Below are 72089 nucleotides of genomic sequence, written 5' to 3'. Positions count from 1 at the left end.
ACCAGTTGCCTAAATGCGTACCACCTATTTCCTAAATCGTACCACCTGGTTACAGCTGGAAATAAAAGATAAAGTCAAGAATAGAGTCGAATAAGAGTGTATTTACTAGTAAACATTATAATACTACAGTATTCTATTACAAGTTTAGAATAACATTTAGATTTTTAACTTATTTTTAAGCTTAATTACTGTTTTATATGAGTGTTTTTTTTTTCAAGAACTACAGTTAGAGCATACATATTTCTTTATTCTTGCCTTTGACCCAGCACAACTTTCGTGGACCCATTTACCACAAAGCAAGCCACTGGCACCAGTATCCTCGATAGCATTTTCCTCGGCAAACTGTAGCAGAACCACTCATCAGGATTAATTTCAACCATCACATCACTCCAGGGCAAGATGATCGAGCTTGGATCTAGGACTACTGGATTTTGCTTCATATTTAACCAATAGTTTCCTGAACTGGTTGGCATTTTCTTATCGGTATCTTAGTGGTCAATGTTTTTGATGCGTTACAAGACATGCCTGAAACCTCTTGACTGGATTTAGTTGCTTTTCATCTTTTTAGACAAAGGGCCCAATCTTCATCTATAGCTCCGTTGGACCTTTTCCTTTGCCAGTTTAAGCTCCTGAGCTAGCGTTGAATTTGATTTTTGTAGGGGCTACTGCGTCAATATAAGCAGCTTTTTGTAATTTTTGCAGTCGACCCACTTCTCATTTTTGTTGGTTTAGGAGCGGAGAAATTGTTTCAAATATAAACATTGTTTTCCAGTTGAAGCCGGTCGGCGGTGTTACTTCAACATTAAGGAGCTTATTCTCATCCAATGAAGTTTGCCCTTGATGCTGAATATTCATCTTTATCTTTATTTTGATCCAAAGTTTGAGTTGAGGCATTTCTGCTGGGCAAAAAGTCTGTCTCTGTGAAGATGGACGGGTCAATGGCCACACACCACTACATTTGAATCCATTGCAAGAATTCTCAATTGTCGCAGCCTTACAATATGCTTCTTTCACTAACTGTGAGATCTAGTATTGAGTGACTCTTAAGCCAGGGTTTGTTCGCAACCATTTATCTACGGCTTGAGTGAAGTAGCCCTTAAATGGGTTTGTTGAAGAAGGATCTGTCCTAATGCTGTAGCCAATGTGTTGTGTGTCCTGGTAAGTAACTAAATCATAATGGACACCAGCATCTCGAGCGACTTCCAGTGCCTCTAAGTTTCTTAGAATGTGTCGTGTGGCCATCAAGAAGGAGAAGAAACTGATTTCTCTCTTTGCTTGGCTTGTACAGTGGCAATGAAGTAACGAAGCCACTTTAACAAACAACTCAGAGTTTATCCATCCCAATTCTCTGATATATAAACCACACTTCCAGGTGGAGCTCCTACCTTCAAATCGTCACACATTTTCTCATGTCTTTTTGAAAATAATAAGGGGTGGAACATACATCCCTGCTGCCACTTGAACAGCACACAACAGTTGTAATTGACTCCTTTGTCCTGCACTAGATATTGTACCCACAGCACGCTTTAGTTCCCCTTTTCATCTACCACCTTCTGAGACATTTATTTTGAAACAGAACTTACGCCTGTCTCGTCAACGTTGAAAAGAGTAGTAGCATCAATATTATTTTCATCAGCAGTTGTTTTCCAAAATTTCAAAGAATTCATAGACGTTTTTTACTTAGAAAATCCTTTTGCTCTAGCCAATATGTTAGTCTGAGGTTCACGAAGAGAGATGTCCTATGGAACGTTTTCATGAAGTTTTGTAATACCACTTCTTACCAGCGATTTGTTTTTCCGCATTAAATACGTGGGGATACCTCTTCTCTCGAGCGATTTGAAATGCAAGCCTACGAACGTCTGTTATCGTCAGTCCAAAAAAACAACGCCTCTAGTTTTTTTATAATGGTCAACAAGCTGTTGCTTTTCTACATCGGGAAGTAGTGTAGTTTGACGCCCCATCGCTTTTTTTATACCCTCGATAGCGTTAACATTTTTGTTGCCTAAATGGCGCTTAAGTGTTGGTTTCAGGAAAAGGATTCCATACTGTCCGCAACATTGATTAAATCCCATATCTCCGTTTCTGTAAGCATGCTATGGCTCTTTCCATATCCTCTTCATCCCACGCTCCATACTTTCTTTTTGCCATTCTGAAACACAATACATAATTGTGTTACGCTTAATATTGTGTTAACTTGTTTTACTTACTAAGAAAACAAATTAATTTAAAGCAATCCATAGTTATTTTACATACAACAAATCGCAAATATGAAACATGGGATTGTAATGGGCTCCCAAATCGTACCGGTACGATTTGGGATACCATTAGAGGTACGATTTAGGCAACTTGGTCTCGCGGCAAACAATAAACCTTATTACTAACCTCAAACACACATGGCAACGTAAACTGGTATAAACAAAAATAACTCTATATTAGTGCTATTTCTTACGACTACTGCTGTGCTTTTATTTAGTACGGTACCTTGACAGTCTCTTAATCTCTTATGAAAAAGGTTTCATCCAAAACACACCATCAACTTGCTCCAAAACAAGGAATCGTTCACAAAAACGTTAGAGATCAACTGCACACAGAGACTGAACTTTGTCTCACATTTTCTAGTAATGGCTACTTCTTGCTAGCGCCGCAAGAGTGATGTAGTAGTTCTATTTCTTGTTAAAATCACGGTGGTACGATTTAGGAGGCGGTACGATTTAGGCAACCTTCCCTATATTGGATAGAAAATGTCAGCCCAAGCGTTACATGGTACGTTATTACCCATGTGGGCTGCTGAATTGGAGCAACCTCCAGCGCCAACTGTTGTTTAAGAATTGCTACTACCTACGGTACGAGGAAGTTTGTTTTGAATGAACATGAACCATATATCCACTGGCATGTGTAGAATACAGTTTTGGTTGTTCTACCATATCCCGTTTCAAATACAATTTAGCTAGCCTTAAATATATATTTTTTAACAAATAGAGTTTAGTATACGAGACGAATTATTTCTAAATGATTATTTAGGTAATCTCTTATGGTTAAACACAGGGTCATATATGTAAAGATTCTAGTCTTTACGACTCATGTGGGTTTCTGTAGGTAGTGGTGTGATTGCAACGCGTGACAAAAGCCACTGTTTATGCTCCACAACGCACTATAAACTACAACAAACACAGTTTTTTGTATTGTAATAAATATTAAAATGATCTTTCTAACATGAGCGATGATCATACCAATCTATTTGTTTTTAAATCAAAAGTTTTTGAATACATCAAGTTAACTCATGACATGAAATATTCTAGATACGAGGAAGTTTTATTGTTTGGTGTGAGGTTAGATTAGTTAGGTTAGTTTCATCAGCGTATAATTTTGAGATAATAGGTTTGAAACTTTATTTCTTATTCCAAACATTAACTGTATGAGCTATGTATACAATATACACAATTCCGCGAGCCACTGTGAGCCATAGACCGCCAAGCGGCAGTTGCCTACATCTGTATACAGTTTTCTGGTCTGACGTCTCAATGCAAAGTTTACGTGGAGTGTGTACTGAACTCATTAGAAAATTAAACACTCGTTAGTTGTTAGCTTTAATGAACCAAATTATATAAATCATGACGTGTTAACTAAAACCTCAACATTAAGATTTTTTTAACTTCTTCTTTGGCATTTCATAAAGATTACTTCTTCTTTCACTTTTTGACCACAAAGCTTTGGTGATGAACTAGTCATGGGAAACAATACAATAGATTTCACAATAAAATGCAATTGTTGAATGATCAAATAATGAGAAAGGTAAATGTTGGTTGTATCTGAAAAGTTCTCATCGTTTATAAAGTTGATGTATTTATATCACAATACAGAAAGACACTTAGAGTTCATCGACATCAGCGCAAGAAGCAATACATGATAAGCCTTGTGGATGTTGCTGCAGATCACAAAGCTTTATGGTGTGGTGATCGTGAGCACGTCATTGGACGACATGATAGTCGTTCCACAAAGCTGTATTGGTAATATCTAAGTTCTGGCAGCCAATATGCCCGTAAATATTATAAAACTTGTTTACAAGCCTTCTACTCCAAAATTTTGTCCCCTAAACACGAAACTTCCAATGTATAAGAGTTCAATGAAAATAATGGCATAGATCTTAAAAATTGGACAATAGTTTCTTGGTCTATGACGCAAAAGATGTACAGTATAGGTATATTCTACTCAGTCCGTTGCCGTCATGGCTGATTTCCTGAATAGTTGTGAAACCAGTACTAGTGGGAAGGAAAATTCATGATTTACTTACATAAAAAAAACTATCCTGATGAAAATGGGAAGTTTCATGTACCCTTATAGATAAGATGAAATTTAACCAGACTATTTTTTTTATACTAGGAGGACCGTGTCCTATACGACCTTCGTGAATTCATCAGATTATTATTTCCAACAACAAATAACAGAAATTAGGACCTTTTCCCCAAGCTGATTCTGTCTTCCGAAAAATATATATATATATGCACCATGAGTTTTCAGGAAAGAGAATAATTAATTGGGCATCAGCATGTGAGAACCTATACAATGAGATCAATCACACAGGAGACAACTTACTACCTTCCTTCAATCTCTTTAAAATGATAGAAAAATTAAATGGGTGCAAATCCTACAAAATTCTAAAAAGCTATTTTTGTAGGTATATAGCATGGACACGGTGTGTAACCCGATTGATTACATTATTTAACCTCAGCCACTCAAGAAAGGAGATTGGAAAACTTCACTATGATTTAACCTTTATGCTAGAATGTGTGCCAGTTAACTGGGATGAACTTATCATAAGTTTGGCTAAGGCACCGGGCATTCGTATAAGTTTACAGGAGGAAATATTAAAAAAACAAGTAAAGTTCTCTATATTACCGGCCTACACTACCGATATCACTGAATTACTCCATGAACAGCAATTTCCAAATGCTACAACTACTGGCATCAGTTCTGCTTTATCGACAGTAAACTGCAAGGTAACTACTCTCCTTTACCGTCGTGAATATGCAAGGCCTCTTCACAGTGAACTAACAGGTGTTGGGTCAAGGCCTGTTGTTTCCTTTGCGACCCGACTCGTCCTATGCATCGCCATTAATCTGCACATATCACATTAATTCTGCACTGTAGCCAGTAATCTGTGATAACTAACTTTATTGCTTAAAGATAGCGTCGTTTACTGATAGACACAACGAGCCCTCCTTTGAGACGTAGGTCAAATCGAATTTACGGCGTGCCTTGTGCCGGAATGCGGCGGAGAAAGTTCGTGGGCAACGGCCGTCCTTGTGCACCTCAAGAACCATCTAGGTCACTGCCCTTAGGCCCTCCTCTCCTCTCGACCACTTTCAATCGTGCTACACACTGCCCGTACAATATCTTATAGCGATAAGGTGTGTTGTGGAATCTTCCATGTCATTCCTGATCCTTTCTAGCTTCCTTCCCAAATTTTCGTCTTCAGTAGGATTTTGTTTTTCATTGTCACCATGACCCGCGTCGAAGTACTTTGGTTGGCGGTAACATTTAAGTTTTTGCGAAAAGTTATTTTTGTTTAGGGTGTTGAACTCCAGATAAAGTATAGCACGAAATTTTATAGTTTTGTCTGAAACTATGACCTCCTGGACAGATGGTATTTAGGGAAGGAGCTATTTCTTTTTATGGTTGCCTTATATTATAACTATGAATTTTTATTACAAAACGCCTATGCTTAGTGACTGGGTTTCGGAAGTTCTTATATTACTTGCTGTACTGTCTTGTCCTATTAGTAAAACTTTGCACCTGAAAAGTTACTCAAAATAATTATGAAAAAGTAACAGTTCATTCGACAAAATAAATTAGTTATTCCTAATTCTTTAAGCATTTGTCGAGTTAAGTTCCGTTATGTGTCCAAAAAACTTAGTAGAAACAGAATGAAATTTAATTGGTTAAACAACGTTTCGATGCGGTGTGAACCAGAAAACCTTATAGATGGGTGTAGTTACGACACCATCCTAAACTAGACTTACTTAAGTTTGACAATCGCTTGGTCCTATTATGTCTTCAATAGTTATATATTTGCTATCGTTACTGTTTTCTATCTGTTATCTATATTTTATTATTTATGTTATTGTTACAATGTATTATATAGTTTATGTCCCATTGTTATTGTCCTAGTTACTTATATTGTTATGTACTGGTTATTTAATTTTATTATTGTATATATTATTGTTGCATTGCACGCTGCTTCTAAGTTACTAGTCCTCTTCTGAGCTAATTATTGATATTTTTGTAAAATGGTGTTATTGCCGTAAATGAAATAAATAAATAAATAAATAGTTAGAGCCACGTTCATCGCCACTATTAACATGTTAAAAGTGTTATTACTGTGCTCAATTCGTCTATATTTATTCTGCATTTTTCTCGTTTGCCATGATGGTCAGCCATAAGACAAACATTACCATTAACTGCATGTAAACTCTATGCAGGCCTATATAGAAACGAAGCTACCTGATACACAACGTATGTCAGCTTTTTTATAAAAGAGAGGCCCAATCCCTTTTTGAGCCTTATTCTGTCCATTCTCATGGGCCACTGGCCTGTGCGAGGATTCTTATCAACAGAATAAGGAGAAGAGTCGATACAGTATAAGTTCGAATGGTAGGCTACTAATAAAAAAAGTGCAACGGTCCACAGGATTTGACCCTGCGCTGTCTCTAACTAAGACCCAAAAGTCCAACGTCTTAATACCGCTCGGCCATCGGCACTCTCACAATAATCCAGTTAATTTTTTAAAACTCCGTGCAGTAAGACAGGCAAACAGAAATGACATTTTTCAAGCTCGTCGAATAATAGGCTTCACTAACGTTTCAGACAATTAAATAGTTTTGTTATTTTTCCTACACAAATCATAGAAACATCAATAATTTTCAACTATATAAGTTTAGTCTAAAGAGATTCAATGTATCTATAAATCTTTTAAAATCAAGAGTGTATTGTTAGATATTACTGTTCTCCAGTATAACTCCTATGTTCTAGCTTTGTTTTTAAAACAATCTATGTAAAGATAATTTTATTCAATAGGTCTACTAAAGTCTATGCCACTTGTCTTTGAAACATTGCGTGCTTTGCCCTATTTAATGGAAAATTATGGAAAATAGGGATTAATAATGAACAGTGTTTAACATTTTCTATCCGTGTAAATTCAGATAAAATAAAACATAGTCTAAACTTTAGGTTTGATCCATCAAAATAGTGTCACTTTTAGAAAATGTATGACAATTTTCAGCGTTTGACTGCCATGAGTACCATAATATGGCACTCAGCAGTTTACACCCTGGGGCCGTGAGTACCACATTTTTGTACTCACCACACTGAAAAATCTGACATATATTTATTTTGTTTTTTTTAAGGCAATAAATAGATTCTTGTTTTTTAGAATGGTGTTTCTTAAAAAAAAAAACACAAGTTTAAGCTTTTGTATGACTTTAGCAAGTAATTTTAGTGTTTTTAGAGTTATGTGACAGTTTTCAGCACTTTGCTTTGTTTATTTTCAGTTGACAGGGATTTGTTGGTTATGTGTACATTGGTTGACAATGCACTAGTGCAACTTAAAAATGGATAATTTCTAGGCTAACAACAGACAATTGTAATAATTCATTATGTCTCGTGAGTTTGTATACATATCTACCTACCACATATTGATGTATGGTTCAACGTTGTATAATAAAATTGTTGATTATTAGATTTTTTTTAATGAATTTTGAGTGTGCATTATTTTAGCCCAACACTTTTATTGTAAATAATTATTGGGATATTCTCATTTTTTGTTATTTTTGCTTCTAATACAACAACAGGAGATACAAACTATTTTCTTCACCCGCAGGCCATGGAAGTACTAATATGGTACTCACTTAAAAAATTGTTATTTTTTTTTAATTGTCACTAAATTTACTTTTTTTCAGTTAATAATGTAATGAAAAACCAGTTTTATAACAAATAAAAAACTACATTAGTACCAAAATTGTGGTCTCAGGGCAAAAGGACATATCCAAAAAAGGGACTGGCAGTCAACCTGTTAAAATAAAGATTTAACATGGCCAGCGCTATCTCTACAAATCGTTTGCATAGAACAGATTTTATTACACACAAATTTGATGTTCTGCCATAACAACCCTCATATGGATGGTTTTGCACCACCTTTTAAAGTTAAGTCTCTCAACGGTAGTGATGTCTTGTGTGTACAGTAATTGTTTTTTATTTAAAAAGCTTAAATTGCTGTAAACACAGGGAGTGTCTTTTTTAATAAATTAATTGTAGTTCAACCACTACATGTCACCTCAGTGTTTCTGGACTGTTCCATACTCAACCATATGTTTGAGTAATAAAATAAAATATTGGTGATTTGTAATTCGACGTCACTCAGCACGTTTATAGAGATGGTGCTTCCCATTTTTTTTCCAAACTTCGTACACAAAATGGATCTCTGGTTATTCTCAACTACAAATACACATTTATCTACAATGTTTTGCGGTAATTTTGTTGTAACTTTTATAATTAATTTAACCCTATTACCGTAGGCCTAATATGCTCATTAGTAATCACAAGTTTGGCAAAGTCGTGAGGTTGAACTTTAACGAATCAAACAAAACATCTAACACAGTGATAACAGGCTTAAATAGATTGTTATATTTACTCTAGGGACAATCTATCGCTTCTAAATAGCACCCATTAGACCCATAGACTTATCAACAGTCGGCATGTTTACTATGAGATAACATGTGTGGAATGTTTTGACGCGATTGCTGTAAATACCCTAGAGCACAGAATCCAAGAACTTAGATTGTTTATACTTGATTTTGTAGCAACTCGGCCCCACTTGTAAGAGTTCCTATAAGATCCCTACTTTGGTCAAGATTATTGTTCACGGTGCAACTTTATTTGGTAAGTCATTTTAAAATCAAATGTACTAATATTATAAATTGTGTTTAAAATTGTTCGTTTGTTTATTAAGTTATACATTTAGTCAGTAAACCGTAATTTGCAGGAATGACAAGTTTATTTATAAAATATTGTTCGCCTACAATAGTTGATATTCTTTAGTTAATTCTACCATATTTATTACTAACATACGACTTTTCTTTTTTTTTCAATAAATTAATTGGTGCTCAACATATACATCGCACTTCCGTTTGGTGCAAATGAACTGAAGTAATATGTACATGCTGGACAATAATTCTATCAATTTATTGGGGGAAAAACTCGTATATTAGTAATAAATAATGTAAACTATGTCTTTTGTGAGAACATCTCAATAGTCACACACTAAATGAGTTTTCTTTTTACTTTATGGTTAGTATTCGAAAGCCAAAAGAGAATAATGCTTAAATTAATTATTAAGCTGTGTTCAGGTCAAAACGAAGTTCTTAACATTTAATTCTGAAAAGTGTAAAATAATAATATTTACAATAAAAAGGAGAATGGAAAACTATGACTTCAAACTTTTTGATGAAGTATGATCAGTCGTGGATAGTCACGGGATTTAAGGTGTACTATTTGATAGTAACTTCAAATTTTACTCTCATATAGAGCAAGTAGATAGATGCAAGAAAGACTTAAATATTCTAAAATCATTAGCTTATGGGGTTAAAGGAGCACATCCAAAGTTTCTGCTCAAGATATAAAAAAACACTAGTAAGGTCAAAGATAGAGTAGTGCAGTTTTATCTATGATGGCTTCAATAAGAAGCACCGAGCAAATGATCGGTATGATACAGAATTTTGCATTGCGGTTATGTATTTAACACCACACACATATTACCAATGTATAATGAATGAGGCTGCAATGTTACCTTTAAGTTTGAGAAGACGACAACTAGTTTAAAATGTGCTATAAAATTGTCACAGACTCTAACCACCCGGCTTATGAAAACGTGCTTGAATTAAACATTTTAATAAACCACAATTCGTACTGGCAAAAAAGGCACCTTTTGATTGTACAAAGTTTCAATGATATCCAAATATATAAAGGAGTAATTATTAGGGATAACGAAACACTCTCATTATTAAAATTAACAAACTCTGTTGTTAAAGACCGGACAGACATTAAAGTATTTACTACTTTAAGTTGGTGAAGTAAAAAGGGCTTTAACAAAAGTATTATGAGGCAATTACAATCCAAACAATAAAAATTGAAAATGAAGAACACGTTGCATATAAACATAGATGGATCAAAGATTGGATCACGAGTTGGGGTTGGTATGTACGATCCAAAGAACAACACAAAAATGTGCTTGAAATAACATCAATTGACATCAATATTGCTGCTCCAGAAATATATACAATAAATGAAGTTTCAAAATATGTGGACCAGTTAGAAGACATAACCACTCTAAATATTCTCTGTTTCTCAAGTAGCTCTGCAAATAATATGTACAACCTGGAAGGGGAAAACAATAACAAAAAGGCTTCCCGTTTCAATAGTGAATTAATAATTGAATAATAAATTAGTTACTAGTAAAAATTGATAATGTTACAGTGAGTACCTGAACACATAAGTGTTAAAGGAAACGAAAATAAAATTGTTAAACGAGCTAGTAATGAGGTGAATATTTAGACAGAATATAGAACATTAGAAAAGATATATTTTGTACATAGAGAAATAACAATTTTTTTAAAGATAACAGAGTTTTCTTAAATTCTGACAAAGGCCAATGGTACAAAAAAGTGCAAACAAATTTAACTAAGAGGTTGTGGATATGAATGAGTACTTTAAACAGACACTTTATAATTATTATGAATTGCAAGTTGAAATTTGAACACTTTTGCAACGCACCACGATTACATCAGATAAAGCTATTGGGTAGTCCTAATTGTAAAAAAATGTAGAAGCAGTGTAGAAGAATCAATTGACCATACATTCAATTAGTGTATTAGTGTAATTAGTGTATGCTAAATAACGTAAAAATATGTTTGAAAACATGACGAAAGAACATTTTGAAACTCCATTACATTTATCAACCCTTCTTCAAACGGATCATTATCATCTTTAGGAATACATTTTAAAATATGTAACAGACGCAAAAATAAAAATCTGAAATTACAAATATATAATATATAAATTGAAATGGCCTGAAAATAAAATATTTCTAAACAAATTATTTATGGAGTGAAAGTTAAAAACGTATCAACTAACTGGAATAAATTATGATATTTTGAAGATAAAATACGTGTGGCTTCATGGTATACCAAGCCCAAAAAATATACTTAAAACCACATGTGTTAATAAAACTATAGAACGAAACATTATTGAAAGCCTGACCATCTGGTTTTAATATTTACTAATAACGTCAGAAATTCTTAACTAATAATTTTAATACGAGTGTTATCACAATTAACTACTCTTCTATACTCATGATAATTTTAAACACAATATCTCAGTCTTAAGTGCATTAAACAACAGCTTATTTGTCACAAATCAGGCTTGCAATGATGTCTCGTGCTATAGTGGATAATAGTTTATTTAGTTAACTGTTAAATTTCATAAAGTAAATCACGTTACCATTTAAAAATAAAATTGTCCTTTACTAAACTGGTTTAAAATTTGTTTTGGCTTACGGACCTCGATATATGAATAACATGGTCCATCAAGACTTCAATATCCCATTTGTAAAGGACGAAATCAATAATTCCATATCCATACAAAAACCTGTACAACCACCCTAATCACCTCGCCTTGAACTTACTTGACAACAGTGACGGTGTTTACAGACTAAATAGTCCCAGTTTATTTGGTCTACTACTAAGATTCATTTGAGTGTTTGCTAAGCACAGTTTGTATTAGCTGCGTCACTAAACCGCTGCTAACCCATGCTTTTATAATTGACCCCCATATTTACTTATTGTTCATTTTTATTGGGTTGATTGTTAATATGTGAAAAAAGGGAAAAAAGATGATAACTAATTTGGTTTCAAAATCGCCGTTAACAAAAATGGAAACAGCACTTTTAGTATTTTAGCGCATAGTATCGCATGGGTTACTAACAGTAAGTCATAGAGCTTTAGAGTGGTTACATTTCGTATTACAAAAGAATTTCATCCGTCAATGTCACAGAAGGGAGTTGTTCACAGTTGGTTTTAAAGCCATTTGACTGAAATATTACAAAGTAAATTTAGTGACAAAACAAGACAAACTTGTACAGTGTACCACAAGGATATGTATTAGGAACTAAACTATTTTAGATTTATAAGGATAACGAGTATTAGGTTACGTTTCATGAAAATGTTATCTAGTTGCAGTATTTTTTACAATAATTTTAGAATATTCATTAATAAATCTGATTTAAAATTTGTTTAACTATGAGGTAGAAATGATATTTGATCTATGTAACAGTTGATTAAAATTATAGACTAAAAACTAATTATTTATTGTAAAGTATAATTAAATATCAGGGTTTGCCTATTAAAGTTTTTTAATTGTTCCCTGTGCAAACGGTAAGAGGTCTACTTGGTTTTAGTATTAATCATAAGACAAAGCTCCTCACTTTCAAATGTATAGTTAGCAATGGCATGTGTATATTTTACAGTTTTTCTATCATCATGTGGCTCAGTTTATGTCGTAGCACTTGAACACAGTCGTTTAGATTATTATGGAATCCATTATCCAAAGAGGGACAAGAGTCTAATTTGGTTGTTTTTAAAAATCCCGCAAAGCTCCGTATTTGTGTCCAGACTCTTTTTACTATTTTATCAATGATTTGTCTTATGGCACCTGAAATGCCAAAACTCCTAATTGCTGAAAACACTTTTCTAATTTTATTACTCTAAATAGTACAGATCTTGAAGTCAGGCCTTCTGAAGAACCTAGTGCCTTACTTCAATTGTTCGAGCAAAATAGTCCCATCTGTAGCAACGATCAAATAAAGTCCTTTATTATTCACGAACTCCAACAGTAAGAAACTTTCTTATAGGTAACAAACGATACAAATTACATTATTTTAGGTGTCATGATATCCATTGTTGTAAGTAACCCTTAAAAATCCTTTCGTACATTTTGATGTTTTTATTGGTAAACCATTCTCCGGAATTTTGTATTTCTTGTTTTAAGAAATGTGTTATTTTTCTGATTTAAATGGTTTTCTAACTTTGATGTGTGTCAGTTTACGAAAAGATGTTGCATCTAAAGCTGCAACCTATTGTCACGGAATTGTGGTTGTACGATATCTCACGGCGAACGAAAGAGAGAGTAATGATAAATATATTACAGAAAATTATTAAATTTAGTAACATGTGGCAATTTAAAAAAAAAAAAACAAAATTTGAAATTTAATTCATAAATATAAAGTTAATATTATAAGATAATCCGGATTACAACTTTACTCTAATCTAAACAACAGATTTAGCATGGTAAGTACGGTCGTGCTATCTATGCGCTAAACCGAATTAATAAATTACTAAAACGTTAATACGACAAATTAAAATGCCACTGACGCAAAAGTAATCCGCTTAAAAAGGTTGAGCTAGCTTTATCTGTTCATTTTACTTATGATTTAGAAATAGACATATGGAAGGACTGTTCGATCTAGTCATCAGCAAAATAAATTAAAAAATAGAATATAGGGCCAACGAATTGCACCATGAATAAACAAAAGCTAAGTCTAGGTAGAAGTATCTAGGTTTACCCAGGAAATAATTACTCTACTAAGCTAGATACGTCTAAAGGGCTGACATACTAACAAGAATCCGTGTCGCCCGTGTCTTCGGTCAGAGGCAGGTTGCAACCTGTCTGTACCGCTCTTTGTCTCAAATCACTCTAAGAACTTAGTCGATCAATGCTCAGTTGCAGTCTGTTTTACCAAGGCTAGAACTTTTAAAAAATTGAACATTTTTTTCCAGTGAAAGCAAAGATTTTTATAAAAGAACAGTCAACAAACAACGCTTTGTAAATCTGCTCTTTGAAGATGTCTTTTTTGAGAGTTGTAGAGGTTCGAAAGCTTTAGAATAAAAAAAAAACGGCTTGGAATATTGTTGCTAAGGTATACTCTAAAGTAACTGAGAAACAGAGCACTGTTGCGCAGCTAAATAAGCTACTGATTAACATGAAAAGTCACATTACAAAGACAAGTTACAAAAATGAATCTGGTAACAAACCAATCAAGTGTGAAAGCTTGGGAAACCGATTTACTTGGGCTGCTTTCGCAGGAAGGCAATCTGTTTTTTTTTTTTTTTTTTTTCAATAAACTGCCAAGAGCTACTTTAGTTGAAACAAAACAAAAAACATCAAATGATTATGATACAATCACACCGCTCGCAAGTACGGGTCAGTATGTTGCTGCTTCCTCAACACATGACGCTCTGGAATAAGGGAACTTTCTTTGTGTGAAATTGAGGGATCAAAAGAATCGTCTTTGCTACAACACCCCAGAGACAAGTACTATTGATACAACAATCTGAGTTGCAAGATCTGGAAATAGGAAAAATATGTTTTTTTATTTGTTTAATCAATTCCAACTTTGAGTAGAGTTTCTTGTGAACTTTTATCGCTCATAATACTTTAGTAAGCTTCTCCTCTTCTATTTAATTTGCATAGTTCTCCTCATCTTTTATACATTTCATACATGTCATAGCAGTATATCAATAAACAATGATATGTATACAGCATGATTAAAATGTGCACACCAGCTGTATATTTAAAACAGATTATTAATAAAACCACTGTACACATGCAAAGTGTACATTGAACATGTGACTAAAATTCAGACTATTTCATTCATTTATTTCTATTTCATTTATTTACCAATGCATTTATTATGGAGATTTTTCAACTTTAGGGGCCAATGGGGCAGAACCTTAATTCTTGTATTTATTATCATAAGATAATGCCGCTTCATAAGCTTTGTTTGTTACAAAATGGTGCCTGTTGAAAGAATATATGTATTTACGCTTAGACGGCCACCATTTTATATAGGGTAAACGATCTAGAAATTGCTCTGGAGGACATTGGTGCACTTTTGATGCGCACTCAAAATTTTTTATTCTTTGATAGAGTAATTCCAAAAACATTTATCCCATACAAAACGGCGCGTGGCCGTTTGAGATTCATCACTGATTTTATTTTAACGGCCAACATTTTGTCATGAACAAAGCTTATAAAGTGTGGTTTGCGGCATTATGGTCTGGTAATAAACACCCTTAAATTATATGCATATTGACCTGGATTTGGATTTGTTTTACGTGGCAATATCAACGGACAGTCCTCCCAATATAGGCGTGTGTTAGTTACTATACATAAAAATGATTAAGATTCTAAATGTTATCTGTTATGGCTCAAATTATATTAAGGAGTTTCTATATATTTTATCACCCTTTAAAGAATTCTAAATGTAAAGATTCTGGTGGTGTACTCTTCCATAATTCTTGTATTAACCATTTTTTGAATTTAAAGAATTAAGTGGAACAGCCAGTCTTGCTGACCAATTCAGTGCTCTAAAACAAACGTCAAGTGGCTGAATACTTGAATTCTGACGTTTATCTCAGAGCTATTTGATAAAAGACATCTTTCTAGATTGACCTTCTACGCCACTGTAGGAAAATATTGTGACTTTGGTACAAATTTGTAGACTCATAAAAATATTTTTAACTAAACATTACGGATTAATATGTCCTCTTTTCGTATAAAAACGAAACCATTTTACATAAAGCCGTGCATAAAATGTGATCAGGAAAGTAAAATATTACGAGCAGAACACCAACCAACCTGCAATTTTTTTAGATCTACTTCGCAGATTTAAGCTAGTACAAAAAATCTGAAATGAAGGAAACAAAATAATGAGGCATTCGAAGGATATTTGGCCATGTAACTTATAAATTACTGATTGCTGTCTCCAATTTACTTCAATTCTTTCAGCTGCGCCCAGACCTTAAATGTGAAACCCTCTTAATATCCTTGAAGATAAAGGAGGATTCCAAAATGCTTATAGCAGAAATCTACATCTCCCCTCATCAACTTGCAACGATCTGTTCAAACTTTGTTACCTACCTTGGGGACATTATTTCGTCTTGTATCTTCCATTCTTCTTGTTCGGTGATTTTAACCTATCTGAAATCGATTACCATCTGCTACAAATGGTTTAGTCAAGACCATTTTCAGTGTTCCTAAAATGTTAGATCTTTACTAGATAAACAACGTTCCCAATCGACGAGGTGTCTTCTTGGATTTGGTCCTCTCGTCTACGTTCCATGTCTCTGTAGCAAGATGTGACGATCCTTTACTGCCCAAAGATGTACATCACCCATCCCCGTGTTTTGTAGTAGATCTACCAGTTGAGATCAACACACCGCCTATGATTGGTCATAACCTGCGTAAATAAAACCTCAGGGTTGTTCTCAGGAACATCCGTGCCGAGTGGATAATTACAGATTTTAAAACTCTGATATCTGGCCACGATGTAAATACTCATTCTGGCATCCTTATTAGAACACTAAGTGAAAGTATAAAGAGAAATTCACCAACAAAACGACATTCCAAATCTATTTTTCCTACCTATTTCACACAACAATTGAAGAAGTTAGTATAAGGAAGAAAATCATTCATCGACGCTACAAAGAAACACTCGATTCCGCACTGTATACCGAATTCTCTGAACTTCTTCTCGAGTGCAGGGAGATTTAAAGAACGTGTTTCGAAAGGTTTGTAAATAATATGCAATGTTCTCTGACCTCAAATCCAACATTATTTAGAACTACGTCAAAACCGTTAATGGATCTGAATATGATCTTCAATCTATGTCATATAGTAACACGACATATTCTGACGAATTATATATATATATATAATATATATATATATATATATATATATATATTGCTAATATGTTTGCTAAATTGTTTACATAAGTTTTTGTTAAGGACGATGGGCACCATGTCTTCCATTTAATTGATTATGTTCCAATTAACTATCGACACATATCGATTCGCAAAAGCGTCCTTGAAGCTTTGAAAATAACACAAACAAAGACCCAGGACCAGAATTGATCCCGCCCCATGTCATCCAGTACTGTGCAGATGTAACTCCTCCTTCCATCACCACTTTATTTAATAAATCCTTATCCCCTAGAATCTTTTCTGAAATATTTAAAGCCAGCCACATAGCTCCCATTCCCAAGAAAGGACCTGCTAGCTCTGTAACAAATTATAGACCTATTGCCAAGGCTTTAAAAAAGATAGTACTGAGCAAAATTCAGTTTATAGTTAGACAGCTAATTATTACATCCCAGCATTGATTGTGTCTAGTATGCCTTCATTTAGTAATCTCGTCCCTTTTCTGGCATATTTAACGCTTTTTCAGCAAGAATCCAGGTTGATGCTATATACATAGACTATACCAAGGCTTCCATAGTATATTTATCAGCAAGCTCACAGCCTATGATTTCTTTGGTCAACTACTCAGCTGGTTTGATCTATGTCTAGAAAAGAGAAGCCTTAAAGTAGAATCATTCCGCTATAAATCTACTCTATTTGGAAAATGCAACGCAACGTCAGGGGTTCCACAGAAGTCTCATCTTGGATCCGTTATATTTAATTTTTACATAAACGATGTTCTGTCTAAACTTCATTGCGAACACCTTCTCTTCGCTGACGACCCAAACCTTTATTATCGTGTGTCTTCAGTCCAAGACGCGTTGCTCCTTCTGGCGGACCTTTAGTTGGTCGATGAGTGATGCCATGATAATTCGATATCTTTTAACGTTGTATAACTTTTCACCGTTAGATTTCTCCATTGTTTTATAATTACTCTCTAGATGGCAATACTCTTTCTAGACATAGTGAGGTGAAGGATTTTGGAGTTACCCTTACCTCTTCGCTTTCTTGGGACTCTCAAGTGTTCAACGCGTGCAATAAATCTGTCCGAAACCGCGTCCTAATATGGAGAGTGGGTCAGCGCCTTGGACATAAATATCATGATGTCCAAACTGAATTAGTGGCTTATTTTCTCAACCCACACACTTTGGATACAAGTCGTTACATCCAAGATGTTAGTTTTCTTTCTCTATCGTCTGGTGAATGCTGAAATTGACTACATTTAGTTATAGTATATATATATATATATATATATATATATATATATATATATATATGCTACAGCTTTGCCGTTAGCAATAGAGAAATAAATTACCGATTTATTTATTATTAATTATTTATTAAATTTATTGTTTATTTATTTATTATTTATTTATTTATAAGATAAACTTATACTTATTATTTATAGTACATTTTATAAGGAAGGCAAATAAATTAAATATAAGGTAAACTTATATCTTATCACTACAGCTGGTTATTTATATTTTATGTATGCCAAATTTTGACTACTACTTTACTCATCTGCTGTTATATAGTATTTTATACAGTGCAAAATTCCCGGAGGTATCTACCTTATATCAATACTATTGAAAACTGTTGGCTAACCTGTTTAACGACTTATTGGCAACTGCTTTTGATTGTACCACGTGATCATAACGATTGTTTACAGAATTTAAAAGTAGTAATGGATTTGTGACATAGTTTTTATATTCTGGATTTTAAAACTAGTAGGCATATTTAATTCTTTATAAGAAGTGTTGATTTCTTTCAGAACTGTATTCTACTAGATATGTCGAAATCAACTGCTATATTTTCCCGTACTCCGGTTAAAAATGTGAAATCTTCACCGGCTTCAAGTAGACCGAACAGGTGAGCAAAACCCTAACCTGACAATAGAATTTAAACTTATATATAGTAATTTCTTTGCTCAGAATGAAAATTCATATTAAGTTCTGATAACGTTTTAAAGAGTAAGGCTATTTATAACTATTCAATATCCTCCTACCTCCAAAACTTATTAGGTTATCTGTGCACATGATAAGATCTCAAAAGATCAGCAATACCTGAGGAATTGAGGCTGAGTAGTTAGTAGGGTACTCAAGTATCCAAACAAATTATAATGATAGGCCTCTCGTTCAAATCGCAGGGGTCTAATTTTTAATTAGCATACATTTATCTAATATAGGCCTAAGCTAGTTACAGTAACTTAGTAAGCTTCTGCATATTAACACTTGGTCCAAGAATTTTTCAACACTATTGATCAACTATGTAGGTACATGCTGAGACTTAAAAATGTAACCATTCTTTATTTAGAAAAATACAGGAAAATAGGCCATTCACAAATCAATTTGTCATTTATTGGCCATCTTAAATTGTTGATTCTATTGTAAGTAACTAGACTAAAATTGCTGTCAATTTTCTTTGGCAAGTTATTATCCAAGTAACTCATAGTGTTATTTTAATAATAGGCCTAAAGGGTGGCAACTTGTCAGACACTGATTAGGTTATGGCACAGGATTGTTTTTAGTGATGACTAGTACTAGTCATTTATCATTTATACTTTTCATTTATAATATCTCTATAACAAGAAGTTTTTTGTCAATATCACCCTGAGAAGCCTAAGTAATTTATTTGGTCCAAAACATCATATTTAGTGTAGGATACAAGTAAGTTAGGTTTATATTAATATATATGTTGGACTCGTACCGAAAAAACCCATTATGTGAAATTTGTGGGAAAGAAACAACTGTAACTGTGAGAGGAGTAAATATGGTCGTCTTCAGTTTTCCTAATTTTGGTTATAATAATGTGTTTGATCACTGTATATATTAAATTTATATTTTAATTTAAAACATGATTGTTATTGAGGACTATAGGTACTTTTATATCGATTGATAGTCTAGGATTTGAGATGCGAATATTAGGTATCGATGACTATATTCTTCGATATAAAAAACCGGGTCCGCTTATCGTACCCTACCCTATAAATATTGTAATTTCTTTGATATCTAAGTCTAGTCCATAGTTGGATTTTTTTTTGTAATGTCATTGTAAATTTTGTGTATTTAAAATTTTAATGTACTAGATTCTTCTTGTTACGGTAATTTATTATGACTTCTATTATGTAAGATTTTTACATACATCGAAGTTGGAGAATACATTGAATTGTTCGATAATAGCAATCGAATAACGAGTAAGTTATAGGCCGCTTATTAAAGTCTCCCCATAACACAACTAAAATGATGTAACCTGTATGAACTGTAAACACTATTTCCAATTGTAAACTTGATATTTGTTTGTATAAGTGATTTCACCTTAATGAAAATGACAGATAACTTTAGAAGGCTTAATGAAGAGGTTAATAGATAAACTGTGTTTCTCTGGCCTCAAAATATTGAACCTGTGGTGAAATATCAACCTCCTTGCAATCAACTTAGTGAATTGCCACAAATCTTGGTAAAAATATGCAATATTAATGAAAAAATTAATTCCCCATAATGATTAGGCCTACACAGGCTCAAAAATGTAAAGTTGAGAAATAAAGTAGTCCTGCTACTGGGTGTTTTATAGTAGCCTACTTGAGAAAAAAAAAACAAATTGGCTTCGTCTTCCTCTAGTATACTTTGTATCTACGGTGTATGTAAGATTTCTGTTTAGTCTTAATTGCAGAATGAGAAGTTGTGGCTCTGTGTCACCCTTTGAAATCCTATGATTCAGAGTCTATATATAAATGTCATAAAGAAGTGCTTTTTTGTGAATAGTATAGAATAATTTCTATCAGGCTTGTCAGAATTCAACTTTCAAAAGTGCTAAGTATGATGTATATTTATCCATCATGTATATATGTATCAGCCTGTTCCTTAGTTTTCTCCTTGGCCCTGGCTTCAAGTTTCCTCAGTTTGTTTACAATCTTGTTTTTTTCATCGTGTATAAATTCTCTCTCTTTGTTTGCACTCTCAATCTTTTATTTTCTTTTTCCGTTGATGGCTGAGTTATTTTTCACTGTTTTTCAAAAATGAGTTTTTTTAATGATTTTTTAAATTAGAAATATACTAAATTAAATGTTTATTCATTTAAGTAATCAAAGACAATAGTCAAAGACAAAGATTATAATTAGATATGTGTTTGGATAGTGAGATATGTATAAATAATCCAAAACTCAACAGTTTTTATACTTCAATTATTTAGAAATGTCAAGTTTTGCATTAGACTTCAGAAACTGGTATGGGCGAGACAAATTTAAATCATTGACATAACAATAAATTCTAGGTTAAAAATATTCAAGGTCTTAAGGTAACGTTTTGATCAGTGAAATTAATTTGTGTACAGATTCTTATTAAGGAAATACAAACTTTTATTGAGTAAATGATAAATCCTTACAGTTTTTGTTACGGACACAACGCTTAAACTAGGTGCAGACTTTAGAGCTCTCGGAACCTTGAATGTAAAGTTGTAGAAGAGCTTGTACTGACACACATACAGCAATAAAAACAACTTTGTTTCCCTCTACAATCTCTTCAACCCTGCAGGATTGCTTAAAACTTCAACGTTGCCTTCTTGGATTGGATGATTGGTGTGTGCAGAACAATCTTAAGTTGAACATTGCTAAATGGGCAGTCATCACCTTTCATCACCGTTCCTCCGCTCCTATACTGTTTGATTACATACTCAATAACTCTGCTCTCATTCGTAAAACTTCTATTAGAGATCTTGGAATCGTAATCTCCCACAGTCTTGGCCCTGAATCCCACATTGATGCCATCACCACTAAAGCCTCTCGTAATCTGGGATTTCTGATCAGAACTTCAAGAAGCGGACTGAGTGTTCCAGCTATGAAGTTTATCTTTACTGCTCTGGTGAGGTCAGTGCTTGAATATGGCAGCGTTGTCTGGTCGCCCTATCAGGTTGGTCATATCCAGCAGCTCCAAAGTGTCCAGGATCGCTTCTTGCGGGTGGTTAGAGTCAAATGTGGATTTGAATGCAGAACTGTGCCATTGGAGGATTTGGGGATTTCCTTGGGTTTGAACTCGCTTGTGAAGCATAGACAACTTTTAGATGTGGTTTTTCTCCATAAACTAATTAACGGAGACGTGAATTGTCCAGAACTGCTCAGGTGGATCGACTTCTGAGTGCCTCATCAGACCAGGTCCCTTCACACTTTCTGCCGTCGTGTCTACTCAACCAATTATGTACATCACAGCACTATCCCGAGACTTCACAGACTTGGAAACCTCGTCTCCTCCCAGCATGACTTTTTCTGTGATAGTGTTATGCACCTGAAAAAACATTTTCTTTTGTTGTAGACATTGACACCTGGCTCATAGTAATATGTATTTATTTCTTTCTATTTTTTCCTCTACTCTTTTCTACATGCATACATTTGATTCTTTTTTTCCCCTTTTATTGTAATAAATTATTCCTATGTAGTATATGTGTAAGTGCAGATGGATGTATAATTGATTGTATAATTACTGTTACTATTTATTATTGTTGCTATGCTATTATTGTTATTTTCTATATAGTCTATTTTATATGTTATTGTTATGTTGTAGCAATTTATTTTGGCATTCTTAATAATTTATAATGTGGATCATTTTCATTAGCTTATTGTTGGATATAAGAATATCTTATTGTTTTTTCCATGTACTAATGGTGTTACTGTAAATAAATAAATAAATCAGCTGATTGTACATCCATAGGCTATACTCTGAACTTGTAGACAAAATACTTCAAAACTAAAAGCTGTATCCAGTGCAGGTACTTGATAGTCTAGTTTGCATAAATATAACACATACATAAATTAGATTTGAAAAGAAATGTTTCGATCAATTTGTAACTTGTTCTGTATTTTTTTAAATTGTCTACAATTTAATGTAAAAATATTTATTCAGATTTAGTTTACAACCATGGAATGGCTGTAGATAAATTTTGATAAATATCAGTAGGTCTATTTGATATGTTAATAATTTATCATTATTCAAAAAATGATAAAAAAAAACTGGTCTGCATATCTTACACTGGGCCGTATTTACAGCAAGTAGGCTATAGAATAATTGTCATAAACGATAAAAGTATTTTGTGCAATAAATCAAAAAATCAAATCACGTTTATTTCCACACACAAAAAGAAATGAAATACAAAATAAACCTTTACATTGAAATGATAACAAATGTAGCATTTGTATATTATCTAATTCATATAAACATACAGAAGTATTCTAGTAATACAATTAAAAAACTAAAATTAAATAATTAATGTTAAATAATATAAAAAAGACTTGTGTTACATAAATAAATCAATATAATGAATAAAGAGATGATATAATAAAGAGATATATATATACATATACATGTACATACACATACACATACATACCGTACATATCCACATACATACACGCATACCTAGTAAAAACAGCATTAAATTTGCTACATAATTTCTGGATAAATTCAAATAATGGGAAAAGAGCCTACATGGGCCTCAATGGCCTGTGCGTAGACTCGAGTTGAAATTGTTACGATTCGAATTTTATCTCGAGCAGAGTGTAGATTAATTTTATAAAATTTGATAATTGAAAGAAGACATCTAAAGCAGAATAAACTACGGATATGACCTAGAATTCCGATAATCAGCAATATAGAGGAGAAAGTAGACAAAACAAATAAAAATATTGAGTGAACAAAAATTATTTCTGTTTCTTGAAACAATAAATCAGAGGGATATCGTCTACACTTCGCAAAACCGGCTTTCAGAATAGATTTCTGAACTATATCTAAACTTATGATATGTGAAGGAAAAGCACCCCCCCAAGCTAGAATGCCATACGAAAAAAGGGATTGCACATAAGCAAAATAAACGATTTTAGTTTCATCAAAACTCAAAATGCTATTTAACTGCCTAAAAGCAAATATATACTTTCTTGCTTTATTTTTTAAGAAATTAATGTGATCTATCCATTTCATTCGAGAATCAAACAACACACCCAAATATTTGTATGACGACACTTTCTCGATTTTATTACATCCACAGGCATTGTTATAGTGATTATTACAATTATGAATAATTAAATCGTGTAAGTTGTAATCTGAATTTGATGTAAGAGAAAGGGGCATAAATTTAGTTTTTGAGATGTTAAGTGATAAAACATTTTGGTCCATCCATTTTTTAATTGTCATGAGGTCATTTAAAGATTTATTTTGAACATCCTGCCAAGAAAAAAATCCTGTAATAGAATAAAAGTTACAATATATGTATATAAAACCGTGTAATATAAGTTAGGAGCTTAGACAGCACATTAGATAACAAATAAATAATTTGAAAATAATCAATATTTATTTTATTAACACCAACGGATAAGCCATTTTAAAACCTAATTTCAGTAACAGATGTATCTCTTAATAACTGATAATTAAATTATCATTTGGTAACTTGGACAAACGAAAATAATCAGTTGTAGGCCTATCATTAGGAAGGATTTTGGGTATTAATCTCAGTCATGTCTCCTTTGAAAAAGGGGAAGCCAGCTCTGTACCAGCCTCTCCATCAAAGCAGGCAGGAGGTGGCATGCCCCTAAGTCTAGGCTAGCAACAGCCCTTACCACTTACAACGGGAGCCCCACCTAGACTAGACTTATTGATCTCTCTTTTCTCAACATTTGTGGTTATTGATGTGCCGCTCCTGGACATCCATAAGGCTGCCCAGATTTAAGTGACGCATCGGTTTTTGTTGTACCCAGTGTTGGTTAAACTGGAAGGTATAAACCAGCCAGAAATGAACCCTCCTAAAGGAAGTTAAGTTTACATACTAAATAATATAACACCTGTATGTGATTCATAATTAGATGCAACTAGTAATCCATACTCAAGTTTAGCATCGATTAGTTGCATTTGACAATCTGCGCACCAGACAATCAATAACATTGATTACTTAGAGGCATCCAATATCAAAGTCAACCCTTTTTTATGCTTACTTCCACTGGTTTTATCTTTTTAGTTTTTATACTCAATTTACCTTGTTTCAGTGCCAGTAAGACAGCAAGAAATCAGGCTACTCCAACCAAAACAGAGCCAAGCCCTAGGAAGTGTAGAGTACAAACTGAGATTCAGAACACTACTGGCGATGTGAAAGTTAGGAGCAGGATGCAGCTCAGTTACCAGGTGACCAAATCCAGCCCAAGGAAGGTCCAGGATCAGATCCAGGCTCCAGGTTCTGCAGGAGGTGTAAAGCCACAGACTTCTAGGTACAGTATTTTGATAACTGAAACCTCTTTATGTCATTTTATTTCCAAATGTTGTATCAATTTTAGTCTTTAGAATAAGTCCAATATCTAAATGGTTCAGAGTTCATGCCAAATTGTAGGTGAATCCCTTTAATTTACTAAGTCACTGGGTCTCAATTATCATTGATAGTTACAAGACTGTAGGATTTATGCTAATTCGTACATAAATAAAATCTGCAATTACTGCTGACTTGCTGCTACTTTGACAATTTTTTTAGTAATATGAATTTAATATCTAATTTATCTTACAAGTAATTGGCACAAAATATTTAGTACTTGTAAGTCATTTTAGTTTTAGGTGAAACTCTTCTTAAAAGAAATAATTAGAAAATATTTTCGTGAATCAAATTTTATTTTTCCGACCAAATTAAAGCATTATGTGTTAATTGCTTTTAAATTTATAAATCAAAGTCTGTTAAAAATTGATTTATTACGATTTTACTAATAAAAAATGTATATGAAAAGGTTCTCTTAAGATATTTAAATTAGACTGGGATGGTCAATGTTATCAACTTCACACAGTATGTTTGGTCTGTGGGTTTCAGTTTTATTTTACTCTACATTATTTTTAAATCTTCATTACAAGAATGTTGAGAGAGATGCTATATATACTACTATGTTAAACTTGTAGTTTAGTAAAAATAAACCACATTTCTTGGACATTTTCTCATAATATTTTTGTTTTTTTAGGCAAAAGTATGAAATGGATGTATATTGACAAATTGCCTTACTCAACCTTTTACTAATTAATTACACTTGCAAATGACAAATTTGCTCAAATTAGCACATGTCATTGGACAACATTTTTTCAAAAACCTTTTCAATTCAGGTTATCTCAATTTAGACTTTATATATGTATATGACTACAATATATTTTATATAGTAAATGTGTTAATATATCCAAATTTACATAATCTTATTTAAAATTAATATAAATGTGACTGTTCTATCTGAATGAAAATATCCCTTCCGGCTCTGTCTGAGAAAGGTAGATTTCACATGTGGCCGTTATCTCAAAATGTCAAACAGTTGATTTATTATCAGTTGAGACATTCAATTTGCATAAACTGGTGGGATGATAACTTTCAAAGTTGGCATGTTAATGTACTCATAACATTATCAAATATTTAGATCCTTCATTATCTTAAAACCTTGGAAAACAAAAATCATAATAAGCATATGTACGAGGGGTATTAGAAAAATAAGGTTCCCTTTGCCGCTGAGACAGAATGCGATATGATGGGAGAAATCTGGCGACACTGTCTTACTCATCAGCTGTCCCTCTCTCTATCCATACCACTCGCGCCTCGCTACGTCCAAAAGTGCCGGCCTAGCTGCCTAGCTGCCTTCGAAGATGGAGCTCTTTATCGTTGTTACCGCCAGATGCGAAATTCGTGCTGTGATACGTTTTTTAAATGCAAAACAGATTTCACCTATTGAAATTCATCGTCAGTTAATCGAAGATTATGGGGAAAACTGCATATCTGTTTAACACGTTCGGAAATGGTGTAGAGAATTCAGTGAAGGCCGCATGGAAATCCACGATGAAAACCGAAGTGGACGAGCTTCAGTTTCGTCTTTTGGGACAGGAAGGGTCTGCTTTTGATCGACTTTTGCCTCATGGAACAACAGTAAACTCTGACAGATATTGCAACACATTAAGAAAACTGAGACGCGCGATCCAGAACCGCCGGAGAGGAAGATTGTCCAGTGGCGTGAGGACGTTCTCCGTGACAACACTCGACCTCATGTCTCACGTCAAACTCAAGAACTGCTGACAAAGTTTGGCTGGACTATTGTGCCTCCATCTCCCCTACAGCCCAGACCTAGCCCCAAGTGATTATCGCTTATTCCCAAAATTAAAGGAACACTTGGGTGGCCATCGCTTCAGTACCGATGATGAAGTCAAGGGAAGAGATTACTCGATTCCTCAAACGTTTGGCGGAGAATTCTACAACATGGGGATAGAAAAGTTGCAGCATCGTCTACAAAAATGTTTGGACAGAAACGGTGATTATGTGGAAAAAATAGCTTAACTTTTAAGTTTCAAATTGATGTATAACACTATGTAGAAATATAGAGCTGTCTATTTAAAAAAATCATGGGAACCTTATTTTTCTAATACCCCTCGTATTTGTAAAAACATGGACTTGATGTAGTTACAATGGATACAAAATTATATATGCAAAATTATTTATTTAACGATTCAATTGTATTTATAAAACACTTGGACTGCAACCATTGTGAAACCTTGAAAGTTATCAACAAATTCGTAAGAATAAATTTAATGTTGCTTGAAATTGCATGTCAATTTTATCAAGGTATTAAATTTGATTTATGTTGCAAAATACTAGAAATACACAAATTTTCACTAACGTAAATGGCTGACCATCTTGAAACTATTCAATGTTTGACACTAGCTAATCAACTAATTCAATTATCAGTACTTCCTTGGTACCATTTAAATTTAGTTTGGCCATAAAGTATGGCAATTATAGTTTTCACCATTATTTCCATATTTCTTCTCAAAACTTTGTACTACCTGAAAACCTTATATTATTGTAAATGACCTGAGAATTTAAAAACACACTTTTGTTTTGCTCTATGATTTATAATAACTGAGTTAAAATAAATTCATAAAACAGTTCTTTTCAAACTTTGAAACTTGAAGCCTTTCAAGATATATAAAAAAAGTGCACAAATTACTTTAAATTACTTATTTTTTATGTAATTTTGGGTCTTTATTGGGAATTAATCGAGTTAATGTTATTGGACAAATATGATTGGCCGTCATCTTGAAACATGTGATTGGTTATGTGCTCATCCAGGATATGTGCTAGTACTGCACCTGTACCAAATGTAGTCTGGATTTTGAAAAAAATATTGTAGTTATCATGTGTATAAGCCTACATTATATTAAATATGCCCATACTTGCGAATTTTCGGATTATGGTGGTTTTGTGCCACAATCAGAGAAAATTTTAAAAATATCCTGGAAATATTATAAGGGTGATAGCAATAGACAGATTTCTATAAAATCTATCTATAAAGCCTGTGCTTATATTGTGGTCTGCGTAGTTGTCAGTAAACTTTCTATTTATGTATACAATACATATGAAAATAGGTACTTTTTTACAGTGTTACTTCATCAATGATAGAAATCAAGTATATTTTGAGTTGCTAATCTTGTATTTTGTTATATTTACAGAGGGGATCCAATTTCTGCTAAAAACAAATTGGATTTCTCAGATTCAAATAAAGTAGATGAGCCATTAAAAGTTAATGTCAAATCAATGCGCTCCTGTTTTGAGAAAAAAGAGCCCAAAGTTCAATGTAGGCCTCCGCCTTCACCATCGCCTTCAAGGGTGAAATGTCGACTAGTGGAAAGTGCCCCGATGACTCCACGAATTACAAATTTAAGGTAAATTTCTGTTCTTGTACTTTTTTTTCAAAATGTGTTAGAAATCAGCACAATATTACGATTTTCATTGTACATGTAATTTAATTTTGTTTATTACGATTTTCATTGTACATGTAATTTAATTTTGTTTAGTAATATCAGGGGGATCCTGACATCAAAAAGCAAGTATGACAATACACCAACTTTCCGGGTGCCTTCAGGAGGCAATACACCTACGCCACGAACATCCAGGCTGCGGCGGTCTGTTTCAACTGGAGCATTAGGTACGTGTATTCACCTCATCTTCTATATTTTCCTCGCTATAGTGTTCTCTCTATAATTTTTTGTACTAGTATTTTAATAGAATATTTTTAGCTTATTTCTTTCACACTCTTAATATTGATTTAAATAATAGATTTTGAAATTTTTTATACCATACAAATTTCAGTCTTTTCCACTGTCTAGAAAACAAGTAAATACATTTATATTATTCAAAAATATAATTTTCTAAAAGTATTATTTTAATATAGTCTTAAGCTAAAGAAGCAGCTAGTGAAAATTTCAACAATGTTCTTCAAAATTCTTCTATAACATCCTAAAACATGCACACATCCACAGCTGGAATAACCAACCACTGATTATATAGACAAAAAACTATAAACAGACTTAAATTTAAATCAACATTTCATAGATTTGGTTCTATTTTCAAGTCAACAATGATGTTATTGTAGGTTATTGAAATTTTCAATATTAATGTGTATAGCACAAACTTGTGTTTATCTATTTTGTTACTTCATGGAAAATTGATTATTTAACACACACTGTTTGACATATGTTTGAAGATTTCATGTTGATACCTACTTTGTTCCTAGCAGCCAAGGTTGAGGACAGTCCAGCATCGGGGGCAGGTCGCTTGGCGCGGTCCAGCTCACAGACCATCACACCCAAACACGTCAAGTTCCAGGATGAGGCCACTCCAGAGTGCTTCTCTCCAGTGCTGCTGGATTCCAGGACAGAGATGGAGAGTGTGGACTGTGTGGCAGGAGAGACAACTAATCTCACCGTAGCTGTTCGGGTCAGACCTCCATTCACAGGGTGAGTTCAATGGATCTTAGTTGTAGAATGGACCTGCTACCCTGCGTTTGCAGTTTTTTAGTTTATCTAGAAATACTAAATTTATGACTTTATGCTCGAGCTTATAATTGAAGCAAATCAAAATTTATTTTAAACATTGTAAAAATAAAAAATTATTGGCAACGAGTGGCTAGAAAATAATAACCAGATTAGTATTGGTGAAACCATAGAATGAACTCAGTAAGGCTGAATATCGAGTCTTACCACTCCTACTGCTTGGAGCGAACTGAGACCGGGTGTGTTTGGAGAGGCAGAACCCCCAGCACAGTATCCGACCGGTCTGAACGTGCTGCGATGGATAGTCATGTCACAATAAAATCATGCTCTTTACTTTCATAATGTACCCTGTATTTTTCTCTAGACTATTTCCCAATCTTTCCGCAACTTTGAGTGAGAGATAATTCTGTAAATAATTAGAACTGTCTTAGAGGCTTGAAATCAAATTGGGATATGTACAGTGTAAGGACATACATCAACAATATAAGCATACTGTGAACTGTGGAAATTCAATAACCCAGGAACTTAATTACTATTACTGACCTGGAGAAAGTGTTGATTTTTCAAAATGTTTAGTTTTCAAGGATGATAGCTGTCCACTCCAATTTCTGTTTTAAAAAGTACTGGATCACTTAAAAACTAAGAGAATAAACAAAAATTGTATCTAGGCAGTTGAGATAATACCGCAAAAGACAATTATTATTTTATATATTTTCAACCTATAATTTTAGAATATGTTGAAACATTTATTGTTTTGTTACAATTTGTGTGCTACATTTTAAATGTTGCAGTCATACCTAAAGTTAACAAATCAAGGTTTATTGTAACTACACACAATGCAGGAAAGTTAAAAATGCTTGATCACTATTTCTATGTTGAAACAAAACATTTAGGGATTACAACTATATTGATTTTCACCATAACTGAAAAAAGTGCTATATGCATGATAGTTATTGTATACAATGTATGAAAACAATAAACTGCTAAGTTATGTTTACAATGATTGTTCTCGCTACTTGTGTTCTATAGGATCTTAACATTGCATGTGGTTGACAGTTCTATGTATTCCTTATTTCCAATCAAATGCAAGAAAATGTAAGTATAATAACAAAAATTGTTCATTAAAAATTAGTACGTTGTTAAATAGTTTATTAGTATTGTGCTGTGTTACATGTTATAATCTTTATATAACACTTATGCTTAGATTGTAAATAGTTGTTTTATCTTTAGATTCAAAATTACAAGTAGCGACTAACTAGTGAAAAAAAGGTTTGATTAATTTTCTGTCTTATTTATTATTTTATGGTGAAATTCACAATAATCTGTAACTGTACATTGTTGAGTTTTTTATTTTAACATGATAGCAATCCATCTAGGAATTGGAGATAATCAGGGAAATCTTGTTGTAGAAAGTTTAAAAAATAACGTTCTTTCTCAGCACAGCAAACCATTACTGTCACACCAATAGTTTGGCAGCAAACACACCAAAACTGCCCAAATACTGTTTGGAAGACAATTTTAATATGTGCAACATATACAAGAGGTTGGAAGGAATGACAAAGTTTAATTTTTAGTATTACACTCCACAATAATTAATTCTGGACTCCTCATGTGGACAAACTGTTTAAAAAGCTGAGTTTCAGTCTCTATGCTATTAAAAACATTGAGGCTTATATTAATGAAATAACAAGAGTTATGAATGAAACATTGTTTGAATCCCAAATATTCAACGAGTGTTTTAAACAACAATAATAAGGCAGATTGATAATACTTGACAGCTGCAAAGGGATCGTTAGAATTACAAAATCCTAACAATCGTGTCACTATATCCAGGAAATTTTGATGCTTACAGTAAGAAAAGACTTGTCTTTTGATGCAAGACGAACTTCACCATTACCATCTGAGAAACATTACATTATGTGACCTTCCATTGTATGTCTGACTCAGTTTGAAAAGAAGCTAAAGTACATGGAAAGGAAACTCCAAAACCTCCTTCTATTAGAATTGAGAAACAACAAACCCACACTATACAGATAGGTCATTGATTATCCCTTATACTCCATATAAGAATTCTGTCAAGGAGCTTATGATATATATAACTTTGTATCTTAAAGTGTACTTGTACATGTAATTATGACACTAACACTGTTCTCATTAAATATGAGAATGAGGAATATTATCTGTCTAGCAAGCACAACAGTGTGTACTGTTGGCTTACACACCATGCACAGCTATTTTAACCTTTAGGAGCAAAAACGTATTACAAATTACAATGTTCACTCACAATATTACAAATTCTATAGAAACATGCTTATTCACACTAGCATGTCTCATATGCGAGTATTCTATTCATCTCATACAGAGAAGATTACTTTAAAAAAGCTGTAATACAATTACTTAGTAACTTTATTTCTTTAAAAATCATCATACTTATTGCTTATATTGTTATTATTCTCATTAGAATGTGTTGTCTCGTAATAACATAGATCATTTATCATTAGTTCTTGTAATGAGTCAGTCTTAATAATGTCAAATAGTTATTTACCGTTTTAGTTTTAATTTTTTTCTTATTTTGTTTGATCGTTCTCATTTGTAGATATATATATATATATATATATTTATTTTTAATGGTTGGCATGCATTTGATATTTTATTTTATATTTTGCACAAAAACTAAAATACTTACATTGCAACAATGCCGATGACTGTGGTATTGAATGTGTTTGAGCAGAAATTGTGTATGATGTACAGGGAGCGGAGTGTGGTGTCAGTGGAGAACAACACAGTGAGAGTGAAGGCTCTCGGCTCGGAGCACTGTTTCTCCTATGATTTCTGTTTCCCATCGACCGGGGACGCTGCCGCCTCCCAGCAGGATGTTTTCCATACCCTGGTAGAGCCGCTGGTCGACGTTGCGTTCCAAGGCTACAATGTGTGTCTGTTCGCCTACGGACAAACAGGTTCCGGCAAGAGTTACAGGTACTCTTTACACTTAGCTGTTTTTTGTCAACATGGAAGTATTGTATTTACTGTAACACTCAAATTGGAATACATAATGTTTAGAACTATTGCTGTTTTTTGCTAACGCTCAGCCTGTCACTTGAAAGGATGAAAAGATGTCATCTCTGTATGACTATTTGTCTGCACGACATTTCGAGAACAAACTGACTTATAGATGAACAACACTGATAATGCATGTCACTCCATAGGATTTACCTGTGCGTTAAGAAACAATTTTACATTGGTCTAATGGGTAACCAAGATGCAACAAGAAATTTACAGAATAAATAAACTTGCAAACAAACTAAGTATAATCAAATGAGATTTTAATGCGTGATATTTTTATTCATTGAGTAAAAAGAAAAGATAATAGAGTAAGTAAATGTTAAAAGTTGGTGACAAGATTTGATTTCAGTGCAATCTTGCATTGTAGTACCTTCCTTAGCATTTCTACCTGTCTTTCTTACTGTAACTTGATGCTTATTCTGTTCTTTATGATTATGATTAAAGTATTATTGATTGATTGATTGATTAGCTCACTGGAACTTTTGTTATTTGAAGACTGCTCTGAAACCGGTCTTAATGAATAAAAATGTGAGTGTATCATAATATGTGGCAAGGTATGTCAAGAAAAAAATTTAATTTGTAGACTTTATTTAGCTTGAAACTTACGTTCTATGTATACAAGAATGAGTTCTATGATAGTGCATTTAGAACCTTGGGATTTGGCTGAGCGTCATTAAAGCCTATTATGTGGTGTGATCTTGAGCCTTTAAAGTTTAAACTAATATATACGGCATAAATTTCCAATTCACATTGTGTCTCTAAACATCGCTAACACAATAAAAACAATGTTGTGGTACTTCAGCCTTAAATATATACATATATTATATATACCATTTTGTATAAATAAATAAAACTACTATATAGTCTTAATTTGTTAAATCCACACATCCAGAGATGTGTGACAGCTAAATTTCAGGTCAAAATCACCCTTAATATTCCATATTTTTGTGTAATAACTAATTTCACATCTATTTTAAATGCTTTTAAATCATAAAAATATTCAATATTAAAAGGTGTGATATGAGAAACTCTAGGAATGTAATATATGTTTATTTTCCTTCAATGCCATGCCTACTTGAAACCTCTCCTGTTTACCCTTATTTTTTTTTTATTTTTTTTTATTTATTTATTTTTTTTTTTTTTTAAAGGAGAGGCCGATCTCCTTTTTTTTTTTTTAAGCCTTATTCTGTCCGTCCTCATGGGCCACAGGCCTGTGCGAGGATCTTATCAAACAGAATAAAGGGGAGAGTCGATACAGTACGAGGTTGATTGTACTGATAAAAAGTGCAACGGTCACAGACAGGATTTGAACCTGCGCTATCTCTAAACTCAGACCCAAAGTCCAACGACTTAGACCGCTCTCGGCCGTCGGCACTCCTTAATTTATTTATTGTGTTTGTCATAGCATGATGGGCGAAGATACGGCGGATGGAGTAGGCATCATACCTCGGTTCTCACAACAGTTATTTAAGATTATTGAGAGTTCTGAGGAGTACTCCCACACCAAGGTGGAGATCAGCTACTTTGAGATCTACAATGAGAAGATCCATGACCTGCTAGGGCCAGCACAGAACGGCCGAAGTGCACCTCTGCGTGTGCGTGAACACCCGGAACTGGGCCCATATGTGGTGGATCTCACTGTACACAATGTGCACTCCTTCGAGATACTCCAGGTACAACTCTCATAGCATTTTCAGTTATTTATTCTTTTAATCGGTGCTAAGGAAGAATCCGAAAATATTTAAATTTTATCCAGACAAAATCAGTATACAGTAAGTGGAAACACTATATTAAGATGCTGCTTTCTTTCTGATAACTTGGCTCTTAAAGTTTCATACTAGAAATGTAGACTTTTGTAGTTCGGATCTAATTCAGCAGGAGGCCAAAAATTATGTATGCAGTAATATTTTCATGAAGTCTTCTTTCTGCCCTAAAATTTCGTAAGTAAGACCAATCTGATCTGAGACCTTTTTTCACTCAATTTTATTACTAGATCCATTTACATGGTACTTTTTAAGGGCTACCTATTTTTTATAGTTCAGCTGGTATTATAAAAAAATTACAATAGCTTGAGTTCTATAGGATTTATAGTTATGGAACTGAACCCTTTAACCGCTGTAGACAAATGTACTCGCAATTAGGCCTTTTGTCATCACCGTTACTGAGTACCGTTTAGTACTCTCGGACATGAGCCTTTGGCACTCTGGCAAAGTCATTTCGACTATTTAGCCATGGCATTCAGTTGTATATTTTTCAAGTTGGCTGATAGATGGGGTGACGTGAGTTCACAAGGCTAAAAACTGAACGTGAATTCCCCGTACATCAATGAAAAATAACCTTATAATGTGTAAGTTATGTGTTGTAGTAATGAAAACAAACTATTTCCATATGTATTAATACAGTGATATGTTACAGGACTGGCTTAGAGTGGGGAACAGTCACAAGGCAACAGCAGCCACTGAGATGAATATGAACAGTTCTCGGTCTCACTCCATCTTCACTGTTACCCTCACACAGTCACAGGCAGAAGTGAGTAATCATCACATTTATACTCTTGCTTCTGTAGTTATCTAATAGATCTCCCACAGTAACTGGGAATAGGAAAGAGGGAAGTAAATAACAGACTTTGTTGCTGTGACGACAGACTTAATCTCTGGACAATATTTTATAATCTCTAACCATTCGTATTAACATTATCTTTCTTCGCCATCGTCAACAACAGTAGAAATTTTCAAATGCAACAGCAACCAAGAAAAATATAATGATGTGGCATCAATTTTTCATTAATAATCTAACTAGAAACATGTTTTTAACGTAAAAATTGATGTGATTGTTTATTCATTATGGAGCGTTTCAGAGGTTAGTGATATTAATGCAATGGAACAATGTATGCAGTTTAATTAGTCAATTAAGTCTAAATTAAAATTCAATCTAACAGCTTACGGCAATTTCTCAAGATAATTAGCAAGATAGTTTTAACAACGTATCGTTGTGAACAGGAAAAATGAGATTTTCTTACTTTTAACGCAGAGGCCAATCTCCTCCTGAGCCTTATTCTGCCTGTCGTCGTTGACCACTGGCCAGTGGGAGGATATTATCAAACAGGATAAAGTTAAATTCTATGGTACTGATAAAAAGTGCTACAGTCACAGAAAGGATTTGATGCAACTATAAATGATGAGAGGTACATAGGTTTGAGTGAACACTACAGTGCTTTACGATCTAAACATGCAAAGTCTAGTATAAAAGAAGAAGTATAAAATCTCATGATCCTTAAAACAAATAGAATTGCAAATCATGTAATTTCTGGTGTAAGCTTGAGATGTAGCTGTAGGCTACACAAATGGCAGCCCACTAACTACAATGAAATGAAAAAGTTCATTGGACTTTTGTTGTAGATGTAGTTCATCTTCCTCGAATCTCTGACTATTGTTCTAAAAGAATTTTATACAATAATTGTCTTGTAAAAAAAATCATTAGCTGAAATAGCTTCCAATTATTACTAAGATTTTTGCATTTTAACGACAGCTTAAATATTCTACATCAGGGGAGACTATCCAAAAAATTGATCCTTTTTTATCTCATTCGATCAGAGTTTTTAGGGAAAAAAGAACCCCTAGGAACTAAGACATTGTTATAGACAAGAATATGATCCCCTTTAGGGGAAGGCTTAATTTCAAACAGTACCTACCTACTAAAACAAACAATAATATGGTATAAAAGTTTTAAAAATCTGTGATTCCAATTGTTATACCTACATGATGAAGGTGTACATTGAAAACGGTACAGGTTCAGAAGAAAACTTTTCTTTAGCAGCTTCTCTTGTATTGGCCCTCATGGAAGGTTTGGTTGGTTGGATCCTTGGTGAAGGTCACAAACTGTGTACAGACAATATTTACACCTTCGTAGATCTTGCAAACATTGTTTACAAAGAGAAACCTATCTTGCTGGGACAGTAAAAGATAACAGGGCCTGGTTTCCTCATCAAAAATGTAACTTAAAGGAGGGAAGCTGAAAAGAGGTGAAATGATCTGCTTAGAGTAGGAAAATGGTATCATTTACACTAACTGGATGGATGAGAGGATAGTTAGAAAGGATAACAGGATTTCGGATATTTACCATCGTTATATGTTACAAAAGATATAACACAACATTTCAAGGATTGGAATCTATCCTCTTCTTCAGGTGGGTGAGATATTAATATATACAAAAATAAAGTACAGAAAGAAGAGAAGACGTGAAAGAAAAGGGTTTAAACATACCCAAAAGTTGCTTGGAATCTAGTCAAGTCATTGTCACTGCATAGAATGCAAGTCCTGAGCACAAGTCACGAGTACGAGAATCACAATCACACCAACATATGCGAAAGTGGGATATTAACAAAACATCGATGTTGGCTCTTTCATCGGCACTGTGTCGTGTCATCTTAAACAATGGGCCAGAAGGGAGAAGAGGTAAAGGTAAGCCGATTCTGGCCCTATGTTGTTGTCCTAGACCTTAGTGTCATGGTGTGCGTATGAATTTTGTTGTTTGAGGTTTGTTTAATTGATGTAATCCTTTGAGATTTCCTAGTTAGTTATTTTTTAAATACTGGTACCCTAAGCACGAGATGGTTTCACAAAGCAGTCAAGGGAATGCTTCTGCATATAGCAGTAGTTAGCAACTGGTTAGCCTACAAAAAAAAGAAGAAAAAAACAGAAAGAACCAAAGGAAAGTTTACTCTATCACACCATTTCAAGAATGACTTGTTTATGCTTTACTAAACATTCAATATAACATTGTAGAGTCTGCTAAAGTGTTTGGTCACCACTACCTGGCTGAATCAGTATGTAGGTGAAGGTAAAAACAGATGTAGGGTAATGAAAAACTATAAAGTGTGCTACCAAATTTTAGTAGCCAATGAATGAGGGTTGTCAAAAAAGCCAAAAATCTCAAAAAGTGCTAGCTTCTTGTGATCAATGCCCTTGAAAACCATATTTTTGTAAAAGGTTTTTTAATACGTACACAAATAACATGTTTTTTAACTTACATTAATATATCTTATTTTTTACAATTATATGTTCAGTAAACAGTATTGTAATACACTGTTAACTGCATTTTAATACACTGATATTTCTTGTACAAATTGTCTTTCTAATTTAAAATTTTATTTTCAATAAACTTAAAATTTTCTAATATAAAGTACCGACTCAATAGGACCGTGAGAACTGGCACTTTTCAATGGCAACATACAAGCCTAGAAATAACTGTAAACTCAGCATTGGTCTGTAAATAGTCTTAAGATGTGCAATGTCAAAAATATTACAGCTTAATGTCATTAGAATACAATCTGGAGAAGCTGTAAGGCAAAACCATCAAAAATGTCATATGGTTATCTCTTACACACTCAGATAGGCAGCTTGCTGCTTTCATCATAAAAACTGCGACAACACAATCAGTTCGGCTTGGCATTTTTAATGTGTTAATAATGTAATTTTTTTAATGTGAAAAGGAATAGAATAGAATAGAATAACTTTATTGATCTCAAGGACATAAACATGCATCAGATCTTTGTTAGTCGTAAAACAACTATAATAAAGATAAAACAATAGTACATTTCATTGCATGCAAAGCAAGTAAAAAAAATATAAGCAAATAGTATATAAAATAACAACAATGTTTATGTAAAACAAGTCAAACTGTAAAAAACATTAAAACATCTAAAAAATCTAAAAAAGAGGATATTTACACAAAGTCTAACATCTGCAACATTTGATTCATAAAACTCGCACAGCCTATAGAACGGATTTGCAATCAACCAGGCATGTATTATTTTCTTAAATCTTATAAAACTAACATGCTGAGCACTCTGAGACAAACAATTAAAAACCTTTATACTTACAACCTCATGAGCATTTAGTACTTTAGAGAGCCTGGTGAAATGTCTAGCAATTTGGCTACTGTTTCTTGTGTTATGTTTATGTACATTACTGTTTAGTGTAGTGTGGGGCAGGTTTTTCTTTACATGCTGCAAGCAGAGAAAAAATAAACATATTAACGATAGTCAGAATACCCTCTTGGATAAATAGTGGTCTGCAGTGAGATCTGAAATCAGCCTTTGCAATAATTCTGATAGCTTTCTTTTGTACTAACAAAATACTGTTTACTCTACACGAATTCCCCCACAAAAGCAAACCATATGAGAAGATACTTTGAAATAAAGCGTGATATACCATTTTTTAAATGGTCTTTAGAAACCAACGGTCTTAAATGTCTTAACAAAAAAAGAACTCTACTTAATTTTTCTTAAAACATGCTCTACATGCACATGCCAGGATAACTTGGGATCCATAAAATCCCAAGCAGCTTCACACTTTGAGTAATATCACATTTCCTATCATTTGCCTTTAGAGTAAATAAAATACGCTGGGTCTTGTCATGATTTAGATAAAACATATTTGCTCTATACCAAGCATCAGCTTGCTCAATTAAATTAGGAACATTTACATCAGTTCTAGAAGTCAAAAGAGTGACATCATCTGCAAACATTATGGTTTTTACAGTTAATGTTTTTGTCAAGATCATTTATCATAACAAGAAACAAGAGTGGACCCAATACCGACCCCTGTGGTACACCAAAGGGTACCTCAGCATAATCTGAGAAACTGCCTTTTGAATAAACTTTTTTGAAGCCGATTGCTGAGGTAAGAGTTAAACAGTTGAATTTTCACAGCCAATTATACCATAGTGTTCAAGCTTTTTCAGCAGAATATCCCGGTCAACGCAGTCAAAGGCCTTAGAAAGGTCGCAAAGTACCGCACTGGTGCCATATCCTCTCTCAAAACTGTAGAGCACATAGGACACCAAATCCCCGACCGCGTCCACCCGTGGACAGTCCAGATCTAAAACCATATTACTATTGGTAAACATCTTATTGTGCTCAAAAAAGTGCTTAACTGCAATTTCATTACTGATTCGTAGACTTTAGCAAAAATGGGTACCAGAGAGATCGGTCTATAGTTACTGACCTCATCCTTATCACCTTTTTTAAATATTTGGCACTACTTTAGAAACTTTAAGCTTGGATGGGAAAATACCTTTCGAGTAGACTGGCATTTAAGCATAAGGCTAAAGGAAAAGAAATTACATCAATTACATTCTTAAGTACTACAGAAGATATACCATATATATATCACAGCTTCTCTTTGGTTTCATTTTGGCTACTATATTACATATGTCCATAGAAGAGACAGTACTCCATTTGAAGGAAATCTGAGGGGTTGCGACTTGCACGAGATCGGCTTCCGAAGTATCCACTTGAGGGATACTCTGCCTCACATTATTTACGGCCTTTAAAAAGAAGTTGGCAAAAACGTCGGCAGCTGGAATATCGTTGATAAACACTGTTTGAGCCCAGCTCGCTCTTCACAACCTGCCAAGCAGCTCTACATGTGTTGTCTGAGTTGAGAATAAAGTTAGCATAACTACTTTTCTTAGCTTCAATTATTTCAGCTCTATAAAGCTTTTATCAGAGAGCAGACCAGTAGTACAAGATCGTCTAAAGGAGCTCATAACCTCATCTTTCAATGCGGCCAATTCTGCTGTATACCATTGTTGACATTTAGTTTTAGGGATGTTAATGGTACTTTTCTTATGTTTTACAGGCAAAAAGATATTTAACCAGTAAATGAATATGTCATTAAATTTATTAAACATATCTTCACAGCTAAGGCCACCCAACAAAAAAGCCCAATCGAAGCCGTTCAAGCACTGTTTAAAATCCATGACCTTCAAAGATGGTAGAGGTCGAAAGCTAATTTCATCAAGACCCTCATTAGCCTTAATGTCTGGTTTGATTTTACACAAAATAGACAGTTCAATACTCAAAAAATAATGGTCCAATATTTGGCAATCATGAACTTTCACCATATAATCAGAGTTTTTACAATGTTAGTGACAATATAGTCAATACAGGATAGGCCTCTTGTTGGTTTGAAATTTGTGCAATAGAGCCCAGCTGTTCTTAACAAAATTGTGGAGTCTAAGAGTATTCAGTTCATTTCCACAAGCTTCAATGTTAAAATCTCCACACAGAACAATACTAGACTTAAATTTTTGCAAATAATCCAAAAATATAAATCAAGTTGGTCTAAGAATATTCCAACATTACTACCGCTGGGTATATACAACGATATTACAATAACCTTAGTAGTAAAAAGTCTAATGGCACATACAGTAGAACCCCTCATATCCGGCCACCACGGGACCGAGCCCCTGGCCGGATAACGATTCGGCCGGAATTAAACCAACCTACAGTACACAGCACTTGACGGAAACAAAACAATTGTACTGTACTGTACTAACCGCACTGGAAATAATCAACGAACTGTTTACAGGTTAAACCTATTAGCTCAACTGAGGACAACACAGGAAAATGTAAACAAATAGATACACCAAAATAACGCAAGAGTCGTGGGAGACTAGTGCGTGCAACTGCGCGTCTACAAGCCGTGGTAAATAAATTTCGATATTGGCTTCCGGGAAGTGGCCGGATTAAACCGAGGTGCGGTAAAACCGAGGCCGGATATGAGGGGTTCTACTGTACCTCAAAATTCATTTCTATGCAAAAAGTGCTAACATCGAGTTCATAATACTCCAAAGCATCTTGCACGTAGATATGGCATATGGTAGTTAATGCTGTTTTTTTTGTTTGAGATGTGGACCATTAAACAGTAATTCAAACCCATTAAATTAAATCCTTAGATACAGTTAAAGTTCATAAAAGTCTAATATTGAATCACATGAGGATTACTATGAAAGCTATTGAGATTATCTGTGAAACATGACATAGAATGTTTAAGATTACACATAATTATTATCATTTTGATAATGCGAACTAACTAATAAATTTATGTTATTGTTAACACTACTGTATCTAAATTAGGATTTGTTTAAAACCAATGCGAGACAAAAGTACAGTTTTATCTGTAACCTTTGTAAATTACACACTATAGAACTGGTTTTAATTGTCCCCTCTCACACTTCGCTATCCTTATATCCTTACCTTTTTAATTCTTTCTGGTTTTTTCTACTTGTGGAATTAGAAGGGAAATTACACTTTGAATATACCAGTATACACTTCCTACCGTTTCTTCACTCGGATTGAGTTGATCTTTCTCACAAAATTTAATTTTATTCAATCTTCCAATCCAAATGTCTTTTTTCTTGAAAGCTGATCTTGTGCATTGTTATTGCCTGGTATTGAAGAAATATTACATTATGTTCTTGGGTGTCTCTTCAAACTCACTTTTCATTATATGTTTTCTAATTACATTAATAAATGTAATTATTAATATTAATTATATATCTTAATACACCCTAACAACGGTCAAAATAGATTTCAATAATATTAGCAATTCAGGTAAATCACATGTTTTGGTCTTTTATGTACCAAACAAAAGGTAATGGCAATGTAAATTACCTTGGCTCAAAAAAAGCTAGAGTTGAGACTTTTACAAATGAAGCTTAACTTGGCATAACTTAAACTTTAGACTTGCTTGTCTTTACTTCTTGTGTATTAATGCTATATGTTGTCTGTCTGTCAGGACCGACCCAGTCTCTGCAGCAAGATCAACCTGATAGACCTGGCCGGTAGCGAGCGTCTGGCACACACCTGTGCGACAGGAGACCGACTCAAGGTGAGAAATTTGATTCAGAACAGCTGTCAGAAGATTTTCAATTATTCAGAGTTGAATTTAAACCATTTTCTTATGCTTTAAAACCCATTACAAATGAAAGCTTTTGTTTATTTTGTCAATCTCAGAATGTTCATTTTCGAAATAGGATTTTTGATTCCTGTTGCTTATCGAGAAAATTATACTGGACAGCCAGATAGTCAAGTCGATTGTTTCTCTTTGCTGGCTGTCCCGACTTAGCTTACTGACCAGTATACTCGAAGTCACAAGTATAACATTTGTATAGAGAAAAATTGATCGTGCCAAACGAATAGTTGTGACCAAAAAGTAACTTTGAACTCAGTTGCAAAAATTCATGTATGAAAACAAGTAACTCTACAATATGAACTAGTGGCAGCTCTAAAGGTTGACAGATATTGATCTGACATGATGTAAACTAAATATATAAACCAATTTGATCCAGATAAGGTTATAACTCTTAATGCATTAACAAAACTAGATATGCTAGTGTGATCTGATCTATTTTTAACTAAATGTGTTTCAATTTGATCTAAGTGGGAGATATACATTTTATCGGGGTGCAGTACTACTTGATTATCTTGAGTTTATTCCCACGTACACAATATCATTTCAAACTGTCGTCCAGACTTTATATTTAATCTGATACATATACTTTTTATGCCAGTTTAATCATTAAATCATTGTCTAGAGCAGTGGTCTCCAAACTACGGGGTTCAACCAGCCCACAGCCAATCATCAAAAATTAATTTATGTCAATAGCCAAGTAACAATAGACTTCAAGACTGTGAGTAAGGAATTCGTGCGAGTTAAACTGATGTATCTATTAGTCCTAAAATATACTTAATACGATATGTTTTATTTTGAATAATATTTTCAATAGTAATAATAATACTTTCCTTGCTTTGGGTCAATCAGTTGATGTTTCCCATTCAGCTGAAGTCCTTCTTTTTTAAGACAGGTGTGAATAGTGATTTAGTAATCATCGAAGAATTGGTTGATAATTCATCATCCGTGGATAGCAATGTTCTTGAGGCAGGAGTTTTTTTTATTATTTCTCAAATAAATGAGAATAGCTACAGATGGAGGTAAAATATTTTGTGGCCCTAAAACATGCTTAGGAGAACATGTTTGAGATGTAGTTATTATTCCACTGATGTAATTCCACTGTATTATTCATCAACAAGCCTTGTGTAATAAAACATTTAGGTTTCAGAAGTAATGCAGATAGTTTTTAAGAGAGTGACTTATATTAGGCCTCCTTACGCTCTAAAACGCCACCAATTTAAGCATTTTCTTTCAGTTATACAATATTTTTATAATATGTCAACCTATTATGATTTTATATGATTTTTCATGATATGTTCATGATTTTAACAGGCCAAACCCGCAGAAGAGTTATCAGATTACCACTGACTGAAAGCCTGAATTTGCAGACTATCTTACCACTCATCTCACTTTAAAAAATTTAAAACTCGTAAGCAAAAATTTGTTTATAAGATTTGTTACAAACACTTTAAAGATTTTAGAACAAAACTTGCGCTCATGTGAAATTAGTTGGAAAACACAATCCACAATCTGGAATCACTTTCTAGTTGTATTATGCAGTTGATATCATGGTGAAACTAAGGGAAGAATTTCTAAGACGCTTTGCTGACTTCGGTGATGCATCAACAGTAAATAAGATTGTTCCCTGGTCCAGAGAATCCAATGATTGCTAATCAAAGAAATTATTAGCTGTGATTTTGTTTTTTTTTTTTTTTAAGTTAATTAATTTCGCAATATTATAATTTTAAAATTAATGTGATCAGTTCAACATTGTTGATCACTCCAATCACTTTTTCTTTACATTTACTTCAAAAACCTATTTTGTGTCACTCATTCAGTGAGAGTCAGTTAGCCCATTCACCTTTACATTATGCAATTTTAAAAGTATATACTCCAATAAAAACATATAGATGTTGGTTATTTTATTTAGTAGCAAAGTACCTGTTTACTACAGCTTCACGGATATTACTCTGTCTCACGATTCATTGTATGATCTCATTAATTGTATGACAACATGGGGGACTCAGATGGGTGCCAAGATGGCATTAATAGTGCAAAAATATCTCTCAAATTACTCTGTTTTGCTGCACTATGTCAGGAAACTTATAGCTTTCTACAGCTGGAAAACTTTTAATTGCATGGCAAGTTCTTAGGGAGAATTTTCCACAGGCATTAATTATCTTTGTAATTTGTTTACTCACACTTTACTAAGCTTGGCCTCTAATAGCGGTGTACTCCGGTAATCTTGTCATTCTAGTGTGAATAGCCATGAATGCATACTAAGGTAAGTGTATGCTGAAAGAAATATCTATATCCATACCCAATATCTCCATCCTGCAGATTACTCAAAAATTGAACTCTCCAACAGACATATTTTCAGGATCTTTTACCCCGCTATTTGGAAGCAATTCTGTATCACACAAAAATGGAGGCTTTTGCACCAAGATGGTAATGACTATTAAGAAAGGGTTCCACATATAAAATGTCATCTCTGAGGCAGAAATATGTAGTTAGACCCAAGCATTCCTTATCACTATAAAGATCCTTTTCCAATGGCACCATCCCTGAATGCTTATGACCTAGAATAGGTGAAAACATGTCCAACAATGAGAAGTAAGATACCCCTAAGCATGTATAAAATCTAATATGAAACACCATGTTAGAGATGTAGCCTCGAAAAGTGTTTTATAATAAATAACATAATATGAATAAACTTTTAACACTTTTAAACTTTTATTTTTCTTACTATGTACATTTCGGAATCATTGATTCCATCTTCAGGTACAAAATTTTGTACCTGAAGATGGAATCAATGATTCTGAAATGTACATAGTAAGAAAAATAAAAGTTTAAAAGTGTTAAAAGTTTATTCATATTATGTTATTTATGAAACACCAGTTTTCTTAGATCTTAGCCTAGAAGATGTTTCTATAAGAATTACACAATTAGGAACCTCTGTATCAAATTTGGTTTGAATTGATCAAGAACATTATGGTATTTGTTGTATTGATAAGTCGTCTTATATTGCAGAAAGTGGCATATTTTAACTTTTAGAACGAACATAGTTTAGTTGTCTAGGATTAGAGATGATATCACGAAGGCTTTGGAAATTTAGACAAGAGGATAATATCATAGTAGGCTACTAAGTTTAACTTTCACAACTTGTGCCAAGACAAGAATATTAAACCATCTAGAACAGGACCTATGTTATAAATGTTTCAAACTTTAAACCAGTGTCATTTTTTTAGGTGATTTATTTATATCATGGCTATTTGTCATTAACCTTACACAACATTTATGTACAGTGGTTTCCAATTATATTGAATATGAGTATAAAATGCAGACTAATATTTATTGTTATTGTACAATACATATCATTGCAAACCTGGTTGTTTGGCTTTAATATTTCTTATTAATGTAAGTATATCTCAATTAATAATGTTGATAATAGTGTACTAATCTTCTATACTGATGCAAAGTTTAAACAATATATCTCAGGCCTAAGTGCATTAAACATTAGTTTGTTTATCACAACCCAAGCTTGCAATTATATGTCTATACTACAGAGGACAGGAAAATAACTAGTGTATTTATAACTTTGATAAGGCTTATCAAAGTCTTGGTTAAAAGTTTTCAAGCCTCTTATTGCCTCTTTGATATCCTATCTTTCCATTGTTTGATAAATCGTGTACCTTCAAGGAAATTGCTATGATTTTATAATACAAGGTAGTAGTCCGCCACACCACGTGTTTCATAACAAACTGAAGTTCTTCAGTGAACTGAGATTCTTGCAAAATTTAAAATATACACATGAAATCTTCCTCGAGATATGTTGTCTAATTATATATATTCACATTTTTGTTACCAGGTTACATTTTAGAAAATAGTTTATTTGCAATTCATAACATTGTATGGATTTACTGTACTTTTATAGTGTATGCGTTCAATTAATTTCAAAATTTGTTTGTATTAAAAGTGCTCTAAATAAAAAAATATATAATGGTTTTACATTCCAATTTTACTTATATTAAATGTAAAAATAAAGTAAAATGATATTACATGACTTAGGTCCTCTTTAGCAAGAGGGCAAGAGTTAATGTACATGTACACCATCTGGTGTAGATGATATACAAGGGCTATCCAGAACGTTACTGACGTTTTTGAATGGTACGGCATTAGGTGGGGTTACAGCTGCCATTCTGGTGTCAAAACACTCTGGCGTTCATAACGCATCGAGCTGTAGCCACGCACGGTCTGCATCTCTTTTAATTTTCTCACTGTGATTAATTCAAATATGTGCTGCAATTGAAAATCACGCCACTTGTTAAGTACGTTTAGTAAAAAGGTTTTTGTTGGCAAAAAATCATAAACCAATTGAAATATATCACCAACCGTGTGAAGTTCATGAAAATATAAAAAGGAGTGAAAGCAGAGCAAGGCAGTGGTGTATTGACTGTAAAAATGGCCGCACCAATATTCATGACGATTTTTGAAAATTTGATTCGTTCCCGCCTGATTTCTGCCGTGATAGCTGTCGGGATCTTTTGCCCTCGTCAGTACGGCTTCAGAAAGGGACGATCAACAATCGACGCGATCACCGAAGTCAGAAAGCAGTTGAGAGAGCCACAACCATTTCTCCCGCCGAGTAGTGCTTCTTGTTGCTCTTGATGTCAAGAATGCCATTAATTCGGCGAGATGGGTCGATATGTTGGATGCACTTCGTGACACCTTCCGCATTCCAACGTATCTGTTGCAGCTCATCGAGGACTACCTCCGTTCTAGGCATCTGATATACGACACCCGAGACGGAGCGCGGACGGTGGAAGTCACCTCTGGTGCCGCGCAGGGTTCAATACTCGGCTCGGATCTCTGGAATATCGCTTATTACAGCTTCCTGAGATCCGAGATGCCAGAGGAAACCATCTTAGTTGGGTACGCCGATGACGTTGCGGCTCTCATCGCCGCATGCAACGTTGAACTGGCCCAGCTAAGTTGAACCAGGTCATGCGCGTGGTCAACGCCGCCTGAATATCCGATCACGGTCTTTCGCTTGCTATGAGCAAGATGGAGATCGTGGTCGACGGGGAAAAGAATTAACACCGTCGTTCCGCTGCGAGTGGTAAGGGAAGTGGTCCAGTCAACGTGTGCCGCCAAGTACCTCGGAGTCATGGTGGACAACAAGTTAAGCTGGAGAGACCAGATCTTCCGTACGGCGGACAAGGCTGCTAAGGTGGTCTCTTATCTTAGTAAGCTGATGGCCAATGTCGGGGGTCCTCGGTCCAGCAGAAGACGGTTATTGATATCCGCAGTCGAGTCCGTGCTCCTTTATGGGGCAGAGCTGTGGGTAGACTCTCACCAAGGAATTCTATAGGTTGCGACTCACCCGGGTTCAGCGTCCAGCTGCGCTCCGGGTGTGTTCCGCCTATCGGACAGTATCCGAGCCTGCCGTCCTGGTGGTTGCTGGAGTCATCCCTGTCAAGCTCTTGGCAGGGGAGAGGAAGGCGATTTATCAGAGACAAGGCGAGAACGGCAAGGACGCAGCAAGATCCGAAGAGCGCGCCCGAACCTTCCAGCAGTGGCAACACAGCTGGGAGCACGAAACCTGAGGACGATGGACTGCGTGACTCATCGAGCAGGTTAACCATGGGTCGAAAGGCGGCATGGCGAGGTGGGCTACTACCTCACGCAGTTCCTGACAGGTCACGTCACGGCTATTTCTAGTGACTGAAGATTTTATGTTGAAAATCAATGACGAAGTTCGTGAAAATCGCCGTTTCATTACTGAACTCTCGAAACTTCATGAAATTGTAGGGAAGCTTGAATACCACAAATTTTGGGCCAAGTGGGTTCCAAAAATCCGATCACAAAAAAACAAAGACTTGCTGCATTGTTACCTTTCCTTGATGAATATGACAAACATGGTAACGAACTTCTCAATCATATCGTTACTAATGATGAAACATGGGTGAAGCATGTCATTTGTGAAACAAAATTGCAGTCTATGGAATGGGGGCACACACATTTTTCAAAAAAACCAAGAAACTGTCTCCAAACTCTGTCAGCAAAGAAGATTGTGGCAACTGTTTTTTGGGATGTTAAGGCTGTGATTCTAGTGTATTACCTTGAACGAGCGATACAAAATAAGCGTAGGGGAAAATTGAGCTTAAAAATTTTGTTTTTCCACAACAATGCACGTCCCCATTCAGCCAATCGTACACAACAAGTCTTGAATGATTTTGATTGGGAAGTGTTTGATCATCCGCCTTATAACCCAGATCTGGCACCAAGCGACTACCACCTCTTTCCAGGGATGAAAACCTGGCTTGCAACGCAGCGATTTGATAGTGACACTGAACTTCATGCTGGCGTTAATCAGTGGTTAAGATCTCAGGTGGCTGATTTCTACAAAGCAGGAATCGAAAACTTGTGACATGTTATGATAAATGTCTCAATTTGAATGGAGATTATGTTTAAAAATAGCCTAAGAGTGTAGCTTTTATATTTATATAATAAAATGTTCCTATTTAAGTTGGTTAATTTTTATTTCAAAACGTCTGTTACTTTCTGGATATTCCACGTAGATGTCAAAAAGAGCAAAACATTCGCAGAACGGTAACCCAAAAAAGTATACTGTTGTAAACAATCAACATTGACTACTTTGAAATGTTACTTTTGTTTTGAAATTTGGGATTTGGCCACTATGGGATGGTAAGAGCAAATTTTTAATGTTTTATTCAAAAGTTTTGGATTTACTTACGTAAAATTAATAATAAAAAAACCAATTTTGATCTTTAATTTTTTTGGGAGATTGTGGTTGTTTAAAGGTTCACCAGTCCATCCCATCAGTTATTCTTTGTTTAAAGTTTTTGTTGATGATGAATGGTTTGAAATAATTATAGGATTTCGAACATCTGCCATCTTATTTGTTACAAATTGTATAACACTACGTTTCGAGGATTGAAATCTACTGTCTTCCTCAGAATCAGAATTGTGGTAAACACTGCATTTGGGAATATCCTTATAGTCTTATTTCAGTTTATTGTGCACATTACAATTCACAAAATGCTGGGAATTTATAAATTTATTGATTTATTACCGTTGGGAAGCAAATTGGATTGTGTGTCACGAGAAAAATTAATAAAAACCCATTCATATTCTTTTATAGAAATTTCATCTTACAATGCGAAGTGTGACATGTGGTTTAAACCATACACGGCATGAACACGTATACAGTGCACGTATGTACAAAACTGGTAGAGCTTTTGAAAATACATTTTTTATCTCTTCTTCCAAAAAATAGGGAATAAATTTACTATGTCAAAAACAGAGTTTTTTAAATCTTTAAATGCGCGTTTATTGAACGAAGGCGAAATTTTCTTCAGTGCTTTAAGGGTTAAAACCCAAAGAGTGCAGCAATGAACTACCATTCAGAAAAATGTGTCATACCTGTCGGGTACACAAACAACTTAAAGTTCAAACTGGAGAAAATTAATCCAAGCGATGTCATTACACAGAAGTAATGAGCACAAACAATACACACATACCAGTGAAAGTGGATTACTGACAAGAAAAGTAATGTCAGCATTTCCTGTGAGGTTGCAGCTTGTCATATGAAACAATCAGAACAGGGGTTGATGATCGGGAGGAGAGGTGTAAATATAGCCACATCCGGCTTATGTTTTGATTCTATACTTCAATGTCATTGAGTGTTTACAAATTGTACTGGTTGAGGTTTGTTCAATTGGTATACTGTAAATACGGTTTTTTTAGTCCTGTGTGGTTCAGTTTTTTTGGTATGGTTTGGTTTTTACAAAACTTTGGATAAGACAACTTTCAAAAGAAACTAACATTTTCAATTTATGTCCCAATAAAAACTCAAATTATTCTTAAAGTTGTTTGAAACTTTAAACCCCCACAATCTCTTAATAAATACCAAAATAAGATATTTAGTGATAAACTTGTTATCAATCCACTAAGCCTCCATCTCTTAGAAAAAAGAAGAACATAAGGCCAAAATTAACTTTTTATTGTTCTAGCTTCTATGATAAAATTTATGTTTTACAAGTCTTTTTCCTATTGCTTTAATTTATTTTTTTTTTGGGACAATTGTTTCTTTTGTAAATGGTATAAAGAGAATGAAATTTAGAGACAAAGCTTATGTATATACTGTTTGAAATGGTTTAGTTATGACTTTAACGAGTTAAAATATACATAAAGGCAAGTTTCAATTCTATTTGTGAAATAAAAATAACAAACTTTAGTATTTTCCTTCCTTCTGTTAAAAATATTGAGTGTTGAGCAATGAACGTGCTGAAAAACAAACATGGATATGTATTTAAAATAATAATAAACCGCGATTTTGTAATTCTTTTATACATACAGATATTGCAGATTTGGAAGCTAGTTTTCAAACTCAATGTAATTTAACTAGGGAGGGGGTATTAAACTCCCTCTCCCTACAAACAGGAAAATAGAAATGATTTCAAAAATTGCAGTGAGACTGCATAAGATGCAGTAATACAAACTACACATGCATTAGAAATATTTCCTGGAAATGTAATTGCTCTATATTGTGAATACTTAGGGGTTAATGAATTAATTTTCAATTACTTGGAGAGTCATATTTTTATATCTTTTATTATGCTATTGTAGTACTTCTTGTAATAATACATTTTTCTGATACTGTATTAACGATTTTTTAAATGTTATTCAAAATATAATTATAACATTTTGTAAAGAGTTGCTATATGTAACAACTATATAGTAGTAGGATGTTTGTGACATTTAAAAATATTTCATTTAGTTAGAATTTGTTAGTATAAACTGGTTTTAGTATAGACTGGCGGCGGCAGGTCTTTGTGGTATTACAATTTTTACAGATCCCAGTAATGTCAACAGGCAGAGGAAGTGCAAGTGTATTTGAGGGATTGATTTTATTTTCATTGGATTTGGCTTATTAAGTTGAATATGTATGTAATGATTTGGGCTTTTGTTATGGAGAGATGTTTTTATATTAAGTTTATTATTTTTTCTGAAGAGTGTTAATTTATTGAGATATTTAAGCACAAAACAATTGTATTAAAGAAATAATTTTCACAATAGATTAAAAGAATGATGGGTACTAAAATGTTACTAATCAGGAATTTATAAAGAAGGTCTCATTTAACTAAGCAAAGTTAGAACTGAGTAGCTCTTTCTGTCATTTAAGTTGGGGGCTGATGGCTTAAAGATGACTTCCTAACCACAACCAATGACCAAGCAAGCAGGCTGTTTCCATCTAACACCCATCTAAGCTATACCCATGCTCTGCGTAGTGTTTATGCTATTCAAAATATTTTAATTTTGTATATTTATGACATTACTATATTTAACCTTAATATATCATGCGTTTATTTTTAGTTCCTCAGAGCTATTCAATACTTCCCCTTGTTCAGCTTTAAATTATATACATATTTTGAATAGTTAATAATTGTCATACTTTTTCAGGAAGGTGTCAGCATCAACAGGTCTTTGTTGACTCTGGGTAAGGTGATCTCCTCCCTGGCTGAGAACAAGAAGAGAGGGTTCATCCCTTACAGGGAGTCGGTGCTGACATGGCTGCTCAGAGTGAGTACATCTCTTAGTTCAATGTCTTAGTCTGTTTCTGTCTAATTTGATATTCCATCCGTTTTGTGTGAATCCATAAAACTATATAAAATCCAACTATTCACTCCTTTATCGTTCCTTCAGTGTTGTAATGTTTTTTTTTTTTTTTTTTTTTTTTAATTGTTAAAAATAATATTTTTTAAAGGTAATTAATTATCCATTATAGTACATCATTTTATTAAGTATTATTAATTCCAAAGAGTTAATCTTAATAAATAAATTATCTAATATTTTCTTCACTAGATGAAATTTGAAACATGTTACAGTCAATTTACTTTTCCAAAATCACTAAATACTGCAGAAAAATTATGAAGTAGCCACTGCTCTAAATTTTTTCAAAACAACATTTATAAATAAAAGAACATTTTCAATACAAAAAAATTTTATACAAAAACTACCTAATGTGCTGTGCAAAATATTTCCATATTCAGAAGAGCTATCACTGTTTGAGCACTTCTATTTTGTCATCGTAGCTGTTATTCACTATAACTGGGTTGCTGAATGAAAAGAGTAATATGCGGTTTCTATCAGTACTGAGTATAATGTATTCACTGAAGTATGGACACAGCTACAGTTGCTGTTTGCGTCAGTATCAAACAGTGTGTCGGCAATAAACCTTTTCATTAGCATGATTGCTGATGACGCAGTTTCAATATTTCGTGATGGAGGGCAAATGGCAGTATTTAATTACTGCATTTTTGGATGTGTAACCGACAAGTGATATCAATGCACTGCTTACATAGAACAGTTGTTGTTGATGAAGTTATGATAATAGTCATCCTAGTTTAATTTTAAAGTAAATATCTCAAATAGTCCAATTGCTTACATGAATTGAATGAAAGTGGTATTCCTCCAATCAGTTTTGTACAATGTAAGTTTTGTACATTGCATGTAAACCAACATTTAATGAACTGCTGAGTTTGTTTTGAAAGATACAAAAAACATTTATTGTTTATTAAAATTTTATGTAAAATTCTACAGAACTAGAAGTGCTTTTTTCAACTGCTGTAATCAAGTTAATTAAAGTTCAGGTGTTCGTAAAATATGATGTGGCTAGTTTTGATAATATCGTGATGGCAAATTTGCAAAGTGAGAATTTGCGTGTCAGCTTTGTCTATTAACCTATTGCATGCTACGGCTAAACTGCGCTCCTAGCCTCCGAGCACATGTATGCAGCCAAGTGCAGTTCCCATTTGCTGCACTTTCTTGATTGATTGATTTATAAAAATAATAGTTACGTGTTGGTATTGTTTTGTTCAGAATAAACTGTTCTTTTATGTAGTAAATTTTGTTTCGTGCTCATGCTTCATTGAAGCACTTGATAGAATTCAGCTATTACTCACAAAGACTGCAAAATAGCTGTGTTTTGTATCTTTTTTTTTTGTACATGATAGTGGATCTAATGTTTATTCTTACTTGTAGGTTCAGAAGGTACTCTTTGTTAAAAAATTGATTTTTGATAATTAAAAAAAAATTCTTATTATCATTAACAGCTATTTTGAATTAAAATATTTTAAATTAAACATACTTTTTTTCTTTTTATAGTACACACTTCTCATGAAACACACTGCATATGTATATTTACATGAAAATATTTTTAAAAAAATGTGTACTAAAAAGTTAACACTAAAAAACTAATAAAACCTGCATCAGAGTTCAGTTTTAAAACTACAACAAACTAAGGAATTACTACATAGAGAGATTTTGTAGAAGATTCCCGGTATGGGAGAACCTCTTGGCCTTGCATTCAAGAGGTTAAAGCAGATCAAGTGTAAATGGCTTGGAACCAATATTTATCAGTAGATTCCATTGTTCTGTTGCTGGTAAACTGATGATGACAAAATTGATAATTTTTACTCAGAATAAGTCAACATGAGGTAATCTGTGTATATGTAGGGATTTATTACTTTATTAGTTATTTAATAATAATAATAATATTTATTTCCAAAAATAACACATCATCTGTACAAAAAATAGCATTGACTTATAACAAAGAGCAATACATCTTTTGTAATATACAAAAAAAGCAATTTTTAAACCATTATTTTATGTATCTCCATAGAACTGATAAAAAGTCCCTTCAATTCAGACAGGATTTGAGATTGTGCTATCTTCAACTCAGACCCAAAGTCCCTCAGGCTATGCAGCCATGATTCTATAAAAAAAAAACAGACAAAAATAGTTTGTTTTTTAACGTAAATTTGTACACAGTTGAATTTTAAATTTCTACATAGGATTCTTGTGTGCTTATCATCAATTGACTTTTTTAAGGCTAAGACTATATAATATCAATGAATGAATGAAACTGTATATATAAAATATGGAGGAAAGGCTTCCTCATTAATTTTTTCTATAATTTATTCATCCATGTCATATTTATTCATGATAACATCAACTACAAACCTATAATTTTATAATTATGCCTTTTATTATAAGAATTTAATCTTTCAATTATTTTTTTACTGCTTCAATTTTTTTAATAGGTTGGAAAAATATTATAGTCAATTTTTGTACATAATTATTCATCATCATCAGACGTTTCCGTTATCACGGGTCGTCGTACACAGCCTCCTCCACTTTTGTCTGTCATTCCAGGTCTCCTCTTCCTCCACCTGTATTTTCTGTAGTCCCCTTCTCTCTATGTCTTTCCACACTTGGTCTTCCCATCTTCCTCTCGGTCTTCCTCTTGGTCTTCTTCCTCTTTCCTCCTTCTCCAGTGCTATTCTAGGCATTCTATTGTCTCCCATCCTCTTCACATGCCCCATCCACTGTATTCTTCTTCCTTCCATTGTCTCTTGCAGAGAAACTACCCTCAATCTTTCTCTAGTTATTTCGTTCCTTATTCTGTCTCTTCTTGTACTCTTCTCTATCCCATAATTATTATTATTATTATTATTTTCAAAACAATAATAATTATTGATTTTACATATGAGAGCCTCAAAATGTGTTTAGAGACATATGGTTATATGATTAATATTTCTGTAAAAGTATTTATTTTTAATTTAGAGCATGATGACATTGGTTCTAAGTTACCTATCCCTATTATTCTGTGATATTCTCTATTAATCATAATTTGGGCAGTAAATTAACAAAGAATTAAAAAATAAAAATATGTTCTTTCAGGAAGTGTGACACATTTTTAAGACTTATTCTCGTAATTTAATACTAATAAGAATAAGTCACAAATTTGTATTACATTGCCATTTTTTAAGAATCTGTATAATATATGAAGAGAATAAATGTTCTATAAATATTGGGAATTTAATATGAAATAAACACTAATTATAGATTTAAAAACATATGTTTACTTTAAATACATGATCTTTACATAATATAAAAGTTAACAAAGCATTCAAACATACTTATTACCTAAAGCAAAAAATTATAAACAATCAGTTAACGACTAGTTTACGAGTTTATTACATCTGAACTCTTATACTTGAATAATGTTTATTGTTTGTTGTTAATGTTTGACAAGATTAATATTACTGTTTTTTTTTTTCAGTATTTTCTTGTGTTTATAATAAAGCTCCATTAATGAATCTAAGGTTTGACTAGTGAGCGAGTTGTGTTTTTTTTTCTCCACTTAAATATTTGTTTCATCAGTTCATTCACTTTGTAAATTATTTATATACATTTTATGAGGAAGAAAGTCTGCCTCACATGTTCATGTCAATTTTTATTTGCAACAAAATTAACGAATGATAGATGCTGTTCTTTTGTTTAACATTTACTACTTTAATTGTCATATAGTGTAATAAAGCGATAAGTAGTAATAAACTTATAATAAAATAAATATTACTCTTCCCATTTGTGTCAAATAACTAATATTAACAAAGATAGCTACGCATTTCCTAACTGTGTTAAACTTTATTAAAAATATATTTTCTTTAGTGGTGAAATACAATTGTATGCTTATTAACAAATTTAATAAAAATAACCATGACAAAAATATTATACAAGCTATTCAATTTTTCCAGTCATAACACTCTCTTTTTATGTAAAATAACCCATAACCGTTCTTCGAAATAATATATACAAGCTATGTACAAAGTTTTATTTTTTCAGTCTTAAAGAATTCCTAAAAATCTTGTTTTATAGTATTTTTTTATTTAAAAAAATATATCTATAAAGGTAAAAAAACATTCATATAGAATTGTAGTATCGGTATAATAATCTTTTAGAACACTATCTAGCTAAATGCATATCTATGGAGTTTTTTCCCTTAAATGCAACTGGTCTATTTGTAACAAGGCACTTTACAGCTATATAATCAATACTTGTTCTTGTAATCGATCTTGAAATAAAATAACAGTTACAAAATGCTAATTTGAACTAAGTCTATTATGTCTATATTGTATATGTCAAGATTTTAGAAACCCATTACATTGTAGTTTTTGCCTGAAACTCTTGAAGATAACATTTTCAAAAATTACTACATGTAAGTAAATTTATACAAGAAACAAATGAAATATTTTCCATTGTGTAACGTCGTTGTCACACTTGAAGGTGTTTAATACTGTTAATTAACCATATTGCAACTAGTAATACACCAGGTTCAGCGGCTGAATCTAACTGGATATAAGTGGTCTTAGAAGCTGATAACAGTTCTTGTTCACTCTCTCTGCAGCAGTTTAGGAATTCCTCTGCTCTTTCTGTCCCGCTTCCTCCTGACACTCCTCCTCCTCCTCTTCCTCCTTGATCTTGTTGCCAGAATGGTCTTGGGACTTGGTCCTGATGTATTTCATTAGGCTGCGCCGTTGCTTCTCTTGACAAATCTTGCACGGCTCCTTCACAGTGGTCTTCTTCTGGAACATCTGGTTCTTCGGGGGGCTACCTGAAAATAATATATCCATGTTACAAAAAAAACTTCAGTTAACAGTGTCATATAAAAATATTACTCTAAAACATGCAATATCAAAAACCAACTAACAAGTGTACTCGTTTCTAAATGTTTTTACAGCAACATGTTTATATATAATTGAATCCACTTGGTTGATCCTAATCTTGCTCACTCATTGATTAGAAAATATTCTACAATTTTAAATGTCAGATTGGTATACCATAAAGGATTGAGTGTAATTAAACGACATTCAGTTCCCAATATATTCACTTTTATGATTTTTTTTAGTATTTTGAATGTCGCATTATTTACAAACTACATTTTCAAAAGGCAATGCATTATTTTCAACACTCTAACTGTTTTAATATGATCCCTCACAGTAACTCTATTTTTGCTTTGTTCATACTAAAACTTAAGTCAGTTGAAACATAAAGATCCAAAATTTAATATTGTAACATAAAACTTTCTACAATTATGTTATATTTTTCATTAGAATATTATAAACTTGGACGTTTACAATTTCAATTTTTCTCATGTAGTTTCGTAACAGGCAAAAGTTACCATATGTATTTTTGGCTTTTAGAATCCATTGTCTAAAGAGCCAGTACAAGTAAAAATGTTTTTACTAAAAAACAAATGCAGAGAAAAATACATTGTTGTACATATTTGTAAATTTTAATAAATGTATTTTTAAAATAAATAAATTTTTGATTAAAAATGTTTTCTAAGAAATGTTAACCTTAATTTTGCACTTTTTACTATTTTAAACAGATATTTTTGGCCTTGTAAAAACTTTATATTGCATAAACCCTTATTATTATCATATTTTTTCTTCTAGATGTTTTTTACTTTTAGCCTTGATTACAGATTCTAATCAAGGCTTTTAGATAGCAAAAATTCTTCTAATAGAAATTAAACTATCATAATTGGTTAATAAGAATTGGAAAAAAATGTGCAAATGTTTTTACGGATAAATTTGTTTTACTAAAATACATTTTTTTAATTTTAAAGTTAAATTTAGCATATAGTTTTCAGATGCAATACAATGCTCTTTTAAATTTTAGATTTAGTTAAATAAAATATAAAATGCCTAAGAATGCGTTCTACGTGTACATTGCAGGCAAGACTAATTCTCTGCTATTGTTTTAAATATTTATGACTTTTTTAGTGTAGCATGATGTTTTTCAGTATTGCAGTTTATTATTATAAATTAAATTTATTTATAAAAACACGGATGTTTCTAAAATGTCTGTAGTCTGAAACATAAATAAGCAGCAATTAAAAAAACCCATACAGAATCAATAAAAAGTGAATATTTTATCAAAATCGGCGGAAAACCCTGAAGTTATAACATCTTACAACTGACTGACAGGTTTCATCTCCTTCATCGGCCTCCTCAAGGTTTACAAGTTTTAGACTTAGTTTTAATTGGATTGAAGTGTCTGGTTGTTAGGTAACCATGTAGGTTAGAGAGATCATTTACACTTACAAGCTGAAGACCTTTCCTTTGGTAATACAACACTGACACATTGCATGCTGATCTAATTACTGAGCTTCTCGTATTTCGTTGGAATGCCGCACACTGTGGATCGCCTTTTGCTAACTTTAGATTAGGATATGTTTTAAAGTTTTATTTGTGTGGACTTTGTGTACAAAAACCAAGAGATCAAGAGGAGTTAACATGTTATGGCATAACTTTTTGAGTAAAAGCTAAAACAGATTAGATTTTTGTTTGTTATATGGTTTACAAACGTATCTGAGAACCAGTTACTGATCGTTGAGATACCAGATCGATCACTCAGTGTGGTCTTTGATTTTGCTATACAGTATATACCTAGCATAGAGGGCGAACAAGAATGGAATGTACATCCAGAGCTGACTAGTTTTTTCTGGACATTTCAGTTAAGCATTTATTTATAAACTACATTCTTCTACAAAATATACTTGCAAAAACGAATAAAACAATAATTATGAAGTTATGGTTGTCTGTTGCAATTGTATCATATCAGCCATAGTTGTCAACCTTTACGTAAGTATTAACATATTTATAATGATTGCACTGCGATCTAAAATATGGCTTTAATCCAGATTCTAACATCGCCATCTAATTCATATTGTGGTAGTGGTATCATCTAGAACATGTTGGATAAACTACACTGTTTTTATCCACCTATGGGTGGCAATTGGAAGATTACAAAATCCAATGTCCATTTTTGTACTGGTAAGCCTTCACAATGAACCAAAACTAGTCCTGTACCACTGGCATGAAAAAGTGCAATCCATTACAATAAATAAACATTTAATATTTATATTTATTTATTTATTTTATTTCTATTTTGTTGTAATGATTTCTACTCTAGACAAGTCACAAAGAAACCAATTTTGATACTGTTTGCAATGTTATATATTTTTACTGCAAACCATTTTGCAATGATTAAAAAAAATCAAAATATCAAAATGAAGAATGTAAAAAACTAGCCTTATCTTCCCTACAACTAAGGAATGGCTAATTAATAGGTAAGATATTAAAAAGGCAAAATATATCAAATTAACAAATATTTTTTACTTAAAGTCAAGTAATGTATAACACACAAAATTTAGTACAGTAGTTACTTTAAATAATATCTGGGAATGAAATCCAATAAATATAAACAAGGAATTATATAAAATGTTTATAGATTGTTGTGAACTGTATTTTTGTCCCACTGCCTTAAATAATGGACTAATCTTGATCTATTGTTATTTGCCTATAAAAATGTGTTTGTAAAGAGTTGTGTAACCTATCAGTCCTACTGTATACAAACAAAGTAAGATGCCAGACATCAAAGGGATAATTGGTTTTAGAACTCATTAATCCAGTACTTCCCTATTTGCCCAACACATTGAGTACAAGTACAGTACAAAACCAAATGCTTTTTGAGAGCTTGAGAGACATCTAATTTTCCAGTTTGCACTGTATCATAACATTGCTATCACAATTAAAATAAAATCTCTAAGTTATTAGGCCTCTCTGTGGAGATGATGTTAAATTGGAACTGGCAAAGTCAATGACTTCAGCCACTTATAAAGATAGCGAAGAGGAGGAGGAGATTAAACTGTATTGTAATTGAGTGAAGCTCAACTAATCAGAGAATTCAATAATATAACCAATCATTGTTCCCTTTATCACCACATGCTGTTATCTTATTTTAAGTTTTTGTTGGAGCCATTTTCTTTCTTGATTATTTTTAAGAGCTCTCTTATCATCATGCAAACCTAACACTATGGAAAGTTTGCAACTACTTTTGTTTTGCTGAGTGGAATACAATATAACATAGATCAATAAAGCCTTTGAACAAGTATGAAGATGAAAATATCAAAATGAAGAATGTCAAAAACTGGCCTATCTTCCCTGCAAATAAGGAATGTCTGATTAAAATAGGTAAGATATTAAAAAGGCAAAATCAAAACTGTATTCAGAATCATAAAAAAAAATTGTTTACGACCAGTTAAGGACACAATTTCAGTAGCTCAGTCTACATTGGAAACACAAAAAAAGAAATATCTAAATGAATCCAGAAACACAAAACATTTGGTAAGGAAAAATCAGATCAGAACACAATTACATTCAAACAGGCAATCAACAAAAAATCCAAGTTCTTGAAAAAATACCATACAATTAGCCAAGGATGATAATCGCATAAATCTTAGAATAATCAAGAAAGAAGACAACTGCAACAAAGAATTTAAAAAGGCATTAGATTAAAGAAAAGTTGGCACAGCCTGTGAACTTCTAACATACAAAGTTGTTTTACAATAAAACCGTTGTTAACTGAACGCAGATCATTGAATTCTTCCATGCCTACTACATTTTAATTTTTAAAATATTTTTTTACCATTTTCTCAAATATTATTTGAGCAAATGAAAAATGTCTTTATTATAGAGGTGGAGATAGGCCTGTCAAGTGCTTTTACTCCTCAACTTCATACGATGTAGAAAAAAAATGTATAATAACTGAATACAAAGTAAAATTTGAACACATCATATCCATTTTAGTGAAAATCTCTTTAGTATATAAACATTAATCTGAAAACAAACACAAGAAAACATCTCTTGATTTCAAATTAATTACTTAACCCTACAAATTTAGACAAGAGAAGTAACTTCAAAGTTGATGATGGGATTAAAATATTGTTATAGTAGTGTTATGTTTGTACTAATCCACCTCTAAGTGTGTAAATTTAAACTTCTTTTACACCATCCAATTTAACATTCAGTGATATTAGCAAAATCAGTATAATCATAAACCATTGTAATATAATAAACCGATAACACATAACCATTTGATACTGCAGTAACCTCTGTCCTCTTATCTTGTCTTGTTAATCAACAACCAACATGGCTGACTGCCAACATTCCCCGTGAAAGTGCTCTCAAGAAACAGTAAATTAGTAATGGTTTAGGTTCACACAACAAAATAACCTCCGACCAGCACCTTACCTGGAGTACCGTGAGTCTGTTCACAAAAAAATTTGACACTTAAAACTCAAAGAAAGTGAAATATTTTACTTATTCACTCACTTACCAGTAACTGACCTATATATTGAAGTCAACAAATTTTATTTTTGACAATACATAGAATGACAATAATATATCAAATAACCACTTTTAAATAAAACATTCTAGGAGCATAAGGAAAGAATTTTATCTTTTCTAATATACTAACATTGACAAAACACTACTGAAAATCACCAAATCTGATGTGACGTCACAGCCAACTCATCCATTGCTGCTAAATACGTCACTTCCAACACTACACCAGTTGAAACAACAGGTGGCAGACAGACAGCTAGAGCAAGTGTGTCAGGCAGCCGGGAGCACTAACCTCTAGCGCTGACACAGCGTCTGCCGATTACTAACCTCAGACTTCTGCTTGCTAATTTTATTGCCAGACCTAGTAATATATACTGGACTACAGTATGTTACAATTTTGACATGGTCATTGACTACCTTAAATCAATGTAACTTATACAGTGTGCAATTTTATACACCTGGACATCAAGTTTTATGACATAAAGAAACAGCCAAACTTTACAAAACTGATTTGATTTTTATATTTTGGACCTCAATTATTGACATAAAGAACCAGCCAAACTTTAAAAAACTGATCTTAATTTTTCCTTCTAAACATTGACAATAGGAATCAGCCAAACCCAGCTTTAAAAAACTGTAAAATTCTATTCACCAGACCTTATTTATACATTGACAAAAAAAAAAAAAAAAACTGAATCATTTTTATCAAACAGGAATTTTTATAAAGTCTTCTTTCAACTCTTGGCAGAATAAAATGGCAAAAATATCCGAAACTGCAGCAGTGGTTCCATGCAGAATGTGTCAATTTATCCAATAAAGATTTCAAAAGTCTGACAAAAAAGAACCTACCTGACTGGAAATGTAGCAGCTGTCCATATTGTATCAACTCAAAATAATGAACATCACTCTTCACATGAACCCACTTTGGTAGGCAAGACTTCACCTTCAAAAACTAATCCCCTGAGCGAGTCACTCCAAGAACTTGAAAAAAGCCTCACAGATTGCAGTGCAACAAAGTAATGAAGAAAATTTGATTGTAGCTGCTAAAATAGGATCTGCTCTGCTCCAAGAAAACGGTATTCTAAAAAAAGAAACCTCAGACTTCTTGACAAATTGAGTAGTCTGCAAGCCAAAATAGAGGAACTTTGAAAACTGTGAAAACAAGCATGTTTCAAATATGGAGAGCTTCAAGAAAAGATATCTGAGCTGGAAGCACAAATTTGACCAAAGAAAAACAATACTCAATTGAAGCTCAAGCTATCTTCGAAGATCATGACAGAAAACTGAACATGATGATTGACGACCATGAACAAAAAATTCAAGACTTGGAGAGTAAACTCATTACGCTGAAGCGGCAGATACCTGAAAAAGTAATAGGTTGTTTTGTAATGCAGAAACTCAAACTTTGACCCCTGATTCTCAAACAAATACCACTTCCCCCTCTTTCTTCTGGAAATGGGTTATTTAAAAAAAATCATCACATCATTTTGGAAGAAAAGTTGAAAAATCTTGAAGCAACCGTAAAGAACCTAACAGTAACAAAAATCACAGAAGAGTGTGTCCCTGAATTGAAAATGCCAATACATAAAAATAAAACTCAGTTCAACAATATAAAGAAAGAAACCAGTTTTTAAGAAAGAAGAGAACAAATTCAGTGTTTCCCTTCAAGTAAAAAAATGAAAACCTCTGTTCCTAATGCAAAAACTCCCTCTGAAGACCAAACCCCCAAGTCACTTATAATATCTACTCCAACCAACAAAAAGGAACCCCCCACCCATCAACTTTATCCTTCAAGCACTGTGTGAAAGAAAGACTACCCCCGATGACTGCAAGAATAACGACCTGACAATGAAACCTGGAAGACTTTTTTACTAAGCACATTGACTACTACACTAGAATCAACCAGCACTATTTTGAATATCTCAACCAGTCTGCACTCCACTCCCTGCTCATGATGTCACTGGAACGGGAGATCCCATTAACTCATTCTCAGAAGATAGAAACTGTTTTTTAGGCAACACTCAGCAGAAGAAAATTATAGCCTAACAATATGTCATCAAAACATAAGAGGCCTGTCTACAAAAATAAACCGGCTAAATCACCTGTTAAGTGAAATATGCCCCAGCCTTGTAGTTTTAACAGAGCATGGCCTCAAACAAAGTGATATTGAAAACACAAAACTTGAAGCTTCACACTTGTGTCTGAGTACTGTAGAAGAACATAAACTAGGGGGAGTAGCTATTTATTGTAAGGACAACCTAAACAAAATGACACAGAAGCAATTGACATTACTAACCATTGTGAAGAAAAAACTATTTGAGGCTGCAATGGTTCATATCACAAACAATGGGAAGCATCTTTATCTCCTTGGTGTTTACCGTCCCCCAGGTGTAAAATATTCAAACTAGCTTTGGACATCCTATCGAACATCCCTGGACCATTATCAAGCTCATAATAAGTCATTAATTCTGTGGGAGACATAAACATTGACAGTTTAAAACCTAATAACCATGACAGCCTGATGCTTGAAAATGAAGTTGGCAACACAAAATATGAGAAGAATTCCTCTCCCAGCAACTCGCATTACACCTGACACAAGCACATCAATTGACTGCATATGTACTAATATTCCAGACCATGACCTTAGTACAACAGTCTTACAAACTGGGGCTATCAGATCATACAGCTCAAATGTGCAGTCTGGTCTTCAGCAAAAAATTAATACCACTTCACAAACTCTAAGGCGACAAATGGTAGGAAAAACCTTGACCCAGCTGAAATCCCTGCTCTCCATAAAAAACTGGGGATGCTGTCCACAATGCCGAAGATGCAGAATCAGCCTTTAACACTTTTGAAGGAGCACTGCGAACTGCCTTGGACATATCTTGCCCACAAAGGAAGAACAAAAATAAAATAAAAAGCAAGCCTATTGACTACTATGACCGAGAATCAGCTGAGATCAAAGCTGCCTACTTACGGGCCCTGAAAACCTATGAATTAACTGGAAAGGCACAAGACAAAGCAACAATGGTAAACATAAAAAAGACGTTATGAACATCACACTAAGGACATTGCATTGCAGCAAAATGCTAATGCACAGAGAAATAATTACCTCTAACAATAAGTCAAAAGCTGTATGGGATCTTATAAACACAGAAAGAAATGCCAAAAAACCCTAGTCAAAACTGCCCTAAGCTCAACATCAACAATACAGTTTGTTGACAATCCTATTCAGGTAAGCTGACCAATTCAACACTTACTTTACTCAGATAGCATAAGTAACAGTTCAACAGAACAATCAACAATTGGGAGGCTGCAGACTGGAAGAGGATCAAAACCCTTCAAACACTCCTTTAAACACAATCATTTTATCTGACTCCCACAACATGCAAAGAAGTAAATCAAGTCATACATAGCTTAAAAAACAAACCATCCAGTGGCATAGACGAATTCCTCATCAAAAACCGTAAAACACTGTGCAGAAGAATTAACTAACCCTCTCACATCCATAATAAATAAATCTTTCTCATTAGGGCAGTTTCCAACCAAACTGAAAGTCTCCAGGGTATATCCAAAGCATAAAAAAGGACCAAAAACCGACCCAAAAAATTACAGGCCTATATCATTAATTTCAACTTTTTCAAAAATTATAGAAAAAAATAGTACTAAACAGGTTAATGACCCATCTCAAAAATCAAGCATTAATTACTGACTGTCAGCATGGATTCCAAAAAAGGAAAATCAACTATTCTGCCATCATAAGCCTTGTTGAGTCTATAATCGACAGCATAGATGAAGGACAATTTGTAACAGCCTTATTTTTGGACTACAGCAAGGCTTTCGACTGTTTGGGACATGAGCTGATCTCTAAAAAACTTATAACTTTAGGAGTAAGGGCTTAGAAAAACAAATGGTTTGTCAGCTACCTTAAAGAGAGATCCCAAGTTGTAGACATCCAACATACTACAGCTGCTGGCCTTACTACCATGTTTCAGATCAGATCCTAAACCAATAACAAGAGGAGTTCCTCAGGGATCCGTGCTGGACCTGTTTCTATTCATTTTGTTGACAAATGACTTCCCAGCTCTAATTCACAACTACAAGTACCAGCTGCATAATGTATGCAGACGATACAACCCTCCTTTTAAAAAATGACACAGCTCAAGAATTGTACGACAACTTCTGTTGCATCTCTTCATCAAAAAGCCATAGCCTACAGTAAACAAAATGATTTAGCAATAAACCCTGACAAGACAACACAAGTACATTTTTAGCAGAAAAAAAATTCTACCCACTAGTATCCCCAATGTAGCAGTGGCTGGATCAGATAAGTTTCTAGGAATAACTCTAGATAATGGACTCACATGGGCAAACCATGTAAAGCACATCTGCAATAAGATCAGCACTGGTGTCTATGTTGTTAAACGCATTAAATGGGTTGGCACTCAGGAAGCGGCAAAAATGGCATACTACGCTCTAGTAGAATCTCATATTAGATATGCTCTACAATCTGGGGAAGCTCCTCGGGAAATCTGAAGAGAGTACTTGTACTACAAAAGAAGGCAATTAGGACAATTGCAAACCTGGAGTCCCAGCAAAGCTGTCGTCAAGCCTATCAGACCCTAGGCATACTAACAGTACCTGCGCTCTACATCTATGAAGCCATTTTATATGCAGACACACTAAACCTGCAGACTCACATGGACCTCACAGCTACCCCCCACACCCATGCCTCTAGATTCGTCCTACCCCAACATAGAACAGCCCCTCTTCGAGAAAAAACCGTCATACGTAGGCCAAAACTGAAAAACCTCCTTCCAGACCACCTCCGGACCCTGACTGGCAACAGACTGAAGAGCTTGCTTAAAGAATTCCTGTTAGAGAATCCTGTGTACAAGATATAGAAGAGTTCCTGGAATTAATGAACACATCTCCTTAATTCTACTTATTGTAACTTGACAAATTACTGTTCTTAATGTTCATGTAATAAATAAATAAATAAATAAATAAATTAATGTAATGACGCATTTGGTCAACACATCAATGTCTCTGATAAGTCTTCATGAAACACTTAATGTAATGTACTAACAACCTAGGTAATGGTTGTTTTGTCAGTCTCTCAATTTCTTGAATGAATAGTATTTTGCATCTGAAGATTTAATCAACCTTGAGAATTTTTGGGGACTTAGTTATTCTTAGTTACAGTATTTGATGTTATCACTATATCAGTTGAAACTGTGTGATATAATTACAATCATTTCAACAAATCATAAATTCCTCTTGTAATTAATAGAAAAAAATTATAGGAATAACAAATTTCTCTGTGGTTTCAAACTTTTAGAGCTTACTGGTAATTTAACTTACAATGAAGCTTACATAATATTGTAACTTTAACAGAATCTAATCACAGTGGCAGCTGAAAGACCTGAGATAACAGGTAATGGACGTTATCAGTGCTAAACTTTATACTACTTGAAGCTTAGATAAATCTGACATCATCTGCAGTGTCGAGCACAGAATTTTACAAGTTACTTTCCAATACAGGTCCAAAATTTTATTCACATGCGTAAAATAAATGTTAAGGGAGTGTATAATGAAAAAGCAATAAATATGTATAATATTGTGCCCTTAATGTAAATTCAAATAATTAACCCCTACGATTTGCACTTATAAACTCCGCTAGTAATTGTAAAATAATAAGTAGTATAGGGCATTTAAGATCTGCAATGACGGATTGACAAAAATACTTTGAAAAATTCTGGTTGGAAATGTAAATGGACTGTATATGTCAATGTAAAATGTACTAACATTTTAAAGTTTAATCAATTTTTTTAGATTTTCTTCACATTTAATATAAAAATCTATTCTTTTACCCACTGTTAGTATTTTTATACATAATCTCACATTGTTGCATCCCATACTTGAAGAATATTGTTTCACACTGTTGAGATATCAAGTGCCAGCTGTGATAAAACAATCTTGATTCATAACCCATAAGAGCAATGTTAAATTCAAAATACTTTTACGCCCTTACTTGCAGTTATAGAATTACGCTAGATGTATCTTTTTTAAAGTACGAGAAACAGTGAACAGCAACCGAAACAGTGATTATAAATATACTTAGAAAAAGTATTATATACATATTATATTGAATAAATGCGGACAATAACAGGAACTACTCAGTATTTTAATGTTTGTAATGAAAACAAGCTCGTTACTAGAATTGATCTAAATGGATTACCATTCAAAGGAAAAGAGTTAGCAAGGTAGTATTACATAAAAATCGTCAGAAGTCCTATTATGTACAAGGATTCTCTTGTAATGTCAAACTGTTATTGAATGTGACCTCTAGCTACCAATCAGTGATAGCAGTCATGGTTCTTTTGTCAGTGCTTTATTGTCTATGCTTCATCAGCTTTAACTATTCAGTAGTTTTATAACCATAGCATTCACTAAGAAAATACGAAATTGGTGTAACGTCTGTTATCGGCAGACGTAGATTCTTAAACAAATCGCTTTTCATTATTTTGCCGATTCCTACACGGTAATTATAATTTTTAAATACGTTATTCAAATGGTTAATTGGTAAATTATCATACAATGATAAGTATTAGGTATATTTAATTTTTATTATACTTAGTCTGACAGTTATCTAACCACTAACAATTAAAAATGAATTATAATGTTATTAAAGAATTTTTTTAAAATTACTAAAACATGTTTATGTTTCTCATTGCACATTTTTTAGTAATACATTATTTAAATCTAAATTGAATTCTATATTTAGTAAGAGTTCCAAACCCTACTATACTACATGACCTTCCATAATTGTTTATTTAAAATTCAACAACCATTGTTTCCACTTCAGTTTTTCTTATAACTCGACAGCTGAATGATTTATTCCTTCATTGTTTTCCTGGTACTACTTTAAAACACAGTGTTTTTGTTTTCCAATCACACTTAGGATTGGATTGAAAACGACCTACACAAAATTGTTTCTGTGTGAGTAATTATTGAGAAACACTTATGTGACAGAAACGGTCAATTACAAAATAATTGGATCGTAAAAAGTAAGGACTTTGTGGTGTAGTGGTAAAATGCTTGTTCAGCAAGTGAGCGACTAAGGTTCGGGTCTCAGTGGAGAAAATACTTTTTATTTACATAATTCAATTTTCAATAAACATTAAATCACCAAAAGTACTGGCTTGCTAGGACTCGAACCCGGATCTCTCACTTGCCGGTTGAGTGCATTACCACTACACCATATTTTATATACATGTTTTGGACACACAAATGCGCGCGCGCGCGCACATACACACACACACACACATATTTATATATAAAATGAAACATTTGAATGGCAGGTGGTTTAGTGTTCTGTGGGTTACATTCGGTGAAGTTATCATACAATTTTTCTCAAGCATTACCACGAGGACAACTGCAATAACTGATTTTTTTGTACAAAGTCTACCAAAAATTGTTTTATAAACACATCAGTAGTTTTGGCCACATATTTTATTGAAATATTGGAAGCAGTTGGTTACTTTATATTGTAATTTTCAACAAACAAGACCATATCGTTCTGTCACTAAGTCTTAGTAGATATTTCACAGAAGCTGTCACAATAATGCACTGACCTAGTCATATGGCACACGTCGCGTCCTGCCTAGTCTTCTGCCGTCACTAAGTCATTAACCTTTCATAGATCACGGTCGCGCTGGTATGCATAGCTCCGTCGCACTCGGACTTTTTGACAGAGGTTTAAAAATTAAATGTATTTACAACATTACAACTCTTTTTAGTTAAAACTCATTAATAAAACGTGATTGTGTTGTTAGTGTTTTAAAGATTTGTGTGAATTATTAAAAATGTATTTTCACATTTAAAAAGAATTGTAATTATGAGAACCAATAGCACAATTAATTATGTTACTCCTAAAAAATTTAATTTCTCACAAAATAACTGTAATATTTCAAAAAAACTTATGGTAATTGTGCCAAATTATTAACATTGAATCAAAAATTAATAAGAATTTGGTCAACCTAATAAAATCTTCAACAGAGAGTTTTGTAATAAGTATTTAGTCGCTTTCACTTCCTTGAAGTTCATTGCAAACATAATGCATTGGTGTGTTAATGTATTATTCCACATGGTTCACGTCGTATTTTTGAACTCCGTTTTTTTTTCGTACTCTATAAGTAGCGACGCCCGATCCTGTCCACTGTCCGCGCCTTGTTCAACTTTGCTAATAAAAGGGTACCAATTCTTTGTTCTTAACCTGGCTTCATTTCAACAACAAATATTCTAACACTGTCTCAACCAAAATCGTTAAGTAAATGACAGTTTAACAAAATAATCAATATTCAGGATCGGTCTTATTCTGGCACATAAATGTCGTACATCACTGTGCCTCATTAGTCGCTCTCGATCGAAAGAACGGAAGAATTTATTTATAACCAAGGTCGCTGGAACTTGAACTGGTTTGCAGAAATCCCACCTGCGTTTTAAACCTGCACTCTGACAAAATTAAGGCTGGAGGAGAAACCGATCCGTCCACAGCCCGTATTGTATAATAAAGTAAAATCTTACTTGGACCCGAGAGCCAGTTTGCATCTCATAAGCAAACAACTTGGTTTTTTTACCGATAGAGGAATTCCACGAAGGAAGAAGTCGATCGTCAACCGCATTAAACTTTTTTAAGATCGAAATGCAAGGATATCGAGAGTTAAAATTTATAAACAATAATTTATTCAAGAACGTAAGGAAATGTTAAACCAACGTTGGCTAACCATTTACAGTCCCTGAAAGTCATCCTCTTTTTCTAGTTGTGATTTTTATGGTGATATTTATTATTATTCATAGGATCCTCAGTAATTTCCAGTAAAATGTTCTCTAACGACGTCAAGAAAAGGTCAGGGTCCATTGCTTCTACAATACAAATTGGCTCTCGGCTCCTACACTATGTAAGATCCTGAATGGTAGTAACTAGTTATTCCGTTCAGTATAAACGTACTCAATCAGCTGTTTGGATTGTGAACGGTTATGACCTCGCCGTCTACAACACTACTCCGCCGCGCACGCACAATCGGTGACCCAGATGTACGCACCGCGCCTCACGCCAGCTTCTGCGTGTTGTAACCATATGTTACGTTGTTGTAGCTATTTATAGACTCGGGTCACCAACAACATCTTCTCCCAACACGTAGTGTTCCGCGTGGCCTAGTTACGATCCAAGGTCTGTTGATATGGTTGTTCACGTTAATACGAGTATTCAAGGTTTACCAGCGACCAATGACGATAGTTAATTTACGTCATTCTTTATTTCCGCGTGGGCGTCGCTCTTCGCGAAGAGGGGGCTTGACTTGCGGTGAAAAAGTTTCCGCGCTAAGAGGAAATATCACAACTTCTTTCCGCCGTATTTCGTGTTCAGACATCCTGTCTAAGTGGAAATAAAGTTGGTTGTGTATTGGCTGTAGACTGGTTGTACCATCGTGTTGGTGATAGAGTATCTCAAACATGTGGGAAGATGGCACGTGCAGCCCTATTGGCAGTGTTACGTGCTACAAACTCAGTATCTTGTGCCCTACAAGTATAAATCGGTTCCATTTAGTTTTTGGAAATTGTTTAGTAGATTTAAAGTAATTAATTTTAAAAAATGACGTTTTCGTTGACCATCAAGTCGTGTAGAAGATCGATGACACCAACCAGAATTTCTCAAATTCATTTAAGTCTCTGTAGAAACTTGATACTAAATGTTTCTTGTTTTCTATTCTTCTCAAAAGACAGTATGGACATGAAGCAAATATTATATTCGAAAGTGTAATGCAACCAAGCCATTTTCGGACGAAATATTAGTGTGGTAAAATTCAAAATTGATGGTCAGTTACATATGAATCAATATTGTTACCTGAATATAAAGAGAAGTAGTTAAAATTAGATTTGTGCCTTTCAACAGAAAAGAAATGTTTCCAATTTTGAAAAAATAAAAACTAGTCAAGTAAGAGATGCTTGTGTTTTCACATATGGCAATATTTACAAATTCTACCCACTCTGCTGGAGCTTTATCTTTATACGTGCTACATGTTTAACTTTAGTTAATGTACCAGGTGAAGCAATATTTTGGATACACCCCCATAAAAATCTAACGGTGCTAGGAATCATAATGACGTCTAGTATGGGATGTCTGTAGGTCATCTTGAAATCTGTCATCTTGGATGCATCCAAGAAACGGAAGTTCTTGTAGAACATTTTTATATGAAAGAAGGGGCCATGTGGTACATCATCTGACAATGTGTCATTTTCAGAAATACAAATTTAAAACTTGCTTTAATATCTGTAGGCTATAGTTTGTTAAAATATACCGGTTACATTTTAATTGGTCTGAATTCCTAAAGAAATAAAGATAGTTTAAAACTAATCTCCCTTATGTATTTTATACGGGTTATCCGACTTCCACCTCACTCCGTACATTGTCTGGCTTCTCGAATAGTACGAAGCAATGTTTTTTACCACAACTTTAAAAGGAAAGAACGGCGAAAAGTACATGTATTTGGTGTAAATATATTTGTG

General features: G+C 33.6%; 2 protein-coding genes across 6 annotated transcripts; one reads left to right on the top strand and one right to left on the bottom strand.

The window, feature by feature from the left end:
• The first annotated feature begins 18485 nt into the window (after positions 1 to 18485).
• Positions 18486 to 52142, top strand: LOC124364458 (kinesin-like protein KIF14). 5 transcript variants are annotated; one of them, XM_046819956.1, is made up of 11 exons: positions 18486 to 18716; positions 24868 to 25086; positions 28334 to 28546; positions 28688 to 28809; positions 29398 to 29620; positions 30686 to 30751; positions 32408 to 32632; positions 34125 to 34392; positions 35135 to 35248; positions 42304 to 42396; positions 51946 to 52142. In XM_046819956.1, the coding sequence occupies exons 1-11, from the start codon at positions 18637 to 18639 to the stop codon at positions 52093 to 52095; spliced, it is 1773 nt and encodes a 590-aa protein (XP_046675912.1). In that variant the 5' UTR covers positions 18486 to 18636; the 3' UTR covers positions 52096 to 52142. The 5 variants fall into 5 exon arrangements, with proteins under 5 accessions (XP_046675912.1, XP_046675914.1, XP_046675910.1 ...); XM_046819958.1 differs by having other exon boundaries at positions 18487 to 18716; positions 28679 to 28809; positions 30713 to 30751; positions 51946 to 52139; XM_046819954.1 differs by having other exon boundaries at positions 18487 to 18716; positions 28679 to 28809; positions 51946 to 52139.
• Positions 52143 to 55386: 3244 nt separating this feature from the next.
• Positions 55387 to 56975, bottom strand: LOC124364457. Its single transcript, XM_046819953.1, has one exon. The coding sequence runs from the start codon at positions 56958 to 56960 to the stop codon at positions 56739 to 56741; it is 222 nt and encodes a 73-aa protein (XP_046675909.1). The 5' UTR covers positions 56961 to 56975; the 3' UTR covers positions 55387 to 56738.
• Between the last annotated feature and the right edge of the window lie 15114 nt (positions 56976 to 72089).

Source organism: Homalodisca vitripennis, chromosome 6 (genome assembly GCF_021130785.1).
Source record: "Homalodisca vitripennis isolate AUS2020 chromosome 6, UT_GWSS_2.1, whole genome shotgun sequence".
NCBI lineage: Eukaryota > Metazoa > Arthropoda > Insecta > Hemiptera > Cicadellidae > Homalodisca > Homalodisca vitripennis.
This window is presented reverse-complemented; position numbering and strand designations above follow the sequence as displayed.

What these genes read in the sequence shown, in the direction of transcription:
- LOC124364458 (XM_046819954.1), top strand. Translation starts at nt 18,637, where the DNA reads ATGTCGAAATCAACTGCTATATTTTCCCGTACTCCGGTTAAAAATGTG. An exon ending in CCACGAATTACAAATTTAAG is followed by an intron (nt 28,547 to 28,678) that starts GTAAATTTCTGT and finishes AATTTTGTTTAG; the next exon opens with TAATATCAGGGGGATCCTGA. An exon ending in ACTCCTTCGAGATACTCCAG is followed by an intron (nt 34,393 to 35,134) that starts GTACAACTCTCA and finishes GATATGTTACAG; the next exon opens with GACTGGCTTAGAGTGGGGAA.
- LOC124364457 (XM_046819953.1), bottom strand. Translation starts at nt 56,960, where the DNA reads ATGGATATATTATTTTCAGGTAGCCCCCCGAAGAACCAGATGTTCCAG.